The following is a 72,089-nucleotide window of genomic DNA, read 5'->3' as shown; positions in this document are numbered from 1 at the left end:
AATCAGAAAGTTACACAACTTTAACAAACATGTAAATAATAATCAGTTCATCATTTCCCAGGCTCGAACATTACATCAAACCTCAACATCAGACCTAATAATTGATAATGCAAGCCTGGATAAATATGCACTGTACACTGCATCCACATCAGTCCACATTGTGACTTGGCGAGCCCTGAAAAGTGCACCAATTATAGCAGCAGAGAAGTCACTTCCATCCTCTTCAAAGTTGTAGGAATATTATCAAGTGTACTGGCTATAAATCAAGTAGCAATTACTGTCTTCGATGGATCTTGAGAATACCATTTCTTTAGTCTTTTCTCAGATTTAGAAAAATCAGGATCAACTTGACTAGAATTGGTTGGATTTACAATGAGGGCATCTCTAGTATCCACCCATTGGCAATCCATACCACTTTGCACCAAGAACAAAATAATTTGTTAGTTCAAATAGCTTTTTACCCTCTATCTTAACAGCTGCTAACAATTAAGCAGTCCACAACTCTCCATGTCCAATAACAAAATCTGAAAAAAGATTCTGTAGCACGACCAGCTACAGAAAATAAATAATTAATTAATGGTTTATAATTGATATTAGATTCCAATTTCTAAGTTCACATAGTAAGTTTTGCCAAAAAGAAAAAGGTTTATGACAGTAGAGATTAGAGAAAACCCATGACTGTCAACATCCCAGGATTTAATTTACCGCATGTCTATACAACCAACACAATTAGATCCATGGATTAGTCTCTCATTAAATAAACAAGAGATTCCAAAAGATATACTGATGTAGGCAAATTTTAGAGCATATTTCCAAGAAATTAATATCCACATCACATTGAACCTATATCAAAATTTCACAGACGGTATATTAATAATTAAATAAATGTAAGATTTTCACGTCCAATCTAATAGAAAGAGATAGATGAAATCAGAGAATAACACTTCTGAAAAGCCAACGTGAAATGTAAACAAACAAGCAAGCTTACTAATTTTAGTTAATGTTAATTAGATATAAGATCAAACAGACATATTGTCAAATCATGATCAAAATCATAAATTAACCGGACACATTGTCATGGTTTATTAATTTCTCACTCATACAAGGTTTATATAATTTACCGTTCATTCGTGACTACAAATTCACACCACAAGTCTCCTTTGGGAAGCTGAAATTCTTCCATTGATTTTTTTCCACTGAAATATCTGTAAACATGAGAAAAATTGAAGTTAATTGTATCAACAATTCCCAGTTGGAAGTCAATACAGATAATGAATAGAACAGCTAACAAACCTGTACTGAAGCCAATATGTGTGTATTTGAAGACTCCATTTTTCCCCACTGTGCAAAGGCTATTCTAAAACATAAAACATAAAAATAAAAATAACACAAAATATAAACTTTATAGTCTACAAGAAATGTTCAAAGAGATACTTAAACTCTATTATAAGTTTTGAAAGCTCCCATAAACAAAGTAAATGATTCACCAGAAGCCTTCCTTTTTTTTTTTTTTGGGTAAATAAAGATACACTTTTACACCAAGAAAAGCGAGCTGTCCGGGGACAACAATAACACCCTAAGCTCATCTGACCTGGAGGAGGATAGCATACTATATCTAAGTACAAGCAACTCTATCAATTAGCCTTAGGGCCCTCTCCTAAGACCTAGGACCATATTTTAGAAACAACAATCCACTCTTACAACATTACCCAAAAACACCCCTGCCAAATCATAATTAAAGTCAACTTAGTAAGCACAGGCCGTTAACAGACTAAAGTAGGATCAACTTGGTAATTAACTGTCATTCAGTACCCAAATGCAAAAGAGCAGGAGCTTGGAAGGCCAGTTATCCCAATGGATACACAGAAGATAAGGGGCAAACAACGCACCCTGCTCCAAAATCGGATCAATAAACACAAAAGGAGAAGGCAGGGCTGACACAGAGAAGCATGCACAAAGACCTTAAGGATTCCAGGAAATGGCAGCTGAATCAGCAAATCAGTAGAAGAATAGCAAGCTTAAGCACCAGATGGGAGAAGAGGAGAACCGAGGATAACCCTGAAACACGCCTCAACTGCAAGGAACCAAGCAGCAGACCAGGAGAAAAGATTGAGAGCGCAAAACCAAGCCACAGCAGGTAAAAAGGGAGGCCAGGAGAGCCTCAACAGCAGGACAAGCAGGGGAATCAACGGCAGAAACAGAGCAGTACAGGAAGCTGATGCAAAGGATTCTGATCTGCAGGGTTGAAAATAGGCAATAACAAGGCAGCATAAAACCCAAGCATCAGAAGATAAAAGAAGTCAATCAGGGCTGCTTCTCCATGCTACAAGAGCGTCAGGTCTTCCTTGGAAACAAGAGGAAACCTGCAATTATTAAAACCAACAAGACCAGCAAGAGAGGCATCCCCAAACCAAGGCCAAAGTAGCAACACCCAACATAATCCCAAAGGCTACACCCCAGAACCAGAAGCCAAAAAGCAGACATAGGAAGCCACCAGAATTTTGAAGCAAACACAAGCACCAGGAAGCAGAAGAGATTCAGGCTCCAGAAGAGAGCACCATAATGGCAGGATTCAAAGCCACTGGGAAAGTGCAGAAAAAGAAAAGCCCAGTAGCAGAGTTGAGGCAATGGAGAGGGAAAGCTATATGTAACGACCACTGCAACCAGCAGCAAAGCCCCCAGAACAGGATCCAACTTAAGATCATACAAAGGGAACCTGCAAAAAAACACACTGTTAGCAAAAAGGCTGCCACCTCCAAAGAGGAGACGTCTTAGCATTTGAAGATGAAGACGCAGTTCAGAAGGCCCCAATTCCTGGCGACGGCTTTATTGACACTAGTAGGTGAAAATTTTGAGAGGTCTGCCCCTTTGTCTCTTAGCAGGCTTCTGATCCTTTCAACAATTCTATCTTTGGGCTGCAAAAGATTAGAGAAAATCCTGTTGTTTCTTTCCTTCCAAATGTTGTAAATAGTAGCCCCCATACTTAACTTGCCCATCAAGAATTTTAATTGACTTCCTTTCTAATCCAAAGAAATTCCATCTATAAAGGAGTCCCAGTTTTGCTTATTATAACTCAAGAAACTTTTCCCCAAAATGGTCTTTAGTTGCAGAATGGCCAACTGAGGAGAGATAAACCAGTGGTAGGTGATAGTCCTTAGTTGCAGTAGCAACTACCAACCTTGTTCTATGATTTCACATTAGGGAGAATATTTTGGTGTAACCACCACTGTTAAGAAACTTGCAGCTGTAGTCTAGTGGAAAGATATGTGGAAATATATCTGAAATTACATAAGAAGTTATCCCATTTGTCAGCAATATAAGCTAGAAAATTTGGCTTCTTCTGGACTATTGCAGCCCTTGCTGACTCCATTTGGTGTGTTCTCTGACTCAACCATTGATTTCATAAAAGGCTTGCCTAAATCTAAAGAGAAATTAGTCATCTTTGTGGTGGTCGGTCGACTCATCAAATATGCCTATTTTTTGTGTCTCAACCATCCTGATTATGTGCAGACAATTGCTCAACTATTCTTGGACAATGTGTACAAAATGCATGGCAACCGTCACACAATTAGTACAAATTGCCCGTATGCTAGGCATAAAAATAAGTTATTATGGTTTTGTATGTTCACAAAAATTTCAGGTTGCCAAGAACAATTAAATTGAAAATTGTAGCAGGTAGAAACATCCAACTTCTAGAGCTCAGCATATCTGGACTGTGGTACCTCAGCAATAGCTTCTACTTTCATCACATAAGCACCCACTGAAGAGGAGAGAACCCAAAACATGTCGAGTGACATACCAGTTTTCCATGCATGCAAATCAGTTTACCTGCAATAAATTTACTCATACATAGATGAAGCAGAAGGGCATAAACCATTTGTATATGTTGGATGCACATGCATTACAAATTCTCGTGGATAAATAAGACATTGACAAAAGTAATGAGTATAGGATTCCCTTTCAAGACCTCATAACTTTATATACTGGAACTAAACAGAAATTGCATTTTACAAAAAGGCAAAAACATAAAATGAGCAACAATCAACTTGCACAAGCAGCTCCCTACTGTGCTAAATCGTGACTTTATAACAAAGAATATACACAAGCAGCTCAACTTGCACTATTGTTGGAAACTCTTCTACAGAACGCTAATCTGTCCGCAATCATCAAACCCATACCAGAAGTCACAAAAAAAATCAACATAATTAATAAAAATTCCTAGCTCCCCTACCTATAAAAATCATGAAACTCTGCCAAAATTTTATGCCAAGCTTTGCCCAAAGACCCACCTATAGGCACCTTTGAAATTGTTCTTCAAGAACTCCTCCTTGGCAGTATCAAGCATTACTTCCGTCGTTGTTTCAAACGCTAACAGAAGAATAATCAAAGAACAAAGAAAAACAGAAGTTCAAGAACAGAGAATTGCAACTTGAATTTCTGAGAGAAACGGAGAACAAAGAAAAGGTTGTTTTGGGAAATTCTCGTCTTTGGAGCCTTAAAGAGTTACATGGAACATAAGAGTTTGATATTAATTGCGTTACAAGTAAGCCAATTATCAAACCCTAATTCTGAAACTAAAAAGAGCCGTTGATTTACGCGCCAAAACCAGTTGCAAAGTCCTGACTGGTTTACATGATTTTTGAATTTGAAACAGATTTTTGAAAACAATTGCCAAGAAAAGAGACGTTAAATAGTGAAGTTGGTGATGTAGCAGAGTTCCCAGTTCAATCTTCTTCTCCCTTATGTCGACAAGTGTCATAAGTCACATCCTGACCAAGTTAGGATTTTATTTTCCTTTACAAGCCAAAACTCTGACTCCAAGTAATCATACTTGAGACCTAGCCTTCTCTTTCCCGCCCTCCCTCAAACTTAGCCTTCTTGTATTAAGAGCCATCTTTATCTTTAGTTTTCATGATGAAACCTAGTACTAGTAGCACTAGTTGTCATCATCAGCATCTAAATGTTGCCATGTCCATGAATGGAACCGAGTTTGACGAAACTGAGTTTGAAGTTGCAGTAATTTTGCTGCAACTTCCGCGACTAGTTTTTGAATCAGTCTTTGCATCGGCTTTCTTGGGGAAGAAACAGAAGAAGATATTCTAAAACTGACGGTCCTTCTTTGCCTCCCGTGGGTTCTAATTCTACCCCTGAGATTGAGAGGCCTAGGGCTCTGAGCCCTGCAACGCCTTTATCATTCCCTCCCAGTGAATCCAATGACAAGTCTAAGCAGTCTAAGAAGAAGGTTTCTCTTAAAAGGGTATGTTTTTTTTCAAAGGGTTTTGTCTGTTTTGTGGCTTTCAAGGCTTTTTTATTCTGATTTCCTTTTTTTTATGGCGATTCTCTGTTTACTACAGAAAAAAGAAGATTTGTTGGAGAAGATTAAAGAGTTAAGCAAAAGCAAAGAGTTTTTGAAAGAGGTAATTGTTTTCTGTCAATGGTATCTCAAAATTCAAGCCCAATTGTTGAACATTATCCTGATCTTTTTTCTCTCTTTTTACAGGAAATAAAGAATTTACAAGGCTATTACGATGAACAAAAACTTCTGAATTTAAGTCTTCAAGCCAAGAAACAGATGGTATATTATAATCTTTTCTTACAAATCCCCTGATGGGTTCTTTTCTTTTTTTGGAAAAAAATTAATCTGGTTTCCTTTTCCACAGCTAATTCTTGGACTTCCAAAGCAAGATTCATCAGCCCAACCGAATTTGAATCATGCAGCCATGTTGAATATTCCAGATGAGAAGCACAAGCAGCAGCAAAGTTCTTACTCGGTACATCATCCACCGTTGATCATGGATGATACTGCAGAAAATGTTAGCAGTTTTGATAAAAGGGAAAAGAAGGCATTGGCTGCACAAGCAAGATATAGAAGGATGCAGATTCGCAGGTTTAAGAAGCTTAATGTTAAACTACGTTATCCCAGTTGTAAATGAGTTGAAAGTAGTTGTAAATTAGGAAAGATTTCGAGATTTTGTTTCAGGAGATCATCATGCCAAGTCTAACTTTGGAATTTAAATCAATTTCAATGCCAATTCAAGCGCATCGTATAGTTCAAGTTCATGACTGGAAATCATTAAGTTCTCATAACACACAGAAGGAAGAAGCTAAGAATTTCACCAACATCTAAATGAATTACAGAAGCTAATTTTACAAAGAGTTTACTATGTACAAATGCAATCCTGTGGGACAATGTCCAAAGCATCTCATAATAAGTCTTTATGGTTTTGTATGTTTACAAAGTTCTCAATTAAATTGAAATTTGCTCTTGGGCGAAACATCAAATAACTAGAGCTTACCAGATCTGGACTCTGATACCTCAGCAATGTCTTTTACTTTCATTACATCCACACCAAACAAACGCAACCACCCATTCCACTACTTCAATTACTGCATTCCTACATTCTTATAAGTTACCACAGCAGCCATCTAGATCCCACAACATCTAGAGTTACATACCAACTTTTCCAAGCTTCTAAATCATTTTAGCTGGAATACATCTCCTCTTACATAGATGAAGCGGAAGGGCATAAACCATTTGCAAATATTGGATGCATACACAGTACAAATTCTAATGGACAAACAAGACATTCACAAAAGTAATGAGTTTAGGACTCCCATTCAAGACCTCTCAACTTTAAATACTGGAACTACACAGATATTGCATGTATTTTACGAAAACACAGTAAATGGAACAAGAATCAAGCAAGGCTGAATATTCCTGTAGAATAATTTATTACGACTTTATAACAAAGAATATATACAACCAGCTGAAATTGCACTATTGTTGAAACCCTTCTACTGGACTGTAGTCTGGTATGGGTTCCACATTCATGAAACCCATACCAGATTTCACAAAAAATCAACATAATTATAAAAATTCCAAGCTCCTCCACCAAAAAAATCATGAAACCTAGCCAAAAAATCAACACCCAATTGAATGAAACTGATAATTTAATAATGAAAAGATGAATGAAATGAACGATAAATTGTACATTCACGGGAATTCAATAAAATTTCAAAGATTTTGCTTCATTACTTACATGATGATCAAACTATATAACAAGATAACTTCACCTGTAGACGATTTCACTATAAAATGAGCTCCAATCATCAATACCCAAACTGATTACAAATCACTAATCCTATAAAGCCCATTGAACTACAATTCTCAAATAAATCCAACAATAAATAAATGAATGGAGTTAAAACCCCAATTCAAGAATATACAAATAAAATCATAAATTCAAGAGAAAAAAATCACAACCATGATTGAATCTTTTGGGAACTTGGAAATTTTATTGATAATATATCAGGTATTTGACAATTGGCATCAACAAACAGATTACAAATTCCACTGTTAAGTAATTACATGAGGAGATTCCTAGTAAATCAAGAAACTAAAACCCTACACAAAGCCCACTCCCATGTTGACTATGAGATTTTTCACCGCCAACCAAACTCTGCTTCTTAATTGGCGGTATTTCTGGCATATAATCCAACGGGTCAGGCAGCTTCAAACCAGCACGAACATGATAATTCCACTGACTCTTGGCTTCCCCAAGGATCTCCCAAGCGGTGGTTATGAGTTTCATAGCTCCAGGGGCAGCAACGCACTGAAACTCATCCGGGTTTATCATCTTTGCGATTTTGACATATCGGTGTGTGATGGCCCGACAAGGAAGCCCATCGGTTTGGAAGTTCAGAACAGCGTACCAGTTAATCTCTCCGTTCTTGGTTCTCTTATGAGAGTGATCAAAGTGTATACGATACACCTCCAAAAAGCGATCAACAGAATCAAAGAACGGATCCACAAGCTTTGCGGAAAGAGCCCACCTATATGCACCTGCGAAATTGTTCTTCAAGAACTCCTCCTTGGCAGTATCAAGCATCACTTCCGTCATTGTTGTTTCAAATGCAAACAGAAGAATTATCAAAGAACAAAGAGAAACAGAGGTTTAAGAATAGAGAATTGCAACTTGAATTTCTGAGAGAAAGAGAGAACAAAGAAAAGTGTGTTTTAGAAAATTCTGGTATTTGGAGCGTTAAAGAGTTATATAGAGGATTGAGCTTGATATTAATTGCGTTACAAGTAAGCCATTATCAAACCCTAATCCTAAAACTAAAAGGAACCGTTAATTTACGCGCCAAAACTACGTGCCTAACGGATTTACATGACTTTTAAATTTGAAACAGATTTTTGAAAACAGGCGCCAAGAAAAGAGACGTTAATTAGTTAAGTTGATAATGAAGCTGGGTTGAAATAAATCCTAGTCCAATCTTCTTCTCCCTTATATCGACAAGTGTCATAAGTCACATCCTGCCAAGTTAGGATTTAATTTTTATTTTCCTTTATAGACCAAAATTCTGTCTCCAAGGAATCATGCTTCAAACTTAGCCTTCTCTTTCCCGCCCTCTCTCCCATAAACTCAGCCTTCTTGTATTTTGCTTCAAATTTACACCCATCTTTATCTTTAGATTTCATCATGAAACCTAGTACTAGTGGCGCTACTTCACAGCATCAGCATCTAAATGGTGCCATGTTCAGGGATGGAACCCAGTTTGATGAAACTGAGTTTGAAGTTGCAGAAATTTTACTGCAACTTCCACAACTAGTTTTTGAATCCGAGTCTTTTCATCAGCTTTCTTGGGGAAGAATGAGAAGAAGATCTTCTCCCGTGGGCTCTAATTTTATCCCTGAGATTGAGAAGCCTAGGGCTCTGTGTCCCGCAACACCTCTATTATTCCCTCCCAGTGAATATGACAAGTCTAAACAATCTAGAAGAAAGGTTTCTGTTAAAAGGGTATTTTTTTTTTTTTAGGGTTTTTTTTTAGCAATCTGATTTTCTTCTTTTTATGGCAATGCTCTGTTTACTGCAGAGGAAAATTCTTTTGTTAGAGAAGATTGAAGAGTTAACTAAACGCAAAGAGGTTTTGAAAGAGGTAATTTTTTCATGTTTATGGTATCTCAAAATTCAATCCCAGTCTTTGAACATTATCCTGATCTTTTTGCTCTCTTTTTACAGGAAATAAAGCATGTGCAATGCTATTACGATAAACAGAAACTTCTGAATTTAAGTCTTAAAGCCAAGAAACAGGTGGTATATTATGATCTTTTTTCACATATCCCCTGGTGGGTTTTTTTTTCTTTTTTTCGGTGAAAGACATATTAATATTTTCTTTCCACAGCTAATTCTTGAACTTCCAAAGGAAGATTCATCAAGCCAACCGAATTTACATCATGCAGCCATGTTGAATATTCCAGATGAGAAGCAGCAAAGTTGTTACTTGGTACATCATCCACCGTTGATCATGGATGATACAGCAGAAAATGTAAGCAGTCTTGATAAAAGTGAAAGGAAGGCGTTGGCTGCACAAGCAAGATATAGAAGGATGCAGATTCGCAGGTTTAAAAAGCATAATGTTAAACGAGTTGAGAAGTAGTTGTAAATTAGGAAAGATTTTGAGATTTTGTTTTAAAAAGAAATAAAATAAGTCTTTATGGTTTTGTATGTTTGCAAAATTTTAAGTCCACAAGGACAATTAAATTGAAAAATGCTCTTGAGAGAAACATGAAACATCTAGAGCTCAGCAAATCTGGACAAGTACACAGAAATTACATTTTACAAAATACAGGAAGACCAAGAATCAAGCAAGATGAATAATGTTTTTGAAGAATTTATTATGAAATCATTCAGAATTAAGTCTCCATAATTATTTCATCAAGTAAGAAATCCTGCATCAACAGCTTCACGAAATCTACAATGTAATGCCTCAGCATTCAGCAACAGCTTTTACTTCTTCCACATACACAACAAAGCACACAGCATGCTCCCTACTTTGCTAAATCGTAAATACTGACTTTATAACAAATAATATACACAAGCACCTCAAATTGCACTATTGTTGAAAACCCTTCTAAAGAACTTTAGTCTGTCTGCAATCATGAAACCCATACCAAAATTTTATGCCAAAGCATACCCAAATTGGATGAAATTTATAATTTAATAATGAAAAGATGAACGAAATGAACAATAAATTTTAAGTTGACAGGAATGCAATAAAACTTTATAGATTTTGGTTTATCACTTGCATGATGATCAAACCATAACAAAATAATTTCACCTGTAGAAAATTTCACTACAAAATAAGCTCCAATTCATCAATACCCAAACTGATTACAAATTACTAATCCTATAAAATCCATTCAACCAAAATTCATAAATAAATCCAATAATAACAAAATTGAATATAGTTAAAACCCCAGGCCAAGAATACAGAAATAAAGTCATAAATTCAAGAGAGAAATCACAACCATGATTGAATCTTCTGAAAACTTGGAAATTTTATTGATAATACATCAGGTATTTGACAATTGGCATCAACAGACAGATTAGCAATTCAAGTGTTAAGTAATTACATGAGGAGATTCCTAGTAAATCAAGAAACTAAAACCCTACACAAAGCCCAAGCCCATGACGACTACGAGATTGTTCAACACCAACCAAACTCTGCTTCTTCAATGGAGTTGATTTCAGCAACCAGTCAGGCAGCTTGAAACCTGCACGAACATGATATTTCCACCGATTCTTGTCTTCTCCAACAATCTCCCAAGCGGTAGTTATGAGTTTCATAGCTCCAGGGGCAGCAACACAGTGAAACTCATCCGGGTTTATCATCTTTGCGATTTTGACATATCGATGTGTGATGGTTTGACAAGGAAGCGCATCGGTTTGGAAGTTCAGAACAGCGTACCAGTTAATCTCTCCGTTTTTCGTTCTCTTGTGAGAGTGATCAAAGTGTATACGATACACCTCCAAGTAGCGATCAACAGAATCAAAGAACGGATCCACAAGCTTGGCGGAAAGAGCCCACCTATATGCACCTGCAAAATTGTTCTTCAAGAACTCCTCCTTGGCAGTATCAAGCATGACTTCCGTCATTGTTGTTTAAACCCAAACAGAAAAATTATCAAAGAACTAAGAGAAACAGAGGTTCAAGAACAGAGAATTGCAACTTGAATTTCTGAGAGAGAACAAAGAAAAGTTTGTTTTGGGAAATTCTGGTATTTGGAGAGTTCTATAGAATATAAGAAAGAGTTTGATATTAATTGCGTCACAAGTAAGTCACTAATCAAACCCTAATTTCCAAAATAAAATAAGACCGTTAATTTTCCCGCTAAATCCATGTGCAAAGTACTAACGGATTTACATGACTTTTGAATTTCAAACAGATTTTAGAAAACAAGCGCCAAAGAAAAGATATGCTAGACAATACAGTTGGTAATGTGGATGGACTTCCTAATTGACTGTTACGTTTTTGGGCTTTAATTTTATCTATCATTCATGAAATTTTAATATTTTTTTAAAGAAAGACTTATTCCCACCAAGGTTTAATACAAACTTAAACTCTCCTACGTTAATTATTGAAAATTCAAACATCTATCTATAAGATAATAACATTAGTATATTTTATTAGTAAAAAGGGTATTTTAGTCAATTGAGTTGTTTTGTTTTAAATGAAAATAACATAGAAAAATTCATTTATTCCATCACAGAATTTTATTTATATAAACAAATTTTTTATGTGTTATTTTTGTTTAAAACAAAACAACTCAATTAACTAAAATACATTTTTTACTAACAGAATATATTAACGTTAATGACTCATGGATAGGTATTTAGGTTTTGGAAAAATGACTATTTCCCATCCAACTTTTAGGTTATTCTCAAACCTACACCCACGGGAAATAAAAAACCTCTATTCCCACCCATAAGCAAACTTCTATTAATTCTTTCTACTAAAGATAGAGGTAAAATAGTTATTTTACTGTTCAAATTAAAAGTTATAAAGTTTATTACTTTTCACCCCCATTAGGTTTTAGAAACTAACATTTTACATTTACCTAAAGTTTTTAACTTTAAAAAGTAACATTTTCACCCCCAAACCTAAGGTTTACATATTTTTCAAAACGCAGCTGCCCCTCATAACTTTCAAAAATAGTAGTTTCACCCTCATTCTTCAACTTCATCTTCCAACGTCGTCTCTGGCCTCCTACTTCTCCTGGTGTGGCAACAGTAGTGCGACAACGGTGGACGATGAAGAGACGGAGATCTCTTCGTCACACGATGCGACTCTCTTCGTCGCTCCACCCAAACGATGAAAGACAACGCTTCGTCATCCTTCATTGCTCATCGCGTTGTCCTTCGTCTGTGCTTCCAGTTATGGACGACACTTCGTCGTCTAGATCTGGGCTATGAAGGGTAGTCCTTCGTCATCTTTTGTAATCAGAGATGGGGGATCGATGGAATGCGTCGATCGTCGATGGTGGCTGGAAAAGGAAGCAAACCTTAAGGGTGAAATCTAAACTTTTCAAACTTTGAGGATGAGTTGAGGTGTTAGTTTTTAAAACCTAGTGAGGGAAAATGGTAAAATTTTAAAGTTTTAAAGTTTATAGATAAAATAACGATTTTACCCCTATCCCTAACTAAAAATTTGGACAGCAGTTTAGTCATAGGTGGGAGTTTGGGTTTTTCATCTCCTGTGAGTATGAGTTTAAAATTGGGCTGAAAGTTGGGTAGGAAATAGTCTTTTTCCCTTGGGTTTTCAATAATTAACCGATGGAAGTTTGAAATTATATCAAACCTTGGGTGGGAATAAAGTCTTTTGGCCCTAATTTTTTATTCAATTTTTTAATCCTAGCTTTAAAATGACTTTTTGCCGTATAATATATATTAGGGGTGAAAAAAAATTTGTAAACCAAACCATGCCGGTATCTAAATGGAGAACTAAAGCAGAAAATAAGATGATAAAAACTAGTTTGGTTACCAATAAAGACTTTGGCCAAATTGGTTTTTTTGTTCGAATATTAGTTGCTGTATTTATACACCGGTTAACCTAAGCAAATTAGTTTTAAATGTTAAAAAAAAAATCACAAAATCTAATTTTATCACGCATTTTTGTGTATCTTTCACAATCAATAAAACTATGTATACCCATTTTTTGTACACAATTTATGTACACAGAAGAAGTATTATCATGTGATTAGATGTTTCTTTATCATATGATGACACATGTTTTAAAATCACATAATTACATGATAACATATCACTGTGTACATGAATTGTGTACCAAAAAATGAGTACACATAGCATTTCTCCTTTCACAATTACCTCTTTTTTTTAAATTCCTATTCTTAATTTCTTTGAAATCGATAAATATCTTTCTGTTTTCTTTTGTTTTTAAAATTTATTTTTCCACCTTTAGGGTTCTTTTTTTTTTTTCTCATTACAACCAAATCGTGCATTTCCATCAAGACAATGCAACAACACATAACCCCAATTCTGGAAATTACTGTTCATATGGCACAGCATCAATTTATCTTTCAATTTTAACCAATCAAATGAACTCCAAATCATACAACTTATAGATCATTGGAAAAGACATTCAAAGAGCTTTCTAATGATATATAATAGCAATCACAACTCATTCAACAAGGCATTCAAAACTTGTCTCAAATTTTGCTGGCAAAAACTGGAAATTGCAAAATCATACACTGTGAACAGTATCCGAGACATACAACACACATTAAAATCTTCACACTTTGGATTTCAAAGGTAACAAGAAAATTAACCAAGGCATAAAGGAAAGTTTCACCAACCTTGGGGTCTTCCACCACCAATTCTTCCTCCAAGATGAATTGGATAAAGGAAATGAGAAAAAAAGCCAACAAGCTTTCTTTAAATTTTCATTCAAAAGCAAAACCAAAACTTCTACAAATAAAGATCCACCCCTTTATATAGGAGGCATGGATGGCAATGATACAATATTTCCCACAAAAGTCAACTAAAATGGCATGAATTAAGCTAAGTCATTCATTCTAAACCAAGCCCATACATAGTAAATAACTAAAGACAAAAGTTAGTTGTTTTTTCCTTAACTTTAGGAATGATGTTTCCTAACTAAAACAACTAAATTCTAACTTAGTTCCAATGTAACTAAAACCCAATTTTGGGCTCTTTGGGCTTCTCAAAATGATGCTTGGATGTTTGGGCCATTGATGGATTTTAAAAGTTGCACTTTTGGATCAATTAGAGCAAGCTATTCATTTGGACCTTGGGTGGATGTAATAAGACTATATCCAAAAGTGGTTTTGGGCCAAAATTGAAGGTGCAATACTTCCTTTGGCTTGGGATTTGCTAGAACTTTATTCTTCTTGGCTTCAAAGGTTGCATGGAGACTTAAGGATGGCTTGGAACCCAAAAATGACAATGGAGTTGCGTATACATCATCCTCCATGGGTTGAGAAGGATTTGCCCTCAAATCCTCAAGATGGCTACCCTCCACTTGCTGACCATTCATAAACAAGCTCTCTTTCTTGACTTTTTTTCCCTTAGTAGCCTTATGAACTTGTTATGGACTAAGAGGAGTTAAAGTGACAGTCTTGCTATTGAATTTAAAGGAGTAAGTGTTCTTCTTGCCATCATGCTTCACTTCCCTATCAAATTGCCATGGTCTTTCCAACAACAAGTGACAAGCATCCATAGGAATCACATCACACAAAATCTCATCACTATAATGCTTACCAATGCAGAAGGAAATAAGCACTTGTTTGGCTACTTGGAGGCTGGTCCCATTACTCAACCATTGGATCTTGTATGGTTGAGGATGAGGTATAGTAGGTAATCTAAGTTTTTCCACTAAGGTAGATAAAGCTACATTTGCACAACTTTCACTATCTATAATTAAATAACACACTTTATCTCCAATGGTGCACCTTGATTGGAAAATGTGGAGTCTTTGCTCTTCTTGAGGAAGAGGCTTGGCATGCAAAGCTCTCTTAATAACTAGCAACTCTCCTTCATCAGCTCCTTGTAGAATTTCTTCTTCTTCCTTGTTGGCTTCATCACTTTCATGGCTGGAAACTTCACTTTCTTTTTCTTCTTGAAGAGACTCCTCAATTGCTTGTATCTCTATCAAGGATAAAACTCTCCTATTAGGGCATTCAGCTTGGAAGTGTCCATAGCCTTGGCATTTAAAGCACTTTTTGTTAGAGAGGTTGGTCTTCACCATATTAGGCTTGTCCTTAGTTGGTTCCACCATTTGTTCCTTGCCTTTCTCTTTGGAAGAAGAATCAACAACATTTGTGTAGGATGGGGAACCTTTATGGAAGGTAGTTCCCTTGGTAAAAGATATGCTTTTGTTAGATAATATCCCTTTGGAGAATGACTTGGAAACCATGGGCTTCATGGCCTTCTTTTGCTTCTCCACTTTAATAGCCAACTTACACACATCTTCAAAAGTGCAATATGGTTGAAATTCTACCATATGAGCAATGTCTTGGTTTAAGCCACCAATGAATCTTGCAATGGTTTGCTCTTTCACTTCCGGCAGCTCACTCCTCATTAATAGCTTCTTTAGTTTCTCCCAAGATCCCACTCTCTCTTTACCATCCCTTTCCCTTTGCTTCTTAAGGTTTTCCCACCACAAAGATGCATAATCCTTGAATTTCAAGATGGCAAGTTTACATTTCTTCTCATCCGAATAGCCTTTATATTCAAAAACTCTCTCAATAGCATGTAACCAATCAACAAAATCATCCGGACTCATGCTCCCTTCGAATTCTGGAATTTCAATCCTTAAACCCCTATTATCATCCTTTTCTCTCCTAGGTGGCCTCTCTTGTTCTTCCTCACTTGAATAATCATGAAGCATCAATTCCTCCCTATGATGTCTAGGAGGAGGAGGGGAAAGTCTAATATGTCTTATTGGTTGATGTAGTTGGGTTGGGTGAGGTGGAGGAGGGGGTATTTGGCTTTGTGTTGAAGTTTGGGGCTGTGATAAGGGTGCCCGACTTTGAGTGAGGGTCAAGTCTCTCATCATTTGCATCATTTGATTCATTTGGTCCTTAATGGCCTTAAGTTCTCCTTTGACCTCTTCTTTTAATGTCATGTTGGTAAATTCCCAAGGATGAGGAGGTGAGGAGGATGAGGATGAGGATGAAGTTCTTTTATGGGACATTTGTGGTAGTGGCTAATAGGTAAAGGTTAATGGTTATAAGTGTTTAAGGGTTGGGGTGAGTATTGGTAAGTGTTTAGGTTAAGGAAGGTTTGTGTTTAAGGCAAAATAAGGTTCTGTGAACAGTAATTTTTGTAGTGAACAGTAAATTTCAGGAGGTGAACAGTAGCTTCGGGAGATAGAAATCACTCAACAATTCACACAAACAACCTAGGCTCTGATACCGAATCGTGCATTTCCATCAAGACAATGCAACAACACATAACCCCAATTCTGGAAATTACTGTTCATATGGCACAACATCAATTTATCTTTCAATTTTAACCAATCAAATGAACTCCAAATCATACAACTTATAGATCATTGGAAAAGACATTCAAAGAGCTTTCTAATGATATATAATAGCAATCACAACTCATTCAACAAGGCATTCAAAACTTGTCTCAAATTTTGCTGGCAAAAACTGGAAATTGCAAAATCATACACTGTGAACAGTATCCGAGGCATACAAAACACATTAAAATCTTCACACTTTGGATTTCAAGGGTAACAAGAAAATTAACCAAGGCATAAAGGAAAGTTCCACCAACCTTGGGGTCTTCCACCACCAATTCTTCCTCCAAGATGAATTGGATAAAAGAAATGAGAAAAAAAGCCAACAAGCTTTCTTCAAATTTTTATTCAAAAGCAAAACCAAAACTTCTACAAATAAAGATCCACCCCTTTATATAGGAGGCATGGATGGCAATGATACAATATTTCTCACAAAAGTCAACTAAAATGGCATGAATTAAGCTAAGTCATTCATTCTAAACCAAGCCCATACATAGTAAATAACTAAAGACAAAAGTTAGTTGCTTTTTCCATAACTTTAGGAATGATGTTTCCTAACTAAAATAACTAAATTCTAACTTAGTTCCAATGTAACTAAAACCCAATTTTGGGCTCTTTGGGCTTCTCAAAATGATGCTTGGACGTTTGGGCCATTGATGGACTTTAAAAGTTACACTTTTGGATCAATTGGAGTAAACTATTCATTTGGACCTTGGGTGGATGTAATAAAACTATATCCAAAAGTGGTTTTGGGCCAAAATTGAAGGTGTAATGCTTCCTTTGGCTTGGGATTTGCTAGAACTTTATTCTTCTTGGCTTCAAAGGTTGCATGGAGACTTAAGGATGGCTTGGAACCCAAAAATGACAATGGAGCTGCGTATACATCACAACCACTCCTTCATCTTCTAAAACTTGTAGCTACACTCCCACAATTGCACAGTGCTATTTCCAATAGTCCCCCTTCCAACAACTTGCTCAAGTGGTAATTTCTTCATCTTTTTTGGCACCCTCCCCCTTTTAAACACTCTTTCCAACGATATCGCTCTTCTTTTGATAAACTTTGAGTGAGATATCCTCTATTCTTCCTTCTTTTTTTTTTGTTATCATTGGTCATCTCCTATCTGTGGTTTTTTCTCTTGTGTCAAAAACGTCATAGCATCATAGATTTACTCGTGTTTTCCCCAACGGTAAGTGTTCTCCTCCCTTTAATCAAGATTGATGATTCTAACTGAAAACCTTGCATGTTCTCTTCATTAACCAAAAGTGACCATCGCCTTAGTTTGTTCTTCATCGGATGACATTGACAACATTAGGCTCGTTCTCTGTTTTCAATTCTAACCAATTTCCTATTGACCTAGCTGAACCAAATTTATTAGTTTCTATGTTTTTTATTTAATTGTTAATGGTTAATTTTTTGTCTATTACTACCATTGTGATCGCCATTGCCTTTGTTTCCAAGAATCCTCCTTATAGCTTTTCGACAATGATGTCATCTATTGCTATTACCATGACACCATTAACATCTTATTTGACAGTTACTTCTATGCCCTCATGGTGTGAGAAGCCTAGCTAGCATAAAAACCTAATTTATAACATGATATATATATATATATATATATATATATATATATATATATATGCACACACACGCGTGCGCACACACTCCTAATTTATTGCATTCATTAGAGGTGTAACTATCATTTTTTGAACTATTAAAATTTTAAAAACACCCTAAACTATATTCAAATTTCTATAACCCTCTTAAAATTTTTAAAAATCATATTCAAATATACAATTAAACATCTTTAACACCTGTGTTTATTTTATATTTGTGTTAGTAAATTTTTTTATTATTTTTAGTTGAAAAATATAAATTAAGTTTAAAAAAAATTATTCAATAAAACTTTAGGACAAAGTATTATTTAATTTGAAAACTTTTTCATCTTTTTAATAATTTTATAAAAAAATTTAACAAAATTTGTTAACAAATTTATCGTATAGGTGAAACATTGATTTTTTATCTACTTTAGGGGGCCGTTTGGTTTAAGTAATATTTTATTACAAAAATAGAGAAATTATTTTGTAAATAGATTATTTAAAAAATTACTAAGTATAAATTATTATTATGTTTGATAAAATTTGATAAATATAAATAATTATTGTGTTTAGTTAAAAGTAATAAAAAATATTAGTAAATTATTTTACTTAGATATCATTGAATATAATTATCTTTTAATATTTTTATATTATTTGTTATATTAATTAAAAATAATTTTATTTTTATCTCAAAAAATTATTATACCACCTACATTATCTGTTATGTTAGTATCAATAATAAAATATTATTATAAAGTAACCTTTGAATCCTAAAACCAAATTACCGTAACATTAATTAAAACCTTGGTGCAAAAGCATTTGGGCTTAAACTTTTTGTAACAATTGCAGTTGTGGGCGATTGGTAGATCGCTATTTAGCGTACAGTTCCACTAAGTGCACAAATATTTTTCGGAAAAATTAACACTTTGATTAATTTAATTTATTTTAGATTTTTATTCCTTACATAACTTAAAATATCAAATTTACCAGTTCTTATTTTCTATTTTTCAAATAAATCGTGTTCCATTTTACGGTAATTCATAATAAGGACTCACTGAATCATTCGAATTTATAGCAAAAAAAAAAAAGATAAATAATAATCTAAAGATAATGAAATTCCAATAGAAGAAAGGCACAAGGCTTCTTAATTTATGTATCGTATGAAACATAACATTTATGGAGAAAAAAATAAATTACAGGAGAAAAGTTAGAGATGTGTTTGGGGCCAATTATACAATTACATTTACAACTCTAACTATAAAATTTAAACTATATTATTGCCCAACTTAATAGGGCAAGCCAATGCTTCCTTGTTCACTCAATGTCTTTCACAGCATCCTGCACAATGAAAGTATTCAATGCCCACTTAGTGAATGCAAAAGGGAATGAGAATATATAGTTATGAAATTCATGAACAATACAAAATTCAGGGGGAAAAAGTGACCGATGTGAAAACAATACAATCTAATTCGATTCTATCAATTCAAGGATTAATCGCTTGGAACAGGGGTTTTGGTTGTACAAAAATGTTAGTATTTAAACTAGATCTACGAAAACTGTTTCAAGTTATGCTCGGGAGGAAAGGATACGACTTAAGAGAGCCAGAAAAAGAAAAGTTACTAATTTTTTGTTGTAAATAAAAACCTGAGAACAGCAAAGAATTACCTTAGCAAGCTGCGTCACATAAGCTGCAGCGATGGCTGTGAACAACAGCCCCAGACCAAGAGTCAGTAACTGACTGTTTCCTCCACCAATAGCAATTTCAGACTCTTCTTGTTGCTAAAATTCAAAGGAAAAAAAAATTAAGTTAAACATCAAAGTCAGGCAACCATTTGATATGCACAAAGATTTGCCTTGATAATGCATGATCTTACAGACCTCAACCAATTTACTCACTCAGCTGTAGGATTAAATTCAATATGCATGTCACACAAGAGATTTGAATTGAATGAACATGCAAAACCATAATTTGTCTTTCCTTTTGGCGAGGTTGGAAGAAGGTGCAATAAAAACAAGTGTTATCAGCAGATGAGAGAAGACAGACACCCTTAAATAGAAGGCTGCCAAGAAGATGGATGCTGTAGAAGTGAAAAAGGATAGTGACCGTAGTGATGTTTTTGTACCTGTTAAGGTCCTCATTGTTACCCTTAACCCTGTAATTTGCAATATCTCAGAAAAGCAAATATCAGGGGTGTCACAACAGTTATGACATCTGTAACAAGAATACTTGGAAGGCATAATATATATTACTGATGAAAGTTCGGTCACTGACAACTAATGAAGAGAGTATCCAGAAAGGATTTAAGTACCAGAAATGATCTTTGAGCTACACACAAAATAAATTAGATATATAATAAGATACAAGAAAAACTTACAATAATGGCCCGCCCAAATGCTCCAGCACTAACATAAGCCCATGTTCCTGGAAGCATCCCCAGCCAACTGCAAGATAAAAAAAAAATTAATCAAAATGAAGACATCATTTTTGAAGTGGTTCTTTTCCTTCCTTCAAAGTTCAGATGTAATGCATAACATTATCCATGAGTTTGTTTTATAAGGCAAGTCACTTGACTTGGACACCAGGGCAACTTCAAGAGCCAAATCAAATATAAATGCAAATATTTTTTTACAACTCATTGAAAATGCCAAATGTTTTAGAATTCTTGGAATTGGTTTTGACAGATAGAAGTTAATTCACAAAAAAAATTCTGTATATTCATGAAAAAGAAGAAGATTGAATAATAAAATCCTGAACATCTTTGATGAGGTGTAAAAGAAAAAATATTCTGGGAATGATTTTATTATAGGGCACAACAAATTCTAAATGAAAGACAAGAAACTTGATCTGACAAGTTTTGATCAGGAAATACCCAACCAAATATCGTTACAAGACCAGCATCTACATTCCAATAATAACATTTAGTCGTAGTGCACTTTATTAAAAATCACTTTGGGGCACAGGAGAAAGATTAAAAGAAGGCATGACAACTAGAGACACCAAAGAGGCAAAAGAAATCACACCACAAACAGTATTAATTTACAATCACATATGTCAAAAACAATTTAACAGTAAAAAAAAAAAAGCATATCAATAGCAGATAAAAAATACGTCAAAGAGCATAACAGTTCATCTTAAAGAAAATTAGAAATGATAAGAGCATTGACCAATGACATTAACAAGGTAGCAATCCAAACAAGAGAGTAGAAGGATGGATAGTAATCTGACCTTCCCAGAACATATGGAACAAACTTTACAGATGTCAATCCATACAAATAATTCCCCAGTGAAAATGGAAGCAAAGGACTCAAACGAAGAAGAGTGACAACCCTGAAGCCGTTTTCTCCAATTGCTTTGTCAATTGCAAGAAATTTTTTATTTCCTTCAACTAGCTTAAGAATTCGTTCGCGGGCAAAATATCTGGCAATCAAAAAAGCAACACTTGCTGCCACCTAAAAAAGGAGAAAAGATTATAAGAATCAGTGTTAAAAAAAAGAAAAGGCTCATCATTTTATTATTTATATGATCAAAAATGCCAACTCACTGTTCCACTGATGGATACTATGATGGTGCCAATAACAGATCCAAATAGAAGTCCAGCCGACATGGTCAACGGAATGGCAGGAATTGCAAGGATCTAGAAGATTGCATATTATTTGAAATCAGTTTGAGGAAAGGAAATGATTATATAATTATTTCAAACAAGAAGAAAAGAAAACAGATAGTATAATAAAACCTCTGCAATATGTTACACAAACAGCATACTACAGAAGCCATAGCAGGCCAGAGCCAGTAGTCCATAATTAAAATTTTGATTTTCAGCCCTTTATCAACTTGTAATAGGCCATGACAAAAAATAACATAAATAAGCTACTTTTTCCTATTTCTCATGAACAATCAAAATGCCTAAAGTTATTTGTAATGTACATTTATGATCTGAAGTAATCCAAATGAACAAAATACTAAATAACTCATAATATGTTACAACAAAGTAAAACAACAGAAAAGATTACTCAATGCATAATATGTGATGACAAAGAGAAAAAAACCTTAAAATTTTATTTTTCCAATTCTGATGGACAACCTAATCCCCACAGTTCCCTGAATTGAAATTTTTTTATCAAAAGAAATCCAAATGAACAACGGATGCATGAATTCCAAACTTTTCAGATGCATACCTCCAAACCTGCATACACTGCCACAAACAAAGCATATCCAGCAGGACCATAACCTGTTCATTGAAATAAATGTAGGGCATAAAATTGGGGAAACAAAGTTCTTCTACAAAGGATATATTAGAAGCCCAAAGATACCAAAATAAATTGTATTTCTTTTCAAAAGTGACTTCCAACAAGGAGTGTAAGGAATCTAAGTTATAGGAGTTCAAATGGGATTATAAATCCATACTACACTATCCCCTCTCTGTAGTGAAGTTTTGCAAACAGATGCAATAAAAACCTTTCCATATCATAATGAAGGGAAAACTTGTCTCATAAGCAAAATGATGTTTGCAGACATATAACAAGAGTACACCCCAAAACTACGTAATTTAATATTTTCGAGCATATTTAGCATGAAATTCTAATTTCCCTTTTCCCCATTTTAAAAAGGTAAGAATTCTTGATCACCATACAATCAGGTCATCCTCTACTGTCAGCTACTCCAGAATTTGATTAAATGATAAGTAACATAAGGTGCACAAGAGAAGCAACCAACGTCAGCTTTTTCTATACATAAAAGTTCCCAACTGTTTCTGCTTTCATGTTTTCCAATAAAAAAAGAATGTCAAAAAGTTGCCACAACTCAGCTGTTGAAATTCAATAAAAAGTTTCCAATGCACGGACTTTGTCCCATTTGACCTCATTTTCCTAAATTTTTGACCATTCAGAAACTAACTGTCTTATACTTTTTCGAGACAAACTTCCATGCATGGTAATTTGCAAAACAATAACCTCTGGACAAGACAAATGCCGATGCAGCAATATCAAGTCAATGAAGCCTAGTTTCTTGAACCAAAAACTTACCCAAGAACATTCATCTACATGATAAAATAATTTAGATGGAACCAGTTTCAATAGATTCTCTCATCAAAAGCTATAAATCCATATTATTGCATAAATTTTGGGTGTCAAGTGTCAACCAACCAAGATGTGGGCCCGAAGGACCCTAATCTAGTTACTCCTAAACCATGATGAGCAAATGACAGAATCAAACAGAACACCTATGATTCTAATGTCAGTCCCATTGCACAGGGACAAAGTCCCACAGGGGCACATTCTATCAAAGAAAAAACCATGTTAAGCCAGTTCCATTTCGCTCAACCTAAAACCAGCTTCTCAAACAGATAACCTCTCATTTCTCCCTCGACGATCTCTACAAATGTCCACTTCAGCCTTTCCCTTACAGAAAATTTATTAGTTTCCACAGAAATATCAATACCAAATTTTACATAATCGCCAATTCTACTACCATAACTTTCACAATATAAACATCCAAACAAGGTCAAATTAAAAATTCAAAATACAAAAAAAAAAAAAAAAAAAAATTGAAGCCAGATAAATCAACAGACACTAAAAGAACACCCAGAAACGGGTGTTATCGAAAACTTTACCTTCAATAAACCCAGAAAACTGGTTCAAGAACGCATTGATCTGGTCCTTATAAATATACCCAACAGTCCCGAATCCACCAACAACACCCACCAGCAAAACTCCAGCCAAAAGGGTACCTTTTAAGGCAGTATCACTCTCCAAGCCCTCTCCTTTAATCTTATCTTCGTCATCATCATCACCACCGCTCTTGGGGCTCAAGAACCACTTCAAACTCTGGGGGACATTAGTCTTCTGGAGCGTCTGCTGCTTCTTGGTCTGTTTCATGGAAGAGCATGGCTTGAGGAAATGGAAGCGCTTATGGGGCCTAAAAGAGTAGAGAAAAGAGTTGCAAGAAGGGGCTAAAATGCAAGGGGTAGAACTTGTGGGGGGCTTGAAGAAGAGTGCGTGCATTATGGGGGTGGGGGTGGCGGTGGTGGTGGAGTTGCGGTTGTGGAGAGCAGAATGCCATCAAATTTGTGGGTGTGATTTGTAACTTGAAGGTTCGGAGACTTACTGGTGGCCAGGGTGAGGCCATGGCGTTGATAAGAAAATTGATGATTTTGTCACTTGAGAAAAGATAGAGTTTTGGTGCTACCGAGCTTTAGTTGTGCCACGTCTTATTAGTTTCTTAATTTTTAAGAAATTAATTTATGATTTAGTAATTATTCCTTAATGAAAGAGAGTTTTAATAATTAAAATAGCGTTTTTTTAATCTTGTATATATATATATATATATAGTCATTTTTTTCTTATTATACATATATAATCAAAAATATAAAATATTTAAAATATTTTTAAGTTTTGTATTTACTCAACCAAGATTCACTCATCTCGTTCAGTAAAGACATTAAACTCACTACTCATCCAACCTTGGATAGAGTTATAAGGTGAAAACATGAAAATTTTCAATTATTTTGATGATGAAAAGATTAGTTGAGTAGTTAATTGATTGATTAAATATCCAATCAATCAATTTATTTTTTAAAAATTAGTTGATCAAGTGATTAATCAACCAACTTTAAATACTAAAATTTTTTTTTTAAATTAAATTAAATTAAAAATTAATTATATTTATATTATGAGAAGAAATATTAGTATATATATATATAACAGAGGGTAATATATTCAAATTCAAAATTTTTTAATTGGAAATTTAACAAATGAAGTATGACTCATTTTATTTATTTTTATTTTTGGAGATGGGCTCATTTTCTTATAAAATTGTATAACTTGTCCTTATAATTCCAAACCAAAGGGTGGATTGGAAAGTCCTCAAGCGTAAATTTTGGGCTTATTTGAATTAGTTTTTTCAAATTTGAGCTATAAGTTCAAACTAACTATATTCTAATAAAATATATAATATTTTGGAATATTAATTAAAATAAGTGTAAAAATTTTCGACTAAACATTTAAACAAAACTTTTAATAAATTTATATTTTTAAGTAAATTTAATTTTTATTCTAATAATATTTTTTTCTAATAATTACCTCTTTTTTTTAGTATAGTTTTTAATTGGTAACCTTTTTTTTCGAAACATACTATTGCATCATTATACTGATGGTAAGTTTGATAACTTATAAATCAAATTTTCATAAATTTATTCGAAAACATATCTATTTTTGGTATGATTATTGATATGTACAAATTGAAACAAAAATATTAACATAAGTACGAAAAATGTGAGTGCAAAGAGTATGAGTGTGAGTACGGTGCGAAGAGTGCAAAAGACAATCATTTAACGCATTCCACCTTGTATCCAAAATAACTAAATATTTCCTATTCCTTCAACAATAGCTCTATCTCGTCACATTCAAGACATTACAATGACTCATTTCTTGCATTTTAAATGTTAGCAAACACTATTTGGCAATGTCGTCTGAGGTAACTCTAATTCCTTACTTTGTTAAGTTTGAAATGGGTTTTTTTTTCCTCAGTTTAGGGTTGTTAGTTTAAAATGGTTTTTGCATTCAGTTTAGGGTTGTAGGTTGTGATATTTTGTAAATAGTTAGTTTATATAATATATTTTGGCCAAATTTGATTGTGTTGTGTTGTCATTGACAGAGAAGAAAGCTTGATTCTGGTAACACTCTTACTTGTCGCACTAACATGCACTCGTCATACTCGCATGCACTCTTCACACTCATCTGCACTCACACTCGTTGCACTCTTCGCATTCTTCACACTCGTCGCACTCGTATGCACTCATCGTACTTGTCACATCGCAAGCAGTTGCACTCATACTCTTCATAAGATGGATTTTTTTTTTTTGAGTTTAAATGGATTAACTTTGCAATTTTTTTTTTCGAGAATTCTAATCAACGATTAGCCTTGGGAAAAGTGTATAATGATGCTCGTAGCTTCATGGTTACATTAAAAGTTTGAAGTCACGTAAAAACGGTTAAGTATATAAGGAGTAATCTTAATCGTAGCTAGAAAGAAATGTTCAAAGAAAGTTGTTTTGGACAATTTTTGGATCTTGAATCTTAAACATAACTCGAATTTGATACATTTTGTACTCTTTCAGAAAGTTAATAGGGGAGTATTAGGAGAGATATTTTGGTTTAGACTGAATGGAATGGACAGTAGGTTTGGCCTTATTGAGTTTGCTATGATAAAGGGGTTGAAATTTAGTAAAAAGATGGATATGAGTAATTATGTTACGACGGGAGAATCACAACTGAGAGAGAGATACTTTCTAGGTGCCAAACATGTGTCCTACAGTGATCTACAAAAAGTTTTTTAAAAGTAGGCATGAAGGAATAATGATGAAGATACAATGAAAATAGTTGCCCCATATTTGCTTCATTATAAACTGATGGGATCAAATAATAAGAAAATCATATCAGAAAGCATTTTGAGTCTAGTTGATGATTGGGATGCATTTAATAGATATCCATAGGAGACAATTGTTTGGAGGATGACGACAGAGTCTATGAGTCGGACAACAGAGTCTATGAGTTGGACGATAGAGAAGAAGTACGATAAGTTTTGAAAACATATCCACTATATAAAGTAGATATCCCATTGTTATCTTATGGGATGATGGGATATGCAATGACATTTCAGGTAACCTAAGTATTAAGATAATGATTATTTTGCTCTTATATTTAGCACTGAATATGTAAAACTAATGTTGTATTTTCAATATTACAGATATGAATATACGAAACTCTAAACAATCTGGGACGTTTTATGGTTTGCAAGTCTACAGAAAGTGTCTCCCGAATGTTGAGATGAAAGAGTTTAGAAGGCCCAAGCTGGGAGAATGTTTATCGCAACTTTAAGGCTTCTCAGGTATGTCATTACGATTTATAATATTATACGCAAATACAACTATTTTTACAAACTTTTAGCTAAAATATCCATCACATTTTATAGGATATTCTAACTCCTATTTTGATTTTGTCTATGGTTGAAAAGGAATCATCATGGTACAGAGATGTCGTAGATTATGTTGGTGATGAAGAAGAATATGACAATGATTGTACCCCTCTAAGATCTCCTCCGAAAATCCAATCTCCGTAGTCACAAAACCAGAGTACACATGTTCGTAAGTGTCGAAAGAGTACGCTTATACATAGTCCTATCACATTAAGTCCACTTATATGTAGCCTTGTCATGTCATCTTCTCAACTAATCGAAGAAACACCCCTCATATGGCTACCACTACATCTGTATCGATGGTTGAAGACAAACTTGATCAACTTCAAAAGCTCTCCAAGGGTTTATGGACAAAATTGACAAACGATTTGGAAACATCGACGAGCGCCAAGCAACGCTTGAAACATGTCAAACATCAATGGAAGCCAAATTGTTAGAGGTCTAACATATGTACTATATAAACCTGACAGAAAAGGTTAGTTTTTTTCTCATATTATTTATTATTGATAATTTGTAACATTAACTAGTTATATTTTTTAGGCCAAAGGACTATTTTCCACCTAAGGTATGTTGTTTTCTCAAGTTTCCCCCCGTTAACTTTGAAAATCTCATTTATCCACCCATGACCGGTTAAAATTAACAGTTTCAAGGGTAAAATCATCATTTTGTCTGTATTATTAAAAATAAACTTAAATATGATTTTATTTTCCCCCCTAAACCTTAAAAACTAATGAATTTCCCCCAACCCAAGTTTTAAAAAATAACATTTTCACCCTTAAGGTTTTCAATTTTTCGGAGTTAGTTTTCTGACATCGTTTCTTCCTTTCCGGCGACTTCCAAGCAATGCTTCTTCCTCTCCAACGCGGCCTCCTTCCAACGGTTGTCCTCAGCACAGTTGTCGACGAAGACAACCGTGCTTCATTGAGATGAAGACGCGTCTTCATCGATGACCGTGCTCAAGATAACAGTTGGAAAGAGATCACGTTTGAGAGGAAGAAATGTCGCCTAAAAGTCATCGAAGAGGAAGAAACGGCACCGAAAAATTGTAATACCCTCAGGTACGTTCTAGGGACATTTGTGTCTTTTGATCCTACTTTGAGACATGTTCAGTTTTAAATTTATATGTTGAAATGTAGGTATGTGTGTCATATACAAGCAATTACAAAGAAAAAAATAAACACACACATATATATATAGTAATATATTGAAAAAGTATGTAAATATATATGTTTGGAGAGAAAAGTCAAAAAGGAAAACCTTTACCTTTTGTTTTTTCCATCATTCTCTCGTCTCTTCCAGAAGAAGGTAGTCTTCTTCCTTTCTTTGCTACATTTTTTAAGAACAGTGAGTGATTTTGGGAGGGTTTTGGAAGATAAATAAGGAAGAAAAAAAAGAGGAAACACTTTGAAAGTTTTGGTAACCAAAATATCTCATTCATTTCCCTTTACCTATATTTATATATATATTGGATGCATGTTATATGAAGGGAGAAGGACTATTTCACCCCCAACTTTTGAAGCGTTCTCAAACTATCGCCCACGGCAGATGAAAATCCACTTTTCTCACCCATGAGCAAACTGCTGCCCAATTTTTCAGTTAAGGACAAGGGCAAAATCGTTATTTTCTATTTAAAACCTTAAAACTTTAAAATTTTACCGTTTCCCCCCTCCAAGTTTTAAAAACTAATAACTAACCCATCCTCAAAGTTTAAAAAGTTTAGATTTCACCCCTGGGGTTTGCTTCCTTCTCCGGCCACCACCGACGGTCGATGCATTCGACCGATCTCCCATCTCTGACTACAAAGGACGACCCTTCATAGCTCAGATATGGACGATGAAGCATCGTCCAGATCTGAAAGAACAGAGGAAGGACGATGCTTCGTCATCCTTCGTCGTCGCGTCGTCCAAACGTGACGAGCGACAACGAGAGAAGAAGAGAGACTTTCGTCGAGCGATCTCCCAGATCTGGACGACGAGCAAAGTTTGAAACCGATCTCCCAAATCTAGATGACGAGCAAAGTTTGAAATCGATCTCCCAGATCTGGACGACGAGTGACGAAAAGAGGTCTCTTCATTGCATCGTGCGACGAAGAGATCTTCGTCTCTTCGTCGCACCACCGTCATCGCACCAGGAGAAGGAGGAAGTCGGTGACGACGCTAGAGACGACGTCGGGAAATGAAGTTGAAGAATGGGAGTGAAATGCTAGTTTTGAAAGTTATGGGGGGCAGCTGTATTTTGAAAAATATGAAAACTCTAGGTTTGGGGGTGAAAATGTTAGTTTTTAAAGTTTAAAAACTTTAGGTAAGGTGAAAATGTTAGTTTCTAAAACCTAAGGAGGGTGAATGGTAAAACTTTCACATCAATTTGGGAGATTAAATTGAGGGGTATTTTTGTCATTTCATCTAACAAGGGTAAAATGGATATTTTACCCTTATGCAAACAGATATCATCCATATTAACAGCTTATGGGTGGAAAAAGTGGATTTTCATCTGCCGTGAGTGGTATTTTGAAAACACATCAAAAGTTAGGTGGGAAATAGTCCTTCTCCCTTATATGAATATGTTTGTATGTTTTGATGTTGATTTAAGGTGATTTTGGTGTTAAAGGAAACAAAACAAAGAGAAAGAAGTCAACTTGCAAATATTTGGCTTGAAACAAGGTAATAGGGTATCAACCTTGATATATTGTATGTTTTAGGCTTTTGGTTCATTAGATCTATGTTATAAATGATGATTTTGAAGTTGAGAAATGTTGTTTTGCCATTTGGGATATCTATATGTGTGATTTTGTTCATGGCAGAAAGTTGCATAATATTTACAGTTTTGCCACTGAATTTGTCTCATGTTTTGGCTGTCTTAACTAATACATCATGAGTGCTATTATAGCTTGTTGGAAAGCTCTTTGAATCCTCTTTTCAATGATATATAACTTGTATGAATTGGGTATCATTTGGACTGTTAAATATTGTATGAACCACAAGGACTGTTTTACTAAATAAACAGAGGAGACAGTTTTTGCCACTGATTCCATCTCACGTTTTGACTGTCTTATCCAATGATTTATGAGTTCTATTATATCTTGTTGAAAATCTATTTGAATTATTTTTTCAATGATATATAACTTGTATGAATTACGGATCATTTGGACTGTTAAATATTGTATGAACCACAAGGACTGTTTTACCAAATAAACAGAGAAGGCAGTTTTTACCACTGATTTCATCTCACGTTTTGACTGTCTTATCGAATGAATTATGAGTGTTATTATAGCTTATTGAAAAACTCTTTGAATCTTCTTTTCAACGATATATAGCTTGTATGAATTAGAAACCATTCGGACTATGAAATTGTATGAAAAAGAAGGTTGCTCTGTCAAATGAACAGGGTCGTGAACAGTATTTCACAGTTTTGGAAAGGAAAAGAAAGAAAAGAAAGGAAAGGAAAGGAAAGGAAAGGAAAGGAAAGAAAGAAGAGAAAAAGAAAAGAAGAAGAAAAGAAAGAAAAGCAAAAAAAGAAATTTAGGGCTCAAGATTCAGAGGTCGTCCCAAGAGTAATGTTTGATAAGTTATGAATAAATTTAAATGGAAGTAAAATTAGTAAGATATAAGACCTGCATGCATGCTATGAACTATGAGGGGGCACTTTACACTACACTGCCCGCAATAGGGCACGTCCGTAGTAGGATATAGACCCACAATAGGGTCCGCTCGCAGTAGAGCATGCTCATAGTAGAGCTCAATTCAAATTTAGAAATGGTGTAGTGAGAGAAAGGAAGAGAGCTCGAGCTTAGAAAAGTGTCAAATCTCTATAGTCAGCTTCCAAAAAGTATCAAATAAACACCAGATGGGACAAAGTATGACCTAAATAGTAAATGATGAACTAGATTATCCCCTCGATTTCTTATGGGGGTTATGAGTGAGGTTGAGTCCCGAGAGTGAGTTAGAACAGGAAATGAAATAGTTTACTTAATTCTTTCCTCTTACTGAGTGTTCTTATCACTCACTTCCTTTTCTTTCATAATTGCAGGTACAGGTGATCGAGATAGCTACAAAGCAAGGTCACGTCAGTGTAGGTAGATCCGACTAGAGCAGGTTATCTCTAGTTTATATTACATGCATACAGTGACATGCTCTTGTCGACTTTTGATCTTTTTGAGATGATTGTACAGTTATATACGATTACTCTCTTTTTTCAAACGCTTTCAGATGAGTTTTCATATGAGTATATACATCTTTTATTTGCTTCCAGATTTTCAGTTTTCTTGGAATGTTTTCTAAACACTTTTGTGATGCGTTTATTTTAAAGTATTTAAAAAAAAATAGACACTCTGCATATTAATTCGTAACATTTCTCCTTCAGTGGGTAGTATTTTAGAAGGGGATGTTACAAAAACTAACTCCAAAAAATTGAAAACCCTAAAGGAGAAAATGTTGTTTTTTAAAACTTGGGTTGGAAAAAATTTGTTAGTTTTTAAAATTTTAGAGGGGAAAATGAGATAATTTTTTCAAGGGTTAGGGTTCCATTAATTTTAACAGCCCATGGGTGGATAAATGGAATTTTCAAAGTTAATGAGGTGAAACTTGAGAAAACCGCGTAGTTTGGGTAGGAAATAGTCCTTTGGCCTATTTTTTACTATAATTGATAATTTTTTTCCTTAAAATCTAAGACAAGTCAACCAAGGTGGTGATTAAGTTCTTCGACCATGAGTATGTAGGGCCCCAGTAATCAATTGTCTCTATAATAGAAATTCTAATACAACATCGATCTAATACTCAAAAGACATTATGGGGAAAGATTGTAAAGAAGAGTTATTCACTTCAAAGCCGATAAACTGACCCACTGAGACAGTGATACGTACGAGAAGTTTTCTGACCATCACATCCATAAGGAGAAAAAGATAATATGATGGAATTTTTGCAGTGGTACAAGGACACAAATGAAGATGTCGTAGCAACCACTTTTTAACATGGATCGTACACAAAAAATGAATGGTGGAAGACTTTATGTAAAAATAATCAATAGCTAATGAATCAAATACGCAATTTTGAACCCACACATGAGATTATTTCTTTATCATATTATTATTATATTATTAATTCTCTCACTATATTTATAATATTATTCTTTCAACATATTGATAACTATTTAGTCGTGTTACGACTTTCGTTTCCATCAACTGAGTAGAGTTGTGTTGAGACATCTTTTATAAGTGGTTGTTGCATGAAATAAAGAATTAAGAAGTGGTTGGACCCAACAATTATCAATTGTCACGATTACTATTAGATTTGATTGAAGGAATAAATGATCCAACCCTAGATCAAGGCTATCTCCCGTGGGCTCATGTGGACAGGGTTTGTCACATGTTAAATGATATTAATTTTTTATTTTATTAACTTTCACATTTAGTCACAATGATAACAAAGTTATTATTATTTTTACAGATATATATTCTAATCAATTTTGATTGTCAGCATTGGGCATGCAGTGAGCTAAACCTAAATGCATGGGTTTTAACTATTTATGACTCCTTAACGAATTTCTTTGACTCTACAGAGAGATTCTCTCAGGTGATGACATGATATCGTCACCTTCCATCCATTATTAGTGTGATTAGTTATTGGGAGGTTAAGGGTGTAAAGTCAAAGATAGAGGTATTAACGATCAAAAAATGCACTGATGTACCCTAACAAGCCATAACATCTGACGATTGTGAGATATTCATAGTTTATATTTTAAAGTATCTTACCAATGGATGTGGGTTTGATTTTTCAGGCAAAAATGTCGCCTCAATGCGTTGCATTGTAACATCGAAGATATGGATCCATTATTAGTGCGACTAGTTATTGGGAGGTTAAGGGTATAAAGTCAAAGATAGAGGTATTAACGATAAAAAAATGCACTGATGTACCATAACAAGCCATAACATCTGACGATTGTAAGATATTCATAGTTTATATTTTAAAGTATCTTACCAGTGGATGTGGGTTTGATTTTTCAGGCAAAAATGTCGCCTCAATGCGTTGCATTGTAATATCGAAGATATGGAAGCAAGACGACAATTCACACTCTAACTGATTTTTTATACTATACTGTTTTATATTATTGTTATTTATTTATATTATGGTTTTTATAGTTGCTTTGTAGTTGACAATTTGGTTGCTTGTGGTTGATGTTTGGATGTAGTTAAAGTTTAGGTTGATTGAATGCGAATATTGGAGTGTTTTTTTAAATTTGTTATTTGTTTAATACATCAAAGAAAGATAATATTATTTGTTATATCGTCAAGGTTTCATTGTTCAAGGTTGTAACAAAATGCCGACAATAATTTGAATGACTCATCTGATAAACCTTTTATCTCATTGAAAGCTCAATTATTGGCACGTCAAGCTTATGCATAAGAGATATGAATTCGATACCTATCCGTCATATCCATTATAATGTCTTTCAGCGTATACACACAAGTCACTTGTAGTAAACTATGTCAATAATATTTTCTCAAGTGCCCTTTTGTTTGTTTGTCTATGATAAGGTCTTATAACATCTCAAGAACAAGTGTGCATTCCCAACTTTCACAACACAAAAATGTCCCTAGGTCTGAATATGATCTGCGCCGATTTGGTCTCAAAAGTTGATTCAATTCGATTTAGCTTGACTTAAATTCTTTTAATTAAAATTCGAATCGAACTTGAGTCAAAAGATTTGGCTCATTTTTTAATTTGAGTATAACTCAAGCCAAAGGGTGTTCAGCTTGATTCAACTCAAATTTAGCTAGAAAAAGAATACTTGGTGTAGTTTCTTATGCAGATACTCTTGCTCCAGTTGTAAAAGACTCAATTGTCACCACAGTAAGAACTCCATCAAATTATCTTCAAACCTACTTTTTATATTTTCATATTCTCTAGATTTCATTTATGTTTTACCATCCTCTAAATAGAAAGGTCTTTTTTGGAATGTTCCAACTGGATATAGAGATGAGACAATCTCTAATGTCAAAAGCAATAAACAACATCCCATCTCCATCGAACAACTTCATCACTATCTTTCGACTCTTCAATAATCAATGATTTAATCTAAAGAACTGGCTTTTGCTATCTAGTAAGCTTAAAAACTATCATCTTTGCTATAATTACATGGAAATTGTTCCAAATTCAGTAACATGGAATGTTATTGAATTATTTCATCAGAGCCGATTCGATGTCAAAAGTCGATTCTGCTCGATTTAGCTCTGCTCAAAATCATTTGATTAAAATTTAAATCGAACTTGAATCGAAAGATTTAGCTCATTTTTTAATTCGAACCGAGGGGTGTTTGAACTCGGTCTAGCCTGAATCCACCCATAAATGTCATTGTTACTTAACTTTACTCCTTCTGTTTTCCATTTGCATTGTTAATACACACATTTTATATCTCATCTTTTTTATTTGAACTTGAAACCTTGAATTGATAACTATTTTTCAATGCATCCTTATGTAATGTATCTATTAAAACTTGTTTATAAGCAAATTAATCTTTCACTTTGAATCTCCCATCTCTTGGTGCAGTTGAGTGAATTTCAATTTTCTCATTTTTTGCATCTCTATAAGGCTTTAAACCACTAAAAAATGAATTTGGAACCTGCACATTAATGGGATTGAAACTGTGATGCATTGAAGCAATGTGAACGGAACTTTTATGCACTATCCGTAATGGACCAACCCTTGCATCATCACCCCCTTCAACACCACCAATATCACTATCATTATTATCATCACCATTGTCATCAATATCACCACCACTATCATCATAACTATCATATTCAACTTCTTTGTTGAAGTGAAAATCATATGTTGATAAATCATCCATTTGATAACATTCTTCAAGTGTATCCCATAGCGATTATAGGCCTCTTTCACCATGTGCCCAATCTTGAGATGAAAGATTCTAACCAACACTAATCTCAACACTGTCATGATGAAAGTTTACATTTACCTCACTATTTTTTTGCACACTTTCCAGTTGCTTATATATGTTATCCAAAGAGTGAACTTCAATAGATAGGTTTTGATGAACTCCTTGGTAAATCCCTTGTTTTGGTTTTGGATGTTGTTGTTCATAGTTGGTTTTCACTTTAATTTGGTGTGTCACTACTTCAAGAAATAAAAAAGACCTTTTATGTGACCTAGATAACTTCATCATTATCTGAATATTATAGTCATCTTTTAACAAATATGACAAATCACTAAACTCCATTAGGTTTGATATATAAATTTTTACCTCATAACAACTTCAATCAATACCCAAATGAGAAGATACCGCTTCTACAAATTCATCATAATTGTTTTTCCTATCGACTAAAACTAATGTTTGAACTTCATCAATATATTTTAAATTATTATCACCTTCATCAAACCATTGTCTATCAAAGGTAAGCATGAATATCACCCCTACTATTTTTCTGATCAATCAATTCAAACAAGTCAAGTATGGTTTGTTTAAAATCAATTAATTTTTGTATCAAACAAGTAAAAAAATGTGGTTTGTTTATAAATCAAGGATGAAACTGCAATAAATATTTTCATTTGCGTCCAAAGCTACACCATCCAAAACATTAATGACAAGTGTTTTTCACGCAACAGTTCCATTCAAATTTTTAATGTATAAATTCATACAATTTTTGCAATGCAACTTCCCTTGCACTTTTCGCACCACTATTTTCTCTTTTGCACTCTTCACACTCGCACCATTTTTCATACTCGCACTCTTTGCACTTATGTTCATATTTTCGTTCCGATCTATACATATCAACAATTGTACCAACAATCGATCTGTTTCTGAACAAGTTTATGAATATTCAATTCATAAGTTACTAAACTTATTATCAATGTGATGATGCAGTAGTATGCTCTGGAATGAAAGGTTGTCAACAAAAATCCATACTGAAAAAAAAAAATAATTAACAAAGAGAGGTATTATTGAAATAAAAATTAAATTTACTTAAAAAGATAAATTCATTAAAAGTTTACCTAAAAAGATTTAGTCAGAAATTTCTATACCTATTTTAATTAATATCCCAAATATTTTTTAAATTTAATTATTAATTTAAAAAAAAATTATGTTTTGTAAAGTTAAATTGTGATTTGAAATTGAATCATATCTGCCCATTTCGAGTTTGATTGAGCGAAATTGACAATAAAACTCAACCACAGCTCAATTTGATTCTAGTCCTACCAAGACTCTATTCCTCGACCATGTGGTCACAACATTGTGAGCACAAATCAAATTAATTCCCCTTTCTAAGTTTGTGTAAATGAAATTAATCCCTAAATGTCCTTTCTTTACACTAAAAAAAGTATAACTACCAAGTATATCGTAACGCAATGTTGGGAACCCACAGAATTTTCGTTTCACCTTCAAGTCTCAAACTCAGAATGCAAACCAGATTGAGCATTAAAACAAAGGAAATATCTCGCATATGATGAGCTAACACCCAGTGTTGCCAAAAAATTATATTACATGCAAACAGAAATTGCAAAAATGAATCTAAATTTGTACACAAACATTTCAAATAGTCATTTGTAGAACTTTCAGTGAGGATGGGGAACTTTTTATTATGAATGAGATAATCCGCAAAAGATGGTTTATGCTTTCTGGTACTAAATTGTCGTTGCTTTACAGAATCAAAGAATATATTATGAAAATGGTAGCCACAATAGTAATAAATGTACGAGGATCAAGAGCCATTTTAGCGAGTCAGTTGCAAGGTATACCTTCTGGTGTTTCAGCAAATAAAAACCCATTTGCATGCCTACATATACCTGCAACACTGATTGCCGATTGAGAAAAAATACAGGTCAGATATTCATACCTAAGCCTTTTGTCATTCTCTGTTGCCCGTATGCAGATTTGAAGAGTAAATGATAGGATCTTATGTAGAATTTTCTTTGAATTTAAGACGGTTGAATTGTGGCTTCTGAACATAAGATGAGATGCTCTGAAGCCAACCATTGAAACTAGCCTTCAGTGACTGAGGAGAGTAGAGGTCTGGCCTCTCATACACTTCAACAGCAGAGCTTGCTGCAAGGTTGATCTGCAAAAATTGCAGGTAAAGGACAAGTAAATAAAAATATACAACATTTTTCATCATCAGTCTTGAATATTATTCAAGTGTTGTATCAATAGGTGATATCCATCAGCATTGTTAGATAACATTATATACGTGCATCTGCATTAAATTGCTGCATACGAAATTAGCCTTAGAACATATGGAAATTATAAAAACAAGAAGAGAAATTAGACAGGAGCATAGTGTATGTGGACAGCAGACTAAATAATTGGAGATAGTCACCATTATGATTGTCTCCTTATCTACATGGCAAGCATACTAGACAGTATACTTATACAAAATGTCCATAGACGATTTACATTCACTTTCAAGTGGTTATTCGGCTAAAACTGATGATAGGAAATTAGAGACATGCTCAATTAAAAGAATTAAGCAGGAACTGAGAAAACAGAAAGTGATGGGGCAAAAAAAATAAGTAAAAAAAATTTCATTCATGAAGGAAAACAATGTATGACTAGATACAAATCTTCAGACTTCATAGTCTAAACTCATTGACATACAGCACAGCACAAAGTTAACAGAATGTTACAAACGAAATAAAATATATAATTAAAAACAGTAAGATAAGTCTAACTAACAAAGATCATCATACCGAGTCTGAAGCTATCTTTAAGAGAGCTTTTGCTACAGGCAATATGCAAAACCTTTACAAAAGTAAGAGAAAGAAATATTCATTAGTGAGTGGATATGCAGGCATTGAAAGTTATAAAAAGGAACATTAGCCATACTAAAATCACAGTAACACTATCAGAATAATGTCTAGTTGATGACATAAAAAGTGACATTCATGGCATAAGATGCTGCATTAATAACTTTAGATTCAGCAGATAACAAAATGTACTATTAAAAACAAGCAATTAAGTTCATTCAGTTTGTAAAAAAAACCCTTGTTATAATTTTGATACTGTCAATAAGCATATCAATGGTGTCTATTAACAGTAGACCTCTAATAACACCAAAAAATACACGTTCTAACTTTTTTTAAAGTATTAAAAACATAAAATTTACTGAAGTTCTAAACTTTTCTCGGCATTTATCAGCAAACAAATGGCAGTTTTTAAAGAGAAAATGAACTAAAAACAAAACTCACATTCCCCGGCCTCCAGCGAGAGCTTCTTCAGATGGGCTCTTCCATTCGTCAAACCTAAAATCAGATTATTAAAAAAATTGTCCATTTCTGCTATATTTGTGTATATACATTAAATATAGATGAAATTGAGATGCAGAGAGAGTGAAAGAGAGAGAAGGAAATTACACCCATCCGTAGCGGCGGTCGAACAAGAGTCGTTTTGAAAACAATCGCGAAGAAGAAGAGATGGCTATTGAGGCTTTGGATTTGGAGTTTGTTGAGCCCATTTATACCGTCTTTTTGCTTTAGAATTTTGAGTTTGTGGTTGCGAAGCAAGGTGGGTAACCATAAGAAACGAAGAAGGGGAAAGGCCTAGAATTTTCTTTTTTTTTTAAATTAATTATTTTAGACATTTTGTAATCGGTTTATACAAATATAACCTATTATTTATTATATAATTTTAGGAGAACCAAAAAACACAAACTATCGAAACTACCCTTCTATAATTTTTCCCTTTCACTAGCGTATCCATCCAACCTACAGTATTTCTCTCCACTTGTTTTCGACGATTTCTACCCCTATTCTTCATGCCATTCAGTTTCTCAATTGTAATCATCTCCAAAACGACTTCAAAAGTGAATAATCATATCGTTTTGTCTGCGTTTATGGCTTTATTTCGGATTTTGTAAGAAATTGTATTTTCCAACTTGATATTCATGTTTTTCAATTTGAAAATTGTTCTTGTTTGAGAGAAAATGTATTTTTTTTTTTTTGTTTTATTTGTGATTTTAAGTGTGTTTGCCAATTTTCATCGCTAGAAAATGAAAAAATTGGACTTGTTTGGTCAGCTCAAGTCTTGAGATTTGATTTTTGTTAAATAAATTCATCTTTTTTAAAGTTAAAAATATCTAATATGTGTTAAAATATTGTTTTAGATGAACTGTTTGAGTACTCCGTTTACAAAAATCATAAGTTTTTATTGTTGAAATCAACAATACTATTCATTTGCCCCTTAAGGCTCCCACGGTTCCATTTTAACCCTCCACAAAGTTAGATGTGATGTTGGTATGGTACATCTATTTAAGGTTGAATTCAAATCAAGTTAAATTGAAACTCAAACATTAGCATGAAATTAAGCTAAAACTCAAGATCGTTTTAAATAAACTCGAATTCAACTCATTTCAAAAGAGTTGAGTTTGAGTTTGAGTTTTTAATTAATTCATTATTAAAACGATATCGTTCTAACACATATCGATTAAAACGATATCATTTTATATTAAAATTTTTAGCTGACGAGTTTGATGAGCAAAACACTTCAAAGCTCAAGTTTAAAGATATTGAACTTTTAGACTCAAGCTTAAACTCAAATTTATTTGAGCTTAGCTTGTTTTAGAATCATTTAAGCTAAACTGGAGTTCAAACTCAAATAAATTCGGTTTAAATCCAACCCTACGTTGACCCTATTATTGTCTATTTCAATGGTAAAAACATTCGATTATTACCGTTTCAACCCACAAATTATTCAAATGATTCACTAAAACCAATATTAATTACGTTAACCATTATTAACTGAAAAACATGAATTTACTTAACAAAATTTAAATCTCAAAACCTAACTCAGGGAAAACCCTTGAACTTCATTTTTCGACGTCAAAAATTAGTAAACATGCTTAAATCACAAACAAAACAAATAATTTTTAAACTAGAAAACACGAATATCATATCAAAAAAAACAATTTTTAAAGAAATCCAAAACAAACCCAAAAGTGAATACAAAATAATATGATTACTCACTTGTGAAACTATTTTGGAGCTGACTATAACTGAGAAACTGAACAATAATGAAGGATTTGAGCTGAAATGGTTGAAAAAAAGCGAAGAGAAAAATTAAAGATAGGAGGATAGGGAGAGGAAAAAAAAAAAATATGACAGGTTGTCATTAAAAATGGATTCAAATCAAATTTAAGTTTAGTTTAAATGAGTCTTTTAGACAAAAACTCGAGGTCGAGCCCAAACTTTAAATACTATAGTTAATAAACTCGAGTTTGAATTCAAACTCAATCAATTATTTTTTGAGTTTTGACTCGACACTTTAGTAGTCAAATGAACTTGGACTTAATTGAGTTCAGGGTGGATACACTGTGAATCCAACCTAGTTGTCATTATGTATTAAAAGGTAATTTCAATAGTTTGTATTTTTTGGTTTAATTGTATAATGAAAAAAAATATAGTTTAAAACTGTATAATCGAATTTAAAAAATGGCTAAAATATTTGAGTTCCCTTTGTATAATATCTGACTATCATTTATTACTTCATTTGACGATCATGTATTAATTAGAATTCTGTAATAAATTTTAGACGAAACAAATGTCATTCTTGATCAAACACAGTCCAAATCTAAAACATGAAAAATAAACTCATTTTTTTAATTTTATATATATATAAAAACCAAAAAAATATATATTTATTTATTTATTTGTTTGTGGTAATTTGGTAGATAACATAAACTTTAGGGGCCTTAAATTTTGATGCTACTAATATTTAAGCTTGAAAGTTGAATTTGAAACTTGAAAAGTCCCGCTTCACTTTCTACAAATATCTCTCAACTCTGCACAATTTTCGGTTTTAATTCTTTGCAAATGGCATATCAAAAATCAAGCTACGGCGATCCAACGGCTCAGAACACGTCACATTTCGCTAACTCAGGTTATTTCTAATGACTGGCTCCGCGATTATTTTGTTCCCGAGAAATCGTTGTAATTTTATTTTCTTGGCAGCCAAACATGGAAACACCAGAAATTGGGTTTTCAGTTTATCTTTTAATTAAGTCTAAAAAACTTAGAAAAAAAATAAAGGAGTTTCGATGCTTCTTGTGAACTGTTTTTTTTTTTTCATTTTGTCTGAATAAATTAAAAAAATTGAATAATTTTTTTCCGAGAGAATTTGAGTGATCAATTGATCTTTTGGTAGCTAAGAAATCTCAAGAAAACAAAAATAAATAAATGAATAAATAAAATTAAGAGATTAATGTGTGTGTTTGTTCATGTGTAAAGTGCTTTTATGGTAAATACTTAATTTTGAAAAGTACTCAAAGAAAATATTCTACGCAAATACAGGAAAGAACAATATATAAAGTTACTAGATAGTTGTTAAATAATAAGCGGCTTAGTTTATTTATTTATTTTTTTTAAATATTGGATAGTGGAACCAAAATGGCATTTCTGTTATTGTACATATAGTGAGCAATTATAGAGTATTGAAGTTACAGTTGAATATAATTTGACACTGCAATGTGAACGAGGATGTGGAGATTTCAAGCTCTGGTCTGTCTTGTTTTTTTCGTTATTTGGTATTTCTCTTTGTGACTTGAAGTGTGACTTTGTTTCATTGATATAAGTTGATCTACATAACCGTAAATTTCTTTTGTTAGACTTTCTCACAAGTTGCTCTTAAAATACCAAAAGGATGCCTTTGTATATTCATTCACCTTCTTGCTGCATGTGTATGAGATAAGAAAAATAATGGTATGCTTTAAATTTTTGTTTGGAGACTTAACTTTGTTGAAACTGACTTATGTGTCTGATACCTGAGGGTCTTGTGTTTCATAACATGTAAATTTCATATTCTCCGTTTGATTTCTGCATGTTACTGTTAAATATGAAAACATTGACATCATTTGCATAGAGTTGTATTCAAATCATTGGAGATGGATTGCTTGGATGGTGATAATAGAAGGCTGCTAAATACATGTTCAAAAACCTTTGCTTCTTACTTGTATCTCTACTTGAAATATTGGTTTCAGTCAGTTGTATTTTGTGTTTGAAGGAGGTGCAGGAGTTTGTATGATGAGCAGCACATGGAGAGATGAACAGCACCCATCATTCATCAATTTTATCTCTTCCTTCCTCGGTGCAAATTCTTTCCGCCTCAATTTTGTTCGAATAGCTCCTGTTAAGTATCTTCTCATTTCTGTATGCATTCTGTATTTAATATATTTATCACTCAATTCTAGAAATATTTTGTGTAGGACTTAATTTTTAACTGTGGAGGTTTGTCAGTCTCATTCATTTTCGTCACAAACTGGAACTGCAACAATATTGAGCCAGTCTTTGGCAGGTAGTCTACGATTTTTTCCTATTCTAGTTGCTAGCTGTTTCATATAAGCATTTGATCAGGCGGAAATGTTATTAGACCCCATTTGATCTTTGTGTAGGGTGAAGAAACTAAAGGAGCAGTTTGCCCATCTCTATGTTGTTGTCAGTCTCCCAACTAGAGACCAAAATGATTCTTTTGTTCGCTCTTACTTCAAGTGAGTTACCTAAATACAATATTCAACTTTATCTCTTTTTATTCTGATTCTTATTCTAAAAACCTAAATACCTGTTTGCATTTAATGAAGATATGATATGGACCTTGGCAGACCAACATTTGTGCCAGTTCAAGACATAGAGATGGGTTTGGAAAAGATTGTTAAAATAGCTCACTCTCGTGGAGGTACAATTGTTCTCTATGAAGCTCACCTCAGTTTCTATTCAGGTAGCTTATTGAATACCATTTATACTGCAGCATGCAAGCAGCGAGATGCTTTATCAAAAATGAAGGCTGAGGTTGGTGGAAGTCATCACTTCCTTGAACGTCCATTCTAGATTATTTATTAACTTGCTTTGTCGCTTCTCTTGCATGTGAAGAGAAAGCGGTCAGTGCAGCGAATGGACATCTTCCTTGAAGTGATCACATCCATACCATCTATAGATAATCATGATGCATATGCGGTAATTTAGTTCACCATAATTTAAGCAACTTGTTCAAGGTCTTCCTCCTAGTTGTGTAAGAAGTCTTTTTGTTTCTTGCAAATGTGATTTGGTCATTATGTGATGTTTACCACTGTTTGCTGCCATATTTTCTTATTTATAACCTGATAATATGCTGATTCTTATTAGTAACAAAAATGTTGTATAAAAATGAAAATTTTCAGTTTTACTTGGAGGTAATTAGTTTTAGAACACATTTTAATTAATCCATCCCTGTGGGCAAGTTGAAAAATAAATTTAAAAATATATTCATGGGACAACTGCATATATAATTTGTTTTCATTTAAATATGTTCTAAAATTTAGAAGCTCAGTCCAAGTTCAAATAATTTGAAGCCATTATCTATCTCGACTTGACATTCAATTCACTTTAGAGTTCTGAATTTTTATATAAAAAGTAATAAATTTAGGGGTGTGCAAAAAAATAGGTAAAACTGTAAATTCAAATTAAACTGTTAAAAATTTATAGTTTGGTTTAGTTTGGATTGTAAAACGGTTTGATTTGGTTTTAAAAAATTTTTTAAATGGTTTATGGTTTGAATTACAATTTGAGTGATTTTCAAACTGAACTAAACTGTAAATAATTTATAAAAATAATTTTAAACAAAATAGTACATCAGATTGAGACTCACTGATGCCCAGACAGTTTGTTTCTCTTCTTGTCTTAGACTGTTATGTCATCTTGTCTTAATTAGTGGAACATAATGATCGATATGTGTTGCTTCTTTTTTTTTTTTTTTTTTGGTGTTTTATGGAAATTTTGATGATTTTAAAAAATTGAAGATGTTTTTCAAATTTGTTTGTAAATGTTAATAAAACAAAAGCATTTCACATATTTGTTTCAAATTAATATTTTTTATTATTGATGATTTATAAAAATAAAAAAAATATAATGTGACGTGTATTTGATATTTTAAATTTGTGATATAACTTAAAATCATGACTGAAAAAGGTTTAACAAAATTAAATTGATAGGAATGTGAGAGATACCTATTTTTATAGAGAAAATTAAAAATATATAAAAAAAAGAAGCATGTTAATTAATTAATGAGTATGACTATCTGTATTAATAATTAGTATTAAGTTGTATATTAAAGATAATATATTATCATGATATTAGATGTTGTTTTTATTTAATTCAAAATTATTTAATTATATGGTGATATGTAATTGATAGTACATAAATTAGTACTCATTGTTAGTATATATAATTTTATTATTAATTAATATGCCTTTGTCAGCTATATTTTGTAACCATCCTCCGAATTTTAAATCAATCAAAAGCTTGTTAAATTTTGGAACTGTAGCTATGTCTTTTGACCATACTCAAAGATAAATTCCTGTTCAAAATGATAACGCCGTCTCATTCTTCTCTTTCAGCTTAATCAAGCTATTGGCTCAATTGAAGCAATTGCTAAAGCATCAAAGGAATACATTCTAGAGAACACGGACCTATCAGCAGACAAGGCTGAAGCGATAGTCAGGTTCTTCAGAGATCCAAAGTTTTATCTCAATCCAAAAATCAATTAATGCTTAGAACATTTATTATCTCTAATGATTCTTTTAGCAGCTGGTGTTGCTAGTTTTGCCTGGTATGTGCTGTGAGGATTATAGTGATATATGATTGCAGGTTATTTGATTGAATACTTCCTTTAGAAAGTCTGTAGACAAAAGAAAAGAGGCTTTAGATTTAGAATTTAGAATTTTTATGTGAGACATAGGTAAAAGTTTTCTAAATGCTCCTATTATATATGCTTTTTATTGATATCAAAATAAAATCATTCTCAACCGTGTTAGGAATTTCAGTGTTACAGCAAGATTTGACTTTGGAGCTGTGGAGGATATTCGTCTTTTTCTTTTATATGTTTTTTAGAATTCAGAATATTAGAAAACAAGGTCCATTACAGAAGTCTTAAGTCTAAGAGCATCCATTATTAGGGTTATTAGCTCCTCCATTTCTAGGTTTTATGCACAATTCATACTTCAGATACTGGCAATACCCCCAGAACGATGATCAGGAATTAAGATTGTCCGAGCGTCAGTGATTAGCACTTAGCTGAACATGTTATAACGCTCTGCTGACAAGAAAGTAATTAGAGTAGAACTCTTATCGACTACAAATCGATGCTGGATGAGTTGGTACAAATAAAACTCTGTCAAGTAGAACTCTCACTAATAAAAATTCAATGCTAGTACAAATGTCAATTAGATAATTTTGTGATTGTGGCTAGTTTTCATATTTTATTAGGCATTGAAAATTTGTTCAAACATGATAGCTGCATTTTGAAGCACTGGTTAACTGGTAAGATATGGCAATAAATTTTGCATGATTTGAAAAAAAAAAAATTGTGCAAGAATTGATTTCCATTTACACCTCCACATAAAACAAAAATTACCCCATTGGAAACCTGAAAAACTTATGAATTCTAATACAATAAAATTATGTATATCCACTTTGAGTATATAAATAGGTACACACTTAATATGTACATCATATGATTGGATGATTTTGAATTAAGAATAAAGTAATATCTAATCATATGATGATATACATAAATGTGTACTCAATTGTGTATTTAAAATAGATATATATAATATCGCTTATTTTAATAGATTAACCTCCTAATTTATTGAACAAATTGTCTCAATTCTTTGACGCTAATTTCTTCACCCTTAATCTTCCTTCCTTTGCTCAAAATTCTCAATGAATCTCCTCCCATTAAGGACAGTTTGTCACAAATTTTTGAAGCTTGATTACCATAACTGTAATATCATCCATGTTGCCTCTGCTAGAAGATATCTCGATAAGCTTTTTGCAGGACTCTAATGAGTTGTTGTCTCTTGAAACCACGTCTACTGCCTCTTGCTCATTTACCTTATTAATTGACACAAAATTTATCAACTTGTACTCTTATATATATTATATATAAACTTAGAAAACCAGAAATCTTCCAGCAAGAACAGTCCATACATTTTTGTTTTCAAATTAATCTTTTATTTTCTAGCACTTTAACTTTAGCTAAACTTCATTCACTTTTGTTCAGGCAGACATCTTTTTTACTAGTAAAATGTCTGATTAATTTTTGGCCAAATCTCAAGGGAATTTTGGTTTTTTTATATAAGTCTTCTTGTTGCTTTACTTTTTAATTCAGCATGCAAGTTTTGTAAATATAATTACATATAAGCAATTTAACATACCTTATCCCACAATCCATCAGAAGCCATAATCAAGAACTCACAATCTGGAGTCAGTGGAAGACTTCTAATTTCTGGTTCAGAAATGACCCATTCTTTCAAATGCGAATCTCCAATAGCTCTAGAAACTGCAAGTGAACCTTGAACTCTCCAAACACCGTTACAATTATGCACAAAACCACCCTGCAACATATTTCAACACTCATTCATAAATTAAGTATACACACACCTTAGTTACTGATACAAAGACAATCCAATTCTATGAAAAGAAATTTGCAGATTGAAAATACTAACTGCATTCTCGATTCGAAGTCGCTCATCTTCCCGGCTTGGACGATGATCCATTGTCAGAGAATTAGCTATTCCTTTCCTACTCAAAACTACTCTACAATCACCAACATTTGCTACATGTAACTCACCATTCTTCAATAGAACACTAGCTGTACAGGCTCCACTTTTAATTCCCTGTAAATGAATTAACATGCCATATAAATGCACAACATAATATTATTTTGATAATCAACCGTTTATTCGTCTCCCCTATGTTTTATATTTTATGAAATTTTGGGATTTAATTGATTGCAATAAAAGATATATAAAGATTTTTATGATTTAAACTTTCAAGGGGTGTCTGACAATTTCCAAAAGTTGTGTGGTCAATTCGAAATATTTTACAAACAGTAATACTGAATCAATAAGACAATGCACATGGCAAAAGAATCTTTTTGTAAAATGTTTATATGATATTAAACTTCCCAATAATGAAAAATTTACACAAGTATGAATCAAAATTGATGAGTCTTCAGTAGTACTTAATAAAAATAACAATGCGAATACGTGTTCAAAAGGGTGTAATTAAGTAATCCTACAAATTAATATTGTTGTGGACCAAGTCAATTTTTGTAGGCCGTTCCAAAACAGAGTTGAACTTTTCAAAGTTTACCTTACTAAGGAACTCTGTGTCTGTAATCTGGTAGCCTTCCCGAATTGCATCTTCCAATTTTGCATTTGTTTCCCCATCATTTCTCAGCTTTTTCACTATATTTCTTCCTAAATTTTCAGCCACATAATCTGCCGCTGCACGGCCGCCATGCCCATCAATTACAGCAAAAAATGCCTGGTGAAACCATATGTGTAAACAGTGTTATTCCAAATGAAAAACAAAATTGTAAATGCAAGAGAGAAGAAGCCTGAGTACTAAAGCTATGCAAAGACAAGAATCCAAACTATTATAACTTAATCGTTATGTTAGATTCCTAATGCTTTGGTTAAGGGAAATTTTTAGCACCAAAATCTTAGAAAGAATATGAATATAACTACATTCATGGCAATTCCCCCATTGTATTCTAGATTTTTAATGAAGCTTGATGCAGAAAGATATATAGAGATTATTGTAAGTTAAATCACCTGTTTAGGGTCTCCAAGAATATCAACCATGACTCCATATGCGTCTTCCATAGCCTCTCTTCTTCCTTTCTTACTAACCAAACTAAAATCTCTTCCTTCAAGCTCAAACTCCGTTCTCTCTAACTTATTATTGTTCCTCTCCATTTCATTCTTCAATCCTATGTTCGAATAATTGTCAGGCACAACAAGCCTTGCCGGCCTCTTCCTCAACCTTATACCCCCCTTTCCACTGTCTGCAGGAGCAGAAACTGGCCCCTCGCTCATAACAACATTTTCTTGCATAACTTTCCCATCTAAAACACAGGGATTTTCTTGAGAACTTTTATCATCATGCAAAGTTTGTGTAGATTCTAGAGAATGTTTAATGTTATGATTCTCTTGCCGGCTCTCTGAATTATCAGAAACAAAAGAGCCAGCAGCTCCTTGTTGGAGAAAAAGTTGGCCGACCCATGAAAGAGGATGAGGAGAAGGAGAAGAAAGAGGAGAGTTGAGGCATAGGGAGGCCATGGCTATGGCCTTTCTGAGGGCGCCAAGGATGTAAATAACAAGAGAAACAATGGAGAAACCCCATGGAAATTCTTGAAAATCTACCATATTTTTGACAATATGATTTTGCTCTACTTTTCTGCGTGAATATATAAAACGGTGTGATTCATGCAACAAAAAAGAAAAAAAAAATAATAATAATGAAACTAAATTAAAGTTTTGATAGAAGAGTTTTCTAAAGGTGTTGTTTTGAGAGAGAAGAACAAGGTTTTTGTGATACGAAAGGAAACATAACGTGTCAAATGGGCAATTCAGCCTATTTATTTTGCAGCATTCAACTGTGCAGAAGACTTTTTTGTTTATAAAAAAAGGTATTGCACCAAATATCATTGAGATCCAGGAAGTTTGAGTGACTATCATTTGACACCTCTATTGTTATTAGTATCCTGTGTTTATTTATTCATTTATTTAGATATTATTTCAAGAAAAAAAATGGAAAACCAATTTTCAATTTTTGAAATTACGAAATTCAAATTTCTTATTTTATCTTTCAACCGACTTGGTGAAATTAGATTTTTCAAATAAGTAACTTTCCCTTTGGGAGTAGATTGTACGAAGCAAAATTTAAAGGGGCCTGAGTGATACTTTCCAATTAAATTTGACAAATTCAAAGGGGCCCTGATATGACACATTCTGATTAATATTTTAGCTAAATAGGAAATTAACAATTAATTGACTTGATTAATTGGCATGATTGTGGGTTTTTGGATTTTTATTTTGTCGGCCTGATCCTTAATATTCCCCCTTTTTTTTTTGACTAAATCCACCCAAGATTATCGAAATGATAATTATTTAGATTATATTGAGTTGATGAATTCTATTCTACACTTAGTCAACTTTACATTATCCAGGTGTATTCGATTTGACAATAAAATTATACGTGTATTTTTTTTATATAATTTAAGTATATAAATAATATATTATAATATGATTATATAATTTTAAATTAAAGATAAAATAATATTTAATTATATGATGATGTATCATTTATATATTTAAATTATGTATAAAAATTTATACATAAAATATTACTCTTTGATTTTGGTACGGGGATATGCCCAAAAAAAAAAAAAAAACCATTAATTCCAACATAGATTAAACAATTTAGCATGCTATTGCTCTTTATTTTATCTCTTAAATTTACTTATTGTTAAATGTAAAATTGATATTAGATTCTTTGATCACAATTATTTCTATTTTCTAAAACTGAAAATTAAGGAATTACAATGTCATTATTGTTTTTAATTTCAAATATTACTTTTAAAAATGTAAATGAACTCATTTTTAAATTTTTAAATAAGAAATGAAATCTCTTATTTTTATTTTAGAAATTAATTTTAAACCTAATAATAAATACCACCAAACTTGTTGTCCAATCAATCTAACGAAATTAAATATTAATATAAGGGAAATGATTTTTAGCCTCCATCAATTTGATCAAGTTCTATTTTTTTTTTTTTAATGAAATTAAAAGGGTCATCTTATTTTTTATTTAAATCAATCGTAATTTTATATTCTAAATTTATCTTATATTATTCAATATTGAAAACATTGAATAATCCCAATAAAAAATTCATATTCAATAAATTTATTTGTACCCTTATGTTCTTCAATTTTAAACAAATAGTTGTATTAAATATGTCTATTATCTATGAAAATAAACAATAAAATTATGTATATCAAGTTTTAAATATTAAGTATGTAAATAATGTATTATTATATGATCAAGTAATTTTAAATTGAAGATAAAATAATATTCTATCACATTAAGATATATCATTTATATATTTAATTGAGTATTTAAAACAGAATATAAATAATATTTTGTAATTCTTTGAAAGATTACAAATGATTCATAACAACAAATTTCTCTTAGAAGGAAAATAATGCTAGATATTAATAAATTGAAGTGAAAGAAAAAAATAGTAGACTTTTTTCATGCAAAAAGGAGAATTTTACTAAATACACCTTATAAAATCATGATGATACATTAATATTTATTAGTGCATGAAATATTGATGGATTCAAATAGCTAATACCAACGCAAAAGCCCAAGTAATCTTGGGATAGATGGGTTTCATATAAGTGGGCTTATGTTAAATTGGTCCAAAATTTTGTATGAATCTCTTTCTGTACTCACTTGATATTATCTACTTCAATGGGTCAAGCCTTTCCCAGTACCCAATTTTAGGCATTTAATAATTATTTTCATATATTTTAAAAATTAGCAAGTTGGCATTAAAAATAATTATCTGTGAATCATCTCTCAAGTTAGTTTGGTTGTATTTCATCAATTAAAAGAATAAAGATTCCATGCTAGTGTCATAGTCATTTATGTTAAATATGATTAAGAATTGGGTAGCTTTTGAATTATTCATGGCACTTGGCATAGGTTATATTTTAATACGTAACTCCTTATAAATAATCGTTTTGACAATGACAATGAGAAGCATTGAGAAGCATTTTCATGCCTTCGAATTTGAATGGGCATCTTCATGCCTTTGAATTTGAATGGGCATCTTCATGCCTTCAAATAATAAATATTGAAGTGTTCCACGTCTTGTGTTGAATGATCCATAGTTACCATTTATCATAAATTTATATAAAACAAATATACTCCTGTGCGATCCTTATTGAAACATATATTTGAACCAATAAAACTATATATATCTAATTTTGAATATTCGATTGATTGTAATAATGATATATTATCATGTGATTAGTTAATTTTAAATTAAAAAAGAAATGACATCTAATCATATAATGAAATATCATTTTAGTATTAAATTGGGTACCTAAAATAGAGTGTGTATAATATTGGTAGTATTTAAACTTAGGAATAGATTCAATATGAGATGAGCATGAGGTTGGTGGATCAAAGTCATGATGTCCGACTAATGCTCAAAGTTATTCAAATTGATGCATTGTGTTACTAGAGGATTTTTATTGGGTTAATACAAGTTATGCTACTTAATAAAGTTTGATTATTTCTAATCCAATTTATGAAAATGGAAAAAGTTTTAACAAATAATTAACGCAAACAATATAGCATATAACATAAAATAAAAGGTCAAGAGATTAGAAAAGCAAATTCGCGATATATAATAATTCGATGCAACTTAACCTACATATACGTTTCCAAGCTATTTCCATTAAAGTGTTTAATTAATTTGTTATTGACAAAACTCCAATTAAGTTTTCTTTCACAATACAAAGAAATTCCAAGATGTTATTAACTTTTATAAACATTAGAGCTTAATTTATTTCACTAAAAATCTCTAATATGAAAGAGTGTATATGAAACTATATAGTATAATACGACTCAATCTACGTAATTACAAAGGGTGTGTATGACAAAAGTTTTAATTAGAAAGAAAAATTGCTAATGAATAATGCAAAAATGTTTAGCTCTCTTTAATATGAAATTTTAGCTAACAAAAGTTATTTTCAAATTGATTTAATTGAGTTTATATAGAGAAATTAAAAAAATATAGCTATTATACACAAATATAATGTTGTAAAATTTATGAAAACGTAAAATTTAATCGATTGAATTTAATTTGATTAAATTTAATGGATCGAATTTATTTTGGTTAATCAAATGTGACAGTGATTTTTATGTGGTGTTTACATGGTGCTAACTATTTAAAATTTAATTGTTGAATTCAGTTGACCAGAATTAAATTTGGTTGATTAAATTTTCGAAGGCTGACAAAGTGGCTTTTGGTTGATTCGATGGCTAGAATTTGGCAAGTCAAATAGGCTAATTTGATCAACCAAATTAATTGTAAATTGCTTTATGAACTTTTGAAAAGCAGTATCCTTCTAAAACTTTGAAAAATAATCATTCAACCTATTTTAGAAAACTTAGTTAGACTCGACTTTGAGATATAACATTTTAATTGATTATTATAATTTTAAATAGGTTAAATGGTAATATATTGAAATTTGATAAAGTTTGGTTTAATCCATTAAGTTTGAAGAATCATATTTTAATTGCAAAATTTGAAAATTTAGAAAAATAATTTATAAAAAATAAAACTTTTCACATGAATAATTTTTCTAATCAAAACTAATGTTCAATAATTCAAGAAATTCCACTTTGACTTGATTTTTTTTCGAATCTTAAAAAATTTCTTAGTTGATCTTCCTTTAAGAATATTAAGTATTTTATTGTAATCTAAACTCTCACTTAAATAAATATACTAGTTGATATATTTAAAAATATATTAATTTATTATCATCAAAATAAGAATACAATGATTTATTGAGTCACAACATTCTCATCACCATTTAACCCACTAAATCTTAAACGTCACAATGACTCTGGAAATTATTAAATACTCTGTAAAATTTTCAAAGAGGCCTTTCAAAATATCATTAATCCCCTTGAAAAATGAAAAAAAGAAATCCTAAGGATTGAAATTCAGCCATCTAACACCCTTGTCCCTATAAATTACAATATTGTATTACCCTTTAATTTTATAAGGAGTATCTAATAAAGTAATTAGATAACGTATTATCATATAATTAAGTATTATATTATTTTTAATTTAAAATAATTCAATCATATAATAATATATTATTAGATACTTAATTAAGTAATTAAAATTATATGTACATAATTATATTCTGTATTTAATTGAGTACTTAAAATTAGGTACAAATAATATTTTTAGAAAGGGAATAACTTATTTTAATTCTTTGAAAGATTACAAATGATTCATAAAACAAATTTCTCTTAGAAGGAAAATAATGCAAGATATTAATAAATTGAAGTGAAAGACAAAAATAGTAGACCGTTATACACTAGGTGAGAACACTTGGCATGGACAAGCCTCCGTGTATGACTTCTGAGTATGAAAACAATGAATGCAACAAAGAGAGAGTCAACAATTTGGGTTCCTATCGCAGTGGCTTAGCTTATAAATAGCCCGCTTTCTCTTTGTATTTGGTTCATCCGGAAATCAGTTCTCTCAATTAGCATTTGCTCTTATTTCTTTTTCCATTTTAAATCTGTCTCTCCAATCTTCTTCCTCATATATTTATTTTGTTATATTTATAATACGTTATTAGTATTATCGACTCAGGTATATTTTAATTATCTTTTAATTATATTATTATTTTATTTATATATTAGAAATACGAATATCCCAGTAATGGCATTGTTTCATTTGTAAAATACAAACTATTGATGTTTTAATTATTGTTATCTTCTATTTAAGTTTTCATTTATATTTATATTATTTTGTAACCCTGAAGTTTGTAAAATTATGAATCTAGACCTGAAGTTTGAAATATAATAAATTTGAACCCGAAGTCCTGAATATTATTTGTAACATGAAATTTACAAAATTATGAATATGAATCTGAAGTCCTGAATATCATGAATCTAAATCTGAAATCTTGAATATCATTTGTAACCAAAATTTTACAAAATCATGAATTTGGACTTGAAGTCATGAATCACATTTGTAATTTGAAGTTTACAAAAACATAAATATGGGTCAGAAATCCTGAATATTATTTGAATATTTATTTTTATTATAATAATTATATCCGATTTACAATCTAAAGTTTGTGAAATCGTAAGAATATATATATATAGAGGCCCGAAGTTCTAAGTTTCATCAAAGTCTATATTTTATACTAACTATATCGCATTTACAATTTGAAGTTTGTATAAATGGTGAAAAATATAGACTTAAAGTCCAAAATAAAATCAGAATACATATTATAATAATTTGAATACCAATTACAAAACCAGAAGTTTTATAAATATGAGATAATATATGAACTTAAAGTTTCTACAAATTAATCTTAATATTTTTCCTACAAAATTAGTTGTTTTGTAAATATAAGATAATATTTGAATCTGAAGTTTTAAAGATTGACTCATGTATATTGTCTATAAAACTAGAAGTTTTGTAAATATGATAATATTTGAACTTGAAGTTATTAAAATTAAGTTATTAAAATTAGATAGACAATATTAAATAAACTTTTTACACGATTCTCCACCTTGTATATATGAGTATTGAAAAATTGATTAAATAAAATATCCTAGAAGGACAAATACAAGGTTGTTATTTTTCTGACGTCACATCTTTAAAGGATTGCAAGTCGAATATGTGGGTATCATGATAAATCCACTAGATTCGTGGAGAAATTTAAAAGAGAAATTTGAACATCAAATTCAATAATAATCTCAATGGTTTCATAATTTAGTACAACTCTGCAATGTTCAAGATTTTTCCTAATTAAAACAATGTGGAAGAGAAAATATTCTCTACCTTTTGTTTTTTATAATATGCTTCTATAGTAGCAATATCAAAACAAAATTTTGAATTAATATTTTATCGTAATTAAAAACCATCAAACTTGCTCCACAAGTATTGTATTATTCCTTGAAGTGAACGTAACCACCAGAAGTAGTTATCATGGGCGTGAGTAAGATCATAGATGAAATAATTTTTTATCCGAAGATGGTTATAATAAAAAATCTTAATCATAACACTAGAAGTGGACTAAGAATAAAACGAAATAAATAATAATGCAAAATAAACCACAAAACAATAAACATGGTCATAAGTGTAATTAGTTGTATACTTGTAGTACACAAACATTGAGTAGATTTATATTAAGCATCTATAAGAATTAAATTTTTGATAATTTAGATCTTGTCGATCTAATGAATTTTGATGTATCAAAACTTCTATCATGAATAAAAATATAGGTCACTTGAATAGTGGCGTGAATGTCCAAGATTTTTATAATTAAAATCCAATATGTATAATTATTTTAGAATCATGAATATTATTTTGTGTTTTATTATCATATTTTTCTTCCTTTCAATATTTTATATACGTCATAACTAATGTAATTTTTAAATGAAAAGATATGAACTCTAAAATTGAAGCGTTGACCTTAAAAGCTGATGAAGACATGTTTGATAGATAGTGTAACAACATACACAATTTTTAAGGAAAATTTTTTTTTAACTAAACATTATATCAAAATCAATAAATTTGATTAAAGTCTTCAAAAGAGCCACAATTTTGTTGAAAAATGGGATAAAATTAAACATCAATGATGTATTATATTCAAGGAGATACAGAAAAAATCTACATAGTCTTAAAGACATAAGAAATAATGGTTATCACATTGAAACCATAAGTGAAAATGGTATAGAATTTATCTATATCTCTGAAAAAAAGCTTATATTAAAAAAATTGTTCACTTTATCATGGATTGTATTATACAATCATAAAAACAATTGAAACCTACGTAGTATCGAATCAAAAGTTCTCTGATATAAAAGTATTTATGTTTTGGTATAACCGTTTAGGTCTCCCAGGATCTACAATGATGTATAGGATTATTAAAAACTCATATGGACATGCATTAAATAATTGTAAAATTTTATTGTCCAGTGAAAAATTCTGCACCGCCTGTTCTCAAGACAAATTAGTAATAAAATTATTTCCCTCTAAAATTGGAGTTGAATCTCCATCATTCCTACAAAGGATTTAAAGGGACATATGTGAACTCATTCATCCATCAAGTGGGTCATTTCATTATTTTATAATCTTAATTGATGTATCTGCACGATAGTCTCATGTTTGTTTAGTATCAACTCAAAATATTACATTTTTTAAACTGTTAACACAAATTATCAAATTAAAGACATATTTCATAGATTATTTGATCAAGTCAATACGACTAGATAATGATAGTGAATTTACATCCAAAATATTTGATGATTATTGCATGTCTATAAAAATTAATGTTGAATATTCAGTCTTACATGTCCACACTCAGAATAGATTAACTTAGTCTCTTATCAAACGACTCCAGGTAATTATATATACTTTATTACTAAGAACTAAATTACCTACTTCTATGTAAGGACATATTATATTATATGTTGCAACGTTAATTTGATTGTGACCTTTTTCTTATCATCAATATTTTCTCTTACAATTGGTTTTTGCTCATTAATATGATATACTCATATGAGAATATTTAGTTGTGTCATATATGTTCCTATTGTGTCTTCTCAAAGCACAAAAATGAGACCCTAATGTCGTTTGGGAATATATATTGGATATAATTCACCATCCATTATCAAGTATGTGAAACCATTAATAAATTATCTTTTTACTGCACGATTTATAGATTGTCACTTTGATGAGACAACATTCCTACCTTTAGGGGAAAAGAAAACTCCTCTTGAAGTTAAACATGAACTTACTTGGTACGTACCTAGCATGTCTCATCTAGATCCCCACATATCCCAAAGTGAAACTAAAGTGTAGAGAATAGTGCGTTTACAAATTATTATCAACCAAATGCTTGATGTATTTGTAGATATGACAAAAGTGACAAGATCACATATTCCAATTGCCAATACATCAACAAGAATTAATATGACTATTGAATAGTCTATTCGAGCTATAACTGATCAATCTACTATACACCAGAAGCGTAGTAGACCTGTTAGATTGAAGGATAATGTTCCTTAAAAAAGAAAGACAAATAATCAAATAAATATCAATCATGATAATCTTAAAATGAAAGAAAAATCCACACTCTCTAATATTCCTCTAGAAAAGGTTATGACCCTTGAAGAGACTCAAACCCTTGAAGTGACACAAACCCCTCAAGTGATACAAAATTTTGAAGAACAGGAAAATGAGAATACTAAAATATTTTTAAATTATGTTTATAAATGAGATATGTGGAACTGTGAAATGGTTACAATTCATAATATATTCTCATTTACAGTAGCTACTGAAATTATGAATAATAATGATCTTGAACCATGTACTATGACTGAGTGCAGACAAAGATATGATTGGTCTAAATAGAAAGAAGCTAATTCGAGCAGAATTAGCTTTTGTAGCAAAATGTCAAGTGTTTAGGCCTGTAGTTCAATACCTAAAGACGTACAACCTGTTGGATATAAATGAGTATTTGTGAGAAAAAGAAATGAGAAAAATGAGACTGCTAGATATAAAGTCAGACTTGTAGGTCAAGACTTTTCCTAAAGACCAATATAGACTTTAATGAAACATATTCACTTGTGATTGATATAATCATATTCAGACCTTTAATCAACTTAACAGTCTCTGGAAGACTGGATATACGTCTAATGGACGTAGTTACTACTTATTTGTATAGAAGCTTGGATACTGAAATTTATATGAAACTCCCTGAATGATTTATATTGTCTAAAACAAAAAAGTCAACTCAAGAAACATGTACTCAATTAAATTACAAATATCATTGTATGGATTAAAATAATCTGAACAAATATAGTACAATTACTTCAGTAAATATTTGAAAAATGAACGTTATGTAAATGACTCTATATACCTATGTGTCTTTATCAAAAGGTCAGAATCAGAATTTTCTATTATAACAGTTTATATTGATGACATGAATTTAACTAGGACTCCTGAAGAGCTCTAAAAAACTGTCAAATATCTAAAAAATAAATTTGAGATGAAGGATTTGGGAAAAACAAAATATTGTCTCGCTTGTAAATCGAGCATAATTCAAATGGAATATTTATCTATCAATCAGCGTATATTGAAAAATTATTAAAACACTTTAATATGGATAAAACTTATCCTTTGAGTACCTCAATGGTTGTTTGGTCTCTTACTTTGAAAAATGACCCATTTCATTCTAAAGAAGAAGATGAAAAAATACTCGATCCTAAAGTAGTATCTTAATGTCATTGAAACCTTATTATATTTGGCCCAATGCACTAGACCAGATATACTCTTTGTAGTCAATTTATTGGCCTGATTTAGCTCTGTATCAACCCGTTGCCACTGGAATAGAATCAAACATATATTTCATTACCTATGTGGGACTAAAGATTTGAGATTATTTTATTCTGTCAAATCTCCTAAAAATCTTAGTTTGGTTGGATATACAGATGTTTATTTTTTTTTAACTCTCATAAGACCCACTCACAAATAGAATATGTTTTTACTTATAATGACACAATAATACCCTAGCACTCCACCAAACAGAGTTTGGTTGTAATGTCTTCAAATCATTTAGATATTCTAGCTCTCCTTGAAGCCAGTCGAGAATGTATATGGTTACAATCTGTCATCCATTATATTAGGAATACATGCAATCTTTCTTTTAAAATAAACACTTCTTCCATATTATATGAAGATAATGCAACATATATTGCCTAAGTTAGAGATGGATACATTAAAGGTGATAGAACCGAACATATTTCACTAAAGTTCTTTTATATTCATGAGCTCCAACAGAGTAGAAAGATTGATGTCAAACAAATATGATCCAGTGAGAATCTTGCAGATTTGTTTACTAAGACATTACTGATATTAACATTTGAAAAGTTGGTGTATAACAATGGTATGTAGTAACACAACAATTAACCAAATTAATCTCACTACAAAGAGGTGGAACATTTATCAGACAAATTTTAGAAGTTTATCACATATTAGACAAAATGTGTGTTGTACTTTTTTTTCTTTTACTAGATTTTATCTCATTGAGTTTTTCTAGTAAAGTTTTTAATAAGGTAGTTTTAACACGTCCAACTCTACTTTACAGAATATTAAATAATTACATTCATCTGCTTTGATTTTTATCTCATTGGGCTTTTCTTTAGAAAAGTTAATGAAATTATCTATAAATAGTGAAAATTCAAGGAAGAGTGTTATACACTAGATGACTTCCTACCACAAGAACACTTCGCATGGATAAGCCTCCATGTATGATTTTGAGTATGAAAAGATTGAATGCAACAAGGAGAGAGTCAAAAATTTGGGCTTCACGGGAGTGGCTTAACTTATAAATAACCCCCTTTCTCTTTGTATTTGGTTCATTCGGAAATCACTTCTCTCAATTAGCTTTTGCCCTTATTTCTTTTTCCATTTTAAATCTGCCTCTCAAATCTTCTTCCTCGTATATTTATTTTGTTATATTTATAACACTTTTTTATGCAAAAAGGAGAATTTTACTAAATACATCTTATAAATCATGATGATACATTAATACTTATTAGTGCATGAAATATTGATGGATTCAAATAACTAATACTAATGCAAAAGCCCAAATAACCTTGGGATAGATGGGTTTCATATAAGTGGGCTTATGTTAAATTGGTCCAAGATTTTGTATGAATCTCTTTCTGTACTCACTGGATATCATCTACTTCAATGGGTCAAGCCTTTCCCAGTACCTAATTTTAGGCATTTAATAATTATTTTCATATATTTTAAAAATTAGCGAGTTGGCATTAAAAATAATTATCTGTAAATCATCTCTCAAGTTAAATTGGTTATATTTGATCAATTAAAAGACGGAAGTTCCATACTACTGTCATAGTCATATATGTTAAAGATAATTAAGAATTGGGTAGCTTTTGAATTATTCATGGCACCTGGCATAGGCTATATTTTAATAGGTAACTGCTCATAAATAATCGTTTTGACAATGACAACGAGGAGCATTTTCAGGCCTTTGAACTGAATGGGCATCTTCATGCCTTCAGATAATGAATGTTGAAGTGTTCCACGTCTAGTGTTGAATGATCCAAAGTTACAATTATCATTAATATATATAAAACAAATATACTCTTGTGTGATTCTTATTGAAACATATATTTGAACCAATAAAACTATGTATATCTAATTTTGAATATTTGATTGATTATAATGATGATGTTTCATTATGTGATTAGTTGATTTTGAATTAAAAATAAAGTAGTATCTAATCATATAATAAAATATCATTTTAGTAACAAATTGGGTACTCAAAATAGGGTGTGCATAATATTGGTCGTATTTAAACTTAGGAATGGATTCAAGATGAGATAAGCATGGCGTTGGTTTGAGCTTGAATCGAAGTCGTAATCTCCAATTAATGCTCAAAGTTATTCAAATTGATGTATTGTATCACTAGAGGATCGTTATTGGGTTAACACAAGTTATGCTACTTAATGAAGTTTGATTATTTCTAATCCAATTTATGAAAATGGAAAAAGTTATGACAAATAATAAACAGAAACAAAAATAACATATAATATGAAATAAAAGATTAAAATATTAGAAAAATATACTCGCGATATATAATAGTTCGGTATAACTTAATTTATATCTATTCCTCTTAGTTATTTCCATTAAAATCTTCAACTAATCATTAATTGACAAAATCTCAACTAAGTTTTCTTTTATAATACAAAGAAATTCCAAGGTGTTGTTAACTTTTGCAAACATTAGAGCTTAATTTATTTCACTGGAAATTTGGAATATCAAAGAGTATATATGAAACCATATAGTTTAATACAACTCAATCTACATAATTACAACGACTACGCATGACAAAAGTTTTAATTTTTCAAATTGATTTAATTGAGTTTAAATAGAGAAATTCGAAAAATATAACCATTATGCACAAATCTAAAGTTATAAACTTTATGAAAATGTAAAATTCAACCAATCAAATTTAATTTGGATAAATTTAATCAATCAGATTTATTTTAGTTAATCAAATGTGAAGTGATATTTATGTGGTACTTACGTGGTATTAACTGTTTAAAATTCAATTTTTGAATTCTGTTTACTAGAATTAGATTCGGTCGATTGAATTTTCAGAAGCTGGCTTTTAGTTAATCTAATGACTAAAGTTCGAAAAGTCAAGTCAATCAATTTGGTCAACTAAATTAATTGTAAATTGCTTCCTAAACTTTTGAAAAAGATATTTTTCTTTCGAAATTTGAAAAATAACCGTTTACTTATTTTAGAAAATTTAGTAAAATTCGACTTTGAATACAATATTTTAGTCCATTATCATAATTTCAAATATGTTATACGTTAATCTGTTGAAATTTGATAAAATTGGTTTAACCCTTTAGATTTGAGAAATAATTTTTTATCCCAAAATTTGAAAAGTTAGAAATTTTTTTTATAAAAAATAAAACTTTTCACACGTGAATCATTTTTCTAATTAAAACTAATGTTCAATGATTCAAGAAATTCAACTTTGACTTTGATCTCTTCTTCAAATCTTTAAAAAAATTTTATTTAATCTTCCTTTAAAAACATTGAATAATTTATTGCAATATTAACTCTTCCTGAAATAAATACATTAATTAATATTCTTAAAGACATATTAATTTATTATCATTAAAATAAGAATCTAAGGATTAAAATTCACCCATTTAACACTCTCGTCCCTACAAATTATAATATTTTATTATCCTCTAATTTTATTACGAGTAGTGTTATATATATCTAGTTTTAAGTGTTTAATAAAGTAATAAGATGATGTGTTATTATATAATTAAATGTTATATTATTTTTAATAAAAAATTATTTAATCATATAATAACATATTATTTAAATACTTAGTTAAGTAATTAAAATTAGATGTGTATGATTTTATTGTTTTATTATTTAACTTTGAATGTAATTGAGATTGTGAACCGAAAAATTGGACATTTACTCTGTATGTGTAATGTTTACTTTATGAGCACAGTAGCCCAAAATCCTAGCTAATTCACGTTCAAATTTTATTCCAAATTAAAACCTAAAATGCAAAATTCTATATAATAGCATAATTTACTATATGCACGTAATGTTCAATGTTGCCATTATAACAAACAATTGGCCAAAAGAGTATTTCCCACCCTAGGTTTGGTGCAAACTTCTTTCCCAATTGATACAAATCTAAATACTTATCATTTTGTTAAATTTTATTATTACTGTTAAGGATAAAATGTTTATTTACTAAAAATATTTAAGAAACTATATATACATCACATTTTACTGCACCACATTTAAAAACTAACATTTTACCCCACCTTTTCCCACCCAAGGTTTGAAAAATCAAAATTTCCCCCTAAGATTTTCGTAGCAGTTGTCGACGACTAGAGAAGACAGTAACGACAACATTCTTTCTCCCTCTTGACTTCTCTCTCAACCACCATCCATTTCCAACCATTTGGTCGATGGCAAATGCTGCAAAAATCATAAGAAGAAAATATTGATTGTTTAAATCTCGAACGAGGGAAGATAAGGTAAAATTGTTAGTTTTTAAACCTGTTGAGTAAAATGTTATGAATTTATAATTTTAAAAATGTTTTTATTAAATAATGAATTTACCTACGATAATAATAATAAAATTTAACAAAAATATGAGTATTTAAATTTTAAAAAATTATCAGATGAAAAGATGAATTTGCACCAAACCTTGGGTGGGGACATAATCGTTTGGCCTAAACAATTATACAAAAAAGAATTGGGTTGGTTATGAAATCCACGTAAATTTTCATATTGTCATCCATAATGTTATGACGTGATGTCCATCAAACATGCAATAGCACAATTGACATTGCAAGCGTAAAATGAGTGTATCCCAATGTTCTGCAATTTTGAACGCATGCTTTCTTATTTTAATTACATATATATATATATGTCTAATATCATAATACATGAAAGTCATATAAAACTTATTTACGTTAAAGCTTGCTTATGAGAAATCTTAGGTTTTGTGACAAACTCTATAATTATTGAACAAAGTAAATTTGGTAATGATCATCACACTCAATGGGTAAAGAAAAATAGACTTTTTAATGGACTAATAGAAAGAAAATAAAAATACATTTAATATTAAAAAAATAAAATAAATGTTTGGGTGATATTAATAATAAAAGACAACAAATTGAGTTATAGAAGACCACAAAAGTCTTGAAATTATAAAAGGAATATGCATGCATACTAATGTTTTAATATAATTATGAATGGTAATAATATCCTCCAATATCCCAACAAAAAAAAAAGAAAAGAAAAGAAAAGAAAAACTTTAATTATTTGATTGAAATAATGATTTAAGATGAAAGTCATGAAAATGATAGGTCATAGGTGATGGAATCCGCGCATTTTTTTCACATTGTTTAAATTTCATGAATAAAGTTGCGCTGAAATTTATGTGGGAGCTACCGTCACTCTCACTCATTTCAAATTTGTTCATCCTTGATATATTAAAATTTTGAAAAACATAGGTACATAAAAAATAGGAAACCTTCCCGTTAATTGCTTTTGTCTCAAACTTTATGAAATCACGTTTGCCACCCTACAAAGTTGAAAAGTTCATTTGTATTTTTGTCATTCACTTTTGTTTATGAAGACCGCTAGGTAAAAAGGTAGGAAGATCATGTTGCCTAAAACTGAATTGTTTCTGGGTTTTCCCTCAACACTTTTTTCACTCTTATTCCGACATATAATAATTTCTTTTGGGGCAATTGTTTTTTTTATCTTGGTTTACAATTTTTACCTTTAATTACATCCGACAATTTGTGACACTCTTTTGAAATAAAAGCTTCCATATACAAAGACAACCCCATTTGCAACTCCCACTGCTCGTGCAAGCACATGGTCTTAATCAAAGCCACAATTGTGACGAATAACCGGGACTAACAAGCAAGAACTAGACAATGCAAAATTGAGAGAACAAAAATCCATCTAGAAATGATGTTGCATTTCAATTGGATATCAAAGGTATGGATTGAGGCAGTGAACAAAGGATTGGAGGTAAACAAAGGGTGGTGGTGAAACTGAACAAAAAATTAGAGGAGAATCGAAAAAAAGAACTAGACTAATCACAGAAACTGGGGAAAGAGAAAGAGGGAGGAAACAAGGGCAATTTGGAAAGAGGTGAAATAGTGATTGTGATTTTGTTGTTTCATTGATAATTGTGATCTTATTTGTAATGCCAGTGGTCTTGTCCTAAATTCTAACATTCAAAATTTCGTTTTCATTAATTTCAAAGTAGAAATTTATCCAAAGAAAACTACAAAGAGTAGATTGAATGTTGAAGAGATTGAAATTTCCCCAAAAATTGTTATCCTTTATTTTTGTTCCCCCTTATCAAAAAAATTAATTATAGACGAGATTGAAAATTTGAGATGAATGAAAACAATTGTTTCATTTTTGGAGGGATTTAAATGTTCATTGGGATTAAAGCAAACAAGATACAATATTCGTTTTCGACTATGGGAGAAAAAGAGTAAGATTGAGGGGTTTTAAGATGGTTGTTAATGGTGTTGATCATATGATAGAATCCAAGTGAGAGAAGAGTTGAGGAGGAGAAAATTTTGTATATTAGAGCAACTATTGATTGTAAAATGTTTCACATAAAGAGTAGGGGATTATGATTGGTTGATGAATTTAGGACGATAAAAAAGATGATAATAGATTAACTCATATTTTAGATTTTGAGACTGAATCAAAAATATGACAAAATTAACTCACAAATTTAACAAATGAAAATTTTTTAACATTCAGTTTGGGTTTCAACACCCTATTTTGGTACAGGGAAGAAAAATGGAGAGAGGGAAAAAATTAAAGAGATTAATTTTTAGGCAAAATAATTTTTTTGCCCTTTTAATTAATAGTAGAGGTGAACAAATAGACTTTAAAAGATGACAAATGGGTATTTCATAAAAGTTGGGGTGGGAATAGGATAGGATTTGTACAAGAATCAATATTCAATTTAATATTAAGGGAGAAGGACTATTTCCCACCCATGTTTTGATGCATTCTCAAATTGGCACCCACGGCAGATGAAAATCCAGTTTTCCCACCCGTGAGCTGTTAAAATGGATGATTTCTGTTTGCATAAGGGTAAAATGTCTATTTTACCCTTGTTAGATGAAATGACAAAAATACCCCTTTGCAAATTCATCCCAAAATTGTTGTGAGGGTTTTCCTTCCCCCCCCTTAGGTTTTATAAACTAACATTTCACCCCCAACCTAAAGTTTTTAAACTTTAAAAACTAACATTTTCACCCCCAAACCTAGGGTTTCCATATTTTTCAAAATACAACCGCCCCCCATAACTTTCAAAACTAGCATTTCACCCCCATTCTTCAATCTCATCTCCCGACGTCTTCTCCGGCGTCGTCACCGGCCTCCTCCTTCTCCTGGTGCGACGGCGGTGGTGCGACGAAGAGACGGAGATCTCTTCGTCGCACGTTCCGACGAAGAGACCTCCCTTCGTCGCTCGTCGTCCAGATCTGGGAGATCGCTCCCTTCGTCGGTCGTCGTCCAGCTCGACGAAGGTCTCTCTTCTTCTCTCTTCGTGGCTCGTCGCATCTGGAAGACGCGACGACGAAGGACGATGAAGCGTCGTCCTTCGTCTGTTCTTCCAGATCTGGACGACGCTTCGTCGTCCAGATCTGGGCTACGAAGGGTCGTCCTTCGTCGTCCTTTGCAGTTGGAGATGGGAGATCGGTCGAATACGTCGGCCGTCGATGGTGGCCGGAGAAGGAGCAAACCCCAGGGGTGAAATTTAAACTTTTCAAACTTTGAGGATGGGTTAGTTTTTAGTTTTTAAAACCTGGAGGGGGGAAACGGTTAAATTTAAAAGTTTTAAGGTTTTAATAGCAAATGACGATTTTGCCCCTGTCCCTAACTGAAAAATTGGACGACAGTTTGGTCACGGGTGGGAAAACTGGATTTTCATCTGCCGTGGGTGCCAATTTGAGAATGCATCAAAATATGGGTGGGAAATAGTCCTTCTCCCTAATATTAATTACAATTACATGTAAAGACAAGTGACATGTGACAAAGTGTTTGGCATCTCTGTGAAGTGGGCCTACAAATGTTTGTATTTTATCTTGGCTTTCTTCACCCAACTTCTGTTTATCAATTTTTGTTAAGATTATGAAGTTGCTCATAGTAGGAAGAGAATATTTTTTTAAATAAATATAGGAAAAACCTCTCTAAAGTTAAAATTATAAGAAAAAAAATCCTTGCAAAAGAAAAAAATTTATAAAATAAAAAGTAAACGTGTCAGAAAACTATTGGCAGTCAGAGATGCGGTGATACGCCCTTTCCCACATGATAGTGACAAATATCAGCTGGCATCGCACAGTGAAGCTGAAGCAGCTCTCTCTAAAAAAGCAAAGGCCGCCAAATAATAGCAACAGAAGTTGCAGAGACACAGCACCAACCAAATCATAGCAAAACAATGGCGTTTTCAGCGTTGATTACTTCGCGAGTTTTTCAATCTTCTGCGGCATTGGCTCACCATGACAGAACCAAGATCTCTCGACCTCCTTCTCAATGTTGCTTTTTCTCTCCTCTCTCTGCCTTTTCATTTCCTTCAAAACGGTGCGTTTCACTGCCTGTTATGTCGCGTTGTTGACTAAATGATAGACTATGCCTTTTGGTTCTCGTTGCTGTCTGTTTGTTTGGATTCATTTGAGTTTCTTCTTTGAAAATATGTTTCAGATAATTTTTGGATTATTGCATTGCATAAGATTTCATTTGCCTCTTAAATGAATTCTAAACGATTCATTTTGTTATTCTTTTGTTGTTTGTTATGCTTCTGATAATTATTATAGTAATTTGGAGTCTCTTCTTCCTTTCATTTCCTGGAAAATTTTCTTAGGATTCCAAACGACATTCAAGAGCTGCGTTTTGATGCTTTATATGATTCTAAACGGTCTTTTTGAAGCTGTGGATGTGTATGTAAATTGAATAAATTAGAGGACTCCAGATCGGAGAAGAGCTTTTGGTTCCAAAGAATGCCTTTACTTTTATGAATTTAAGATTAGTTAGACAGTTTGCTTTAACGAGTTGCTTCATAATTACTTTGATGATTTTTGGACAAATCAGAATACTTTCTGTTAATTTGTTTTTTCTCTTCATCTTTCTTCCATTTTCAGGTTAATGTCATTCTTTTGCTTCAGAATCTGTGCACTTGATAAATGAGTCTTGTATGAATGATTATTAAATGAGTCAAGGTCCGGTAAACCTTTTATTTGTCTCAAAAAATGATTCCAAACAATGTGTTTTAATACTCTTTGATGCAGTACTCTGTTTTTTTAATTACTTTTGGATTCTGAAAATTCCTTAAGAACTATTTCTAAACGATGAGTTTGTACGCTTCTTTACTGGCCCTGATTTTTAATAACTTTATAATTAATTACTTGATTTCAAAGCGTATCTTCTCTCATCTTCTTTCCACTACTGGTAAATCACTTCCTTTGCCACAATACTGCTTCAAAATGATGCAGTTTGACACTTTCTGCTATAAATATTGTTTTAGAACTGCTTTCGAACTTCCTTTTTGATAATAATTGAGTTAATAAGAAGTCTCCTCGTGAATCACTTACTCTTTTAATGGTGCATTATGTATATATATGAGCTTTCAGAACTTATAATAAAGTTTAAGTCTCTCTTTGAACATTTCTTGTAGACTGTAAAGTTTATACTTTGTTTTAGCATTCTTTTTATGTTGTATGTTTCAGAATAGACTTTGCACAGCGGGGAAAAATGGAGTCTTCAAATTCACACATACTGGCTTCAGTTACAGGTTTGTTTGCTGTTCTATTCATTATCTGTATTGACGTGCAATTGGAAATTGTTGATACAATTAAGTCAACGTTAATTTTACTCATGTTTACAGATATTTCAGTGGAAAAGTCAGTGGAAGAATTTCAGCTTCCCGAAGGAGGCTTGTGGTCTGTTCATAAGTTTGGTGGTACTTGTGTTGGAAGCTCTGAAAGAATCAAGAATGTTGCAGAGATTATCATTAATGATGATACAGAAAGGAAATTGGTAGTAGTGTCAGCTATGTCAAAAGTAACAGATATGATGTATGACCTCATCTTCAAGGCACAGTCACGGGATGATTCATATGTATCTGCTGTGGACTTTGTCTTTGAAAGGCATCGATCAACAGCACATGATCTACTTGACGGGGAAGAACTTGCTGGTTTCTTGTCCCGGTTGCATCACGACATTCATAACCTCAAAGCTATGCTTCGTGCAATATACATAGGTGTTATTATGCTCTCTCTCTCCTCACTCACCCTGCCCTTTCTTATCAGTCATACTTTTGATTGTTGGAGAACTATCTTTCATAGATGGTGTGAATTTGTGTTCATGAATTAATGGGAAATTATATAAACAATGTGTGAGTGAGAAATTAATAAGCCATGAAAATAAGAATCATTACTTTCATTTCTTCATTTATGTATAATCTGATCCTGATTTGACAATGTGTCTATCTGATCTTATATCTAATTAAAGTTAAGCTAAAATTAGTAGGCTTGCTTCTTTGTTTACACTTCACGCTGGCTTTTCAAATGTTATCCCTTAGTTTCATCTATCTCTTTCTATTAGGTTGGAATTGAAACTCTTTACATTTATTTAATTACTAATATACTCTTTGTGTTTCCGAGGTCAAGATTTTAATTGCCAACAAAAATAATAATAATAATAATAAACTCTCTGTAAAATCTTACATTTATGCATTTTTCTTATATCTTTTCCCCTATATAATTTGAAGGTATCTATTATAGAAACCATATTTTAGGATTTCTGTACTGATTGGTTAATCTTGATTTTGTTATCTCTTACCTCAGTTTCACTTTTCAAAAGATCATGATGCAAATAATTCTATCATAATATATAAGACATTGATGTAGGAGGAACAGAAAAGTTTTTAAGCCTATATATAGGCCTCGTTCTTTATTCTTATTATGCTTGATTAATTGATTATAAAATAAAATCTTGATTCTCTCCCTTTTGATTCATTCCCCTCTCTTAATTCTTCTAGTTTTTTCCACTTTCTTGCTGTTATCCCTAATCTGTCCTGTTTCCTTCTATCTATCTCTCTAATTCTCTATTCTCTATTTGTCGCTCTAATTTTCTATTCTCTATCTCATTTTTGTTCTTTATCTATCTCTCCTCCTACGCGATTATCGCAAAGGCATTCAAATAGGATATGGGTTCAATGGGAATGGATATTAATTTCTTGGAAATATGCTCTAAAATTTGCCTACGTTAGTATATCTTTTGGAATCTCTTGTTTATTTAATAAAAGACTAATCTATGGATCTAATATGTGTAAATTGTATAGACATGTAGCAAATTGAATCCTGGTATGTTGACAGTCATGGGTTTTCTGTTATCTTTACTGTCATAGGCCTTTTTCTTTTTGGCGGAACTTATTATGTGAACTTGGAAATTAGAATTTAATATCAATTATAAACCGTTAATTAATAAAGTGAACTTAGAAATTAGAATTTAATATCAATTATAAACCGTTAATTAATCATTTATTATCTACAGCTGGTCATGCTACAGAAGCTTTTTCAGATTTTGTTGTTGGACATGGAGAGTTATGGACTGCTCAGTTGTTAGCAGCTGTTGTCAGAAAGGTCCGGGGGCTATTCACGATTACTAAAAAGAATATTTTGTTGATAGCAGGCTCTCAAAGATAACTAGCAATAAGCTTTCAAAACTATTTGAAGTAACAAATTATTTTGTTCTTGTTGCAGAATGGTGTGGATTGCCTCTGGATGGATACTAGAGATGTCCTCATTGTAAATCCAACCAGTTCTAATCAAGTTGATCCTGATTTTTCTGAATCTGAGAAAAGACTAAAGAAATGGTATTCTCAAAATCCATCGAAGACAGTAATTGCTACTGGTTTTATAGCCAGTACACCAGATAATATTCCTACAACTTTGAAGAGGGATGGAAGTGACTTCTCTGCTGCTATAATTGGTGCACTTCTCAGGGCTTGCCAAGTCACAATTTGGACTGATGTAGATGGAGTGTACAGTGCAGATCCCAGAAAAGGTTTGTATGGAAATTATATAATCATATTTATCTAGGCTTACATTATCAATTATTAGTTCTGATGTTGAGGTTTGATTGTAATGTGAAGAGCTATTTTCTCTGCAGTTAGCGAAGCTGTGATACTGAAGACCTTGTCTTACCAAGAGGCCTGGGAAATGGTGAACTGATTATTGCTCACATGTTTGTCAAAGTTGTGTAACTTTTTGATTTATGTTTCTAACTTAGATTCATGTCATTATGCAGTCATATTTTGGGGCAAATGTCTTGCATCCTCGCACTATTATCCCAGTTATGCGATATGACATTCCAATAGTGATAAGAAATATCTTTAATCTCTCTGCACCTGGAACAGTGATTTGTCAGCCGTTAATTTGTGAAAATGAAGATGACCAGATTGTTGACACTCCTGTGAAGGGGTTTGCAACAATTGACAATTTAACTCTAATAAATGTTGAGGGGTGGGCATTTTGGTTCCAATTTCCACTGCATGTCTATTTTTGTGGTTACAATAAGTTTATCTAAGTTTTGTCCCATATATGTTATATATATTCTCCTGATTGCAGAACTGGAATGGCTGGTGTTCCTGGTACAGCAAATGCCATTTTTGGTGCTGTGAAAGATGTTGGAGCTAATGTCATCATGATATCTCAGGTAAATTCTTCCTCTGCTTTCAGTTAATAATTCTTTTTTAAAACAGATACTTAGTGACTGATAATGATGTAGGCTAGTAGTGAGCATTCTGTGTGTTTTGCTGTGCCCGAGAAGGAGGTAAAAGTTGTTACAGAGGCATTACAGTCTAGATTTCGTGAAGCTCTGGATGCTGGACGACTTTCCCAGGTGCTTTGTTTTTTTATGTAAATTTTACTTGTGGAGTTGATAATTTGACAAACAAAAAAATCATTATGGTTTATTTTATCTCCTGAGTGGTGATTAGTGACATGGTTGTGCCACAACATTATTAATAAGATTGTTTTTCTTATATGGTCTTCTCATTGTCTATTAACTTCTAATCATTCTTTTGCTTTCCTCATAGCAACATTCTACTATGATTAAACAATTGATATCCCATCCTGAAAAGTTGCTAAAAATTATCTATTGGTTTTTTACTTATCCTCAAATGATCTAATTTATGGATTAGCTACAAAGCTCCTGGTAAAAAGTTCTTATGTTGTCATAATTCGTTCTAGTTTGAATCCTTGGCTCATTTCATGTATGTAATCTGTGTTATAGAGCTATTTATTCCTTTTCTGTGTTACCAGTGCAAGAGTTACCTAGTTCCGTTTGTGCCTAAGTTGACGTGATTCTATTTTCAACTTCAAATATATCTCAAAATTACTATTCTCAGGTGGCAATCATTCCCAATTGTAGTATTTTAGCTGCAGTAGGCCAGAAAATGGCAAGTACACCTGGAGTTAGTGCAACTCTTTTTGATGCTTTGGCAAAGGTAAAGTATATCATGTATTCTTATAAATAAATTTGGTGGTTCTCTCAAATTTTCAGATTCTGGTTCAAATTGTTAAATTTTGTGATTTCTTGTAATGTGCTTGAAGTATTATTGCAATGCAGGCAAACATTAATATCCGTGCTATAGCCCAAGGTTGCTCTGAGTACAATATTACTGTCGTAGTCAAGCATGAAGATTGCATAAGGGCTTTGAGAGCTGTCCACTCCAGGTTTTTTCTTTCTAGAACCACAATAGCGATGGGGATTATTGGCCCTGGTTTGATAGGTGGCACATTGCTTGACCAGCTCAGGGATCAGGTGCACTAATTGGATAGTTTGCTTCTCCTTTTAATTACTTCATTTATAGTTTAGCATCTCTGACGTAGGCACTGGTGGAATTGACTATGAAATGGAGAATTGTAATCTTTGTTAACACATACATAGTTAATGACTGTCAATATAATAACAGTTATTTTGAGATTTTATAGTGGTGTTGAACTATGGTGGTTATGGTTCTGTCTTTATTATTATAATTTTTTTATCATCTTTGTGATCAGAGGCATGGGATTGCTAGTCAGAAAGCTTTAATGCTTTCCCTCGTAGCTTGAACTTTGTTTATCATTTGTTTTTGGTGTGAAGAACCCAAAATGTTTATGTGTAATGTTGGGTACTTTTTCAGATAGCATTGAATTGGGGAAGTTGATAAAAACTTTTGTGAAAAATGAAAATTATAAATTGCTTTCATGCGACATCCTCTTGCATTTAAATTTTGTAAAATTATGGAATCAATTTCAGTTTGATCCAAATTAAAAAAACCTGAAATTTGTTTTAAACTTCAATAATAGGAGATATTTACATATAGAGATATAAGAGTATAGCATGCTTAACAAAAAGAGAAATTTAAGAATAGCTGTTAGAATGGTCTGGCCTCCCCAAATTATGAAACTGT

At 32.1% G+C, this 72,089-nt stretch overlaps 5 protein-coding genes and 1 pseudogene across 9 annotated transcripts in view; 2 read left to right on the top strand and 4 right to left on the bottom strand.

Annotated features, from left to right (window-relative positions):
* The window catches only part of LOC123203430, a 5,553-nt pseudogene extending 1,208 nt beyond the window's left edge, over positions 1-4,345 (bottom strand).
* A 14,720-nt stretch (positions 4,346-19,065) lies between these two features.
* LOC123202652 (TVP38/TMEM64 family membrane protein slr0305) lies at positions 19,066-24,026 on the bottom strand. Its single transcript, XM_044618642.1, has 7 exons — positions 23,553-24,026; positions 22,120-22,172; positions 21,486-21,578; positions 21,170-21,393; positions 20,319-20,385; positions 19,609-19,722; positions 19,066-19,281 (listed from the first exon to the last, which is right to left on the bottom strand). Exons 1-7 carry the CDS (start codon positions 23,941-23,943, stop codon positions 19,258-19,260), a joined length of 966 nt encoding a protein of 321 aa, XP_044474577.1. The 5' UTR covers positions 23,944-24,026; the 3' UTR covers positions 19,066-19,257.
* A 12,439-nt stretch (positions 24,027-36,465) lies between these two features.
* Positions 36,466-38,493, bottom strand: LOC123202958. Its single transcript, XM_044619106.1, has 4 exons — positions 38,272-38,493; positions 38,107-38,160; positions 37,609-37,660; positions 36,466-36,980 (listed from the first exon to the last, which is right to left on the bottom strand). The coding sequence occupies exons 1-4, from the start codon at positions 38,370-38,372 to the stop codon at positions 36,819-36,821; spliced, it is 369 nt and encodes a 122-aa protein (XP_044475041.1). The 5' UTR covers positions 38,373-38,493; the 3' UTR covers positions 36,466-36,818.
* Positions 38,494-40,661: 2,168 nt separating this feature from the next.
* Positions 40,662-44,701, top strand: LOC123203657 (protein PARTING DANCERS). 4 transcript variants are annotated; one of them, XM_044620104.1, is made up of 8 exons: positions 40,662-40,792; positions 41,912-42,036; positions 42,114-42,202; positions 42,300-42,395; positions 42,486-42,580; positions 42,653-42,693; positions 42,775-42,858; positions 44,277-44,701. In XM_044620104.1, exons 1-8 carry the CDS (start codon positions 40,726-40,728, stop codon positions 44,424-44,426), a joined length of 747 nt encoding a protein of 248 aa, XP_044476039.1. In that variant the 5' UTR covers positions 40,662-40,725; the 3' UTR covers positions 44,427-44,701. The 4 variants fall into 4 exon arrangements, with proteins under 4 accessions (XP_044476039.1, XP_044476036.1, XP_044476038.1 ...); XM_044620101.1 differs by having other exon boundaries at positions 41,921-42,036; positions 42,486-42,693; XM_044620103.1 differs by having other exon boundaries at positions 42,507-42,693.
* A 541-nt stretch (positions 44,702-45,242) lies between these two features.
* Positions 45,243-48,254, bottom strand: LOC123203079 (probable protein phosphatase 2C 2). The gene is made up of 5 exons (XM_044619248.1): positions 47,499-48,254; positions 47,035-47,208; positions 46,386-46,556; positions 46,095-46,274; positions 45,243-45,771 (listed from the first exon to the last, which is right to left on the bottom strand). Exons 1-5 carry the CDS (start codon positions 48,090-48,092, stop codon positions 45,616-45,618), a joined length of 1,275 nt encoding a protein of 424 aa, XP_044475183.1. The 5' UTR covers positions 48,093-48,254; the 3' UTR covers positions 45,243-45,615.
* A 17,731-nt stretch (positions 48,255-65,985) lies between these two features.
* Positions 65,986-72,089, top strand: part of LOC123202576 (bifunctional aspartokinase/homoserine dehydrogenase 1, chloroplastic-like) — an 8,876-nt gene continuing 2,772 nt past the window's right edge. The window contains exons 1-11 of one of the 2 annotated variants that reach the window (XM_044618515.1): positions 65,986-66,214; positions 67,357-67,421; positions 67,515-67,889; positions 69,185-69,273; positions 69,394-69,697; positions 69,803-69,855; positions 69,941-70,155; positions 70,261-70,348; positions 70,421-70,534; positions 71,043-71,141; positions 71,264-71,458. In XM_044618515.1, coding sequence (XP_044474450.1) covers positions 66,072-66,214; positions 67,357-67,421; positions 67,515-67,889; positions 69,185-69,273; positions 69,394-69,697; positions 69,803-69,855; positions 69,941-70,155; positions 70,261-70,348; positions 70,421-70,534; positions 71,043-71,141; positions 71,264-71,458 — 1,740 coding nt within the window. In that variant the 5' untranslated portion in view covers positions 65,986-66,071. Of the gene's footprint in view, positions 66,215-67,356; positions 67,422-67,514; positions 67,890-68,540; positions 68,896-69,184; positions 69,274-69,393; positions 69,698-69,802; positions 69,856-69,940; positions 70,156-70,260; positions 70,349-70,420; positions 70,535-71,042; positions 71,142-71,263; positions 71,459-72,089 lie in introns of those variants that run through there. The other variant, XM_044618516.1, reaches the window with a different exon arrangement.

This window comes from Mangifera indica, chromosome 19 (assembly GCF_011075055.1).
Source record: "Mangifera indica cultivar Alphonso chromosome 19, CATAS_Mindica_2.1, whole genome shotgun sequence".
NCBI classification, from domain to species: Eukaryota; Viridiplantae; Streptophyta; class Magnoliopsida; order Sapindales; family Anacardiaceae; genus Mangifera; species Mangifera indica.
Note: the sequence above shows the minus strand (reverse complement) of the source record. Positions and strands in the feature narration are given on the sequence as shown.

Coding starts and splice junctions, on each gene's coding strand:
- LOC123202652 (XM_044618642.1), bottom strand. CDS start 23,943: ATGCACGCACTCTTCTTCAAGCCCCCCACAAGTTCTACCCCTTGCATT. Junction 21,394..21,485: donor TAGTATCCATCAGTGGAACA/GTGAGTTGGCAT, acceptor CTCCTTTTTTAG/GTGGCAGCAAGTGTTGCTTT. Junction 20,386..21,169: donor GTTCCATATGTTCTGGGAAG/GTCAGATTACTA, acceptor TTTATCTTGCAG/TTGGCTGGGGATGCTTCCAG.
- LOC123202958 (XM_044619106.1), bottom strand. CDS start 38,372: ATGGGCTCAACAAACTCCAAATCCAAAGCCTCAATAGCCATCTCTTCT. Junction 38,161..38,271: donor GACCGCCGCTACGGATGGGT/GTAATTTCCTTC, acceptor ATCTGATTTTAG/GTTTGACGAATGGAAGAGCC. Junction 36,981..37,608: donor TAAAGATAGCTTCAGACTCG/GTATGATGATCT, acceptor CAATTTTTGCAG/ATCAACCTTGCAGCAAGCTC.
- LOC123203657 (XM_044620100.1), top strand. CDS start 40,726: ATGGCATATCAAAAATCAAGCTACGGCGATCCAACGGCTCAGAACACG. Junction 40,793..41,911: donor GTCACATTTCGCTAACTCAG/GTTATTTCTAAT, acceptor TTGTGTTTGAAG/GAGGTGCAGGAGTTTGTATG. Junction 42,694..42,774: donor TATCAAAAATGAAGGCTGAG/GTTGGTGGAAGT, acceptor TTGCATGTGAAG/AGAAAGCGGTCAGTGCAGCG.
- LOC123203079 (XM_044619248.1), bottom strand. CDS start 48,092: ATGGTAGATTTTCAAGAATTTCCATGGGGTTTCTCCATTGTTTCTCTT. Junction 46,557..47,034: donor ACACAGAGTTCCTTAGTAAG/GTAAACTTTGAA, acceptor ATTCATTTACAG/GGAATTAAAAGTGGAGCCTG. Junction 46,275..46,385: donor GACTTCGAATCGAGAATGCA/GTTAGTATTTTC, acceptor AATATGTTGCAG/GGTGGTTTTGTGCATAATTG.